General features: G+C 34.8%; 5 protein-coding genes across 10 annotated transcripts in view; 3 read left to right on the top strand and 2 right to left on the bottom strand.

Moving 5' to 3' along the window:
* Positions 1-6,474: 6,474 nt before the first annotated feature.
* LOC140794696 (RNA pseudouridine synthase 4, mitochondrial) lies at positions 6,475-11,281 on the top strand. Its single transcript, XM_073146829.1, has 10 exons — positions 6,475-6,811; positions 7,100-7,171; positions 7,257-7,394; positions 7,514-7,561; positions 7,646-7,726; positions 8,055-8,168; positions 8,274-8,375; positions 8,985-9,096; positions 10,408-10,454; positions 10,557-11,281. The coding sequence occupies exons 1-10, from the start codon at positions 6,488-6,490 to the stop codon at positions 10,914-10,916; spliced, it is 1,398 nt and encodes a 465-aa protein (XP_073002930.1). The 5' UTR covers positions 6,475-6,487; the 3' UTR covers positions 10,917-11,281.
* Positions 11,282-12,270: 989 nt separating this feature from the next.
* LOC140795066 (protein MRG1) lies at positions 12,271-24,792 on the top strand. Of its 6 annotated transcripts, none has more exons than XM_073147431.1 (11): positions 12,271-12,542; positions 13,017-13,070; positions 13,214-13,258; positions 14,846-14,991; positions 17,111-17,146; positions 19,677-19,717; positions 20,826-20,927; positions 21,319-21,401; positions 21,780-21,949; positions 22,537-22,621; positions 24,460-24,792. In XM_073147431.1, exons 2-11 carry the CDS (start codon positions 13,042-13,044, stop codon positions 24,539-24,541), a joined length of 819 nt encoding a protein of 272 aa, XP_073003532.1. In that variant the 5' UTR covers positions 12,271-12,542; positions 13,017-13,041; the 3' UTR covers positions 24,542-24,792. The 6 variants fall into 6 exon arrangements, with proteins under 6 accessions (XP_073003532.1, XP_073003527.1, XP_073003528.1 ...); XM_073147426.1 differs by having other exon boundaries at positions 13,214-13,227; XM_073147427.1 differs by having other exon boundaries at positions 13,214-13,227; positions 21,322-21,401.
* Positions 24,793-25,357: 565 nt separating this feature from the next.
* On the bottom strand, positions 25,358-27,565 carry LOC140794600 (uncharacterized). The gene is made up of 2 exons (XM_073146695.1): positions 27,204-27,565; positions 25,358-25,966 (listed from the first exon to the last, which is right to left on the bottom strand). The coding sequence occupies exons 1-2, from the start codon at positions 27,477-27,479 to the stop codon at positions 25,688-25,690; spliced, it is 555 nt and encodes a 184-aa protein (XP_073002796.1). The 5' UTR covers positions 27,480-27,565; the 3' UTR covers positions 25,358-25,687.
* A 6,189-nt stretch (positions 27,566-33,754) lies between these two features.
* Positions 33,755-35,535, bottom strand: LOC140794981 (transcription factor MYB77-like). Its single transcript, XM_073147312.1, has one exon. The coding sequence runs from the start codon at positions 34,976-34,978 to the stop codon at positions 33,983-33,985; it is 996 nt and encodes a 331-aa protein (XP_073003413.1). The 5' UTR covers positions 34,979-35,535; the 3' UTR covers positions 33,755-33,982.
* Positions 35,536-51,062: 15,527 nt separating this feature from the next.
* The window catches only part of LOC140795659 (uncharacterized), a 9,359-nt gene continuing 6,058 nt past the window's right edge, over positions 51,063-54,363 (top strand). The window contains exons 1-3 of the mRNA XM_073148350.1: positions 51,063-51,382; positions 52,506-52,573; positions 53,610-53,635. Coding sequence (XP_073004451.1) covers positions 51,296-51,382; positions 52,506-52,573; positions 53,610-53,635 — 181 coding nt within the window. The 5' untranslated portion in view covers positions 51,063-51,295. The remainder of the gene's footprint in view (positions 51,383-52,505; positions 52,574-53,609; positions 53,636-54,363) is intronic.

Below are 54,363 nucleotides of genomic sequence, written 5' to 3' on the forward strand. Positions count from 1 at the left end.
CTTCATTTTATCTTAAAAGCATTTCTTGTCCTTCATTAAATGTGACCATCATGTGGCTTTGGTATAATATAAATATAAAATGGTGTTTGAATAGCTTCTGAGTTAATAGCTTTTAAAGATCAAATTCTCTTGCTGCGCCTTCACTTTGTTCCTTTTTATTCTCTCTCCAGTTAGGGAAGAATCTGGTTCATTCTAAATTAACAATAGATATAAGTCATGATGTACAAACATTTCTTTACCTTGGTCTTCATAGACTCTTTACATTGACCGTTGGAAATGGAAACTTTGGACTGAGAGATTTTAGACAATTAGTGATCAACTCTCACAAGCCTTCTTTCAAACACCTTTCGGGCAGACAGTTTGTCGCAGTACGACATCGACTAGCTCTTGGTGGCTGGCTTCTCTCAGCCATAAGCTAACTTGAATCTGATACCAAAGTTTGTTCCTTTGCTTGTGGAAAATTTGCCGTACGATACAAGTGGGGGAGGAAAAGGAGAAAAGAAAAGAAGTGATATTTATGAAAAACACCCTATATTTTATTCTTATTATTGTTAACAAGTTAACATATGGGTATTTATCATTTGAGTTAGTATATAATAATTAGTATATTAGACATAAGTTAACTATATAAGCATATGGCCCCCATTTGGTAATTATATAATTAAGGGATATTTTAAGTATTTTTAGTTTCTTACTACAAAAAAAATGATTTTTTTTTCTATCAGTGGTTTATTAGGTTAGATATAATTTATAGTATTTTTAAGATAATAAAAGTAAAAATAGCCAACGTGAACTCCTTCAACCTATTACTAAGCAGTCAAGAAAGCTCGTTGGCTTGAGAGGCTCAAAAATTTAATTGAGCTGAGCTGAGTCACTCCTTTTTAGCTAGCATACTTATGTTTGACTCGTAGTAACCTTCTCTATTTATTTGCTGATTTTCTATGGTGAATTTTTTCATAGTTTTAGCCCCATATTAAAATCTGATAAGGTAGATCTACTCTTTAATAGAGTTAATTAGTTTTGGATCGAACTGCAGTTGAGTCGAGTAGAGTTAGCTATATTATTAAACTCGAGCTAAAGTTTTATTAATTTCGAGCCGAGATAAGCTAACCCCAATTCGCTCTCCGCTCATTTACACCTCTACTTGTGACCAAATATAATGGACACAATATTCCTTCTTAGTCAGCACTTTAGTTCTTTCTTCCCTCCAATGTAGCAACCACGAAGCGGCCTCACTCTTAATGGCAGCCAATAACCTGATAAATATGAAGGAATTCTAATTTTTCTCCTCTCTCGTCAGTCTAATATGCCAAACCAGAGTCACTATATAAAACCCATGCAACCCCCAACAGTCCCTTGTCCCATTAATTCCTCCTTTATCTGTAGCCATGGCTGCGAGTTCCGAAGCCTCAACTTTTCTCCTTCTCCTCTTGGTGGTTGGCTTTATCATCTCCTCCACCCAGTCTAGACCTCTGAACGCAATGGTGGGGCAAGAAGTGCATGACTTGATCTTGCTCATTGGAGTAGCCAAGAATGGAGGTGAGGTCCGAGCCCAAGTGGACCAGAACATCACGGTCCGACCCAGCCATAGGACATCTAGCAAGCCATTAGAAGATTATAAAACAGTGATGATGCTCAGAGACCAAGTCGGTAACTTTAGATGGCAGGTTCGGAAGAATCTGACAACTACCACAGTATCTTGCTGATCTTGTCATCTTCTAGTCATGCTGAGCAGTTGCCAGCACAAGAAGCGGTGATGCCTGGAGATGTGATCCTTTTACTTGTTACTGTTCAGAAGTGTAAAGTTGAAAATCCTGATGAATGTATCATTATCAATGAGGAAGAAACTAACTTCATATGCTGCATTGAATCTTTCCAAGATACAGCCATCATTAATTGTTGTCAATAAACCCCCTGGTATGCCAGTGCAAGTAGGTATGTAGTTCTTTAATTGTTTCTTCAATTATAAGTTAATAGTTGAACAATTGTTTTCCAACAAATGTGGTGTTGGCATGAAATATAGTATGGAAGAAATAGCTGCGGCGTCCTTGAAATATGATAGTTTGACCCACCTCGCTTGGTGAGTTTTGGACAAGTTCGTTGTAATTTGAATTTTATCTCTTCAATTTTTTTATTTATTTTTTTGAAATTTGCTTCTACCATTGTTTTTATCAACGACCATTTAAGTGTGGTTTACACCATCTAGATTTTAAAGAAAAAAAATCACTTGTTAGCCTTTTGGACACGTTGTTGCTCTTTCTTTATGATGCAATAGTTCCTTTAAATTTGAGTTTAACTTGAGGAAAATCTATGACTACGAATTAGGAACAATTATGACTCTCTGTGTTAAAAGCTTAATTATAATTCATTTGGAGTGTCCTTCTAATTAGAAGTAGATTAGCTCTGTAGTCCTCCAATGGAATAAACTTGATGTTCTATAGAGTATTAACAATGCATCTTTTATGTCAGGTACACAGAGACTTTTGCAACTTAATGGCATTTGGTTTTTCGATTAGCACAATGGACTTTAGTATGCACCGGATGCGTACTCCATTATAAAATATTGAGCTGGATTTTGCCTTTCATTTAGTTTGAATATAGTTATATAGATAATTTGATTATTTAAGTACAGCATGGAGATTAAATATTTAGTTAGATCATCCAATAAAAGGTGGAAACTGGAACTTCTATTGTTGATCACCAAAAGTAGGGTCCAAAACCAAGACATCTCTAAATCTACATCAACACAGCATGCCTTTTGAGTTTTGACAGGGTATAAAGTGATTGAATCTTTCGCTCACGGTCAGTGTGAAAAACATCTTGAATTTTCTATTAATATCGTGATTAATATGAAAAACATCTGCTGAAAAAAGTGAGCCATTAAATGCTTATGTTCTGTTCACGCATTTGCATCCTCTTTGACTTGCAGTATAATGCTCTTACTGCACTAATTTAATTGATTATATGTCATCATGCATGGAAAGTGCATGATATGAGTATTCATTTCACGAAAATATACATCTCATTCTTTCATGGATAGTGATTCTTAGGAAATTTTCAATGATGCATTACCAAATTTAAAAAATCCTTATCTAAGAAGGCTTTGAACTTGAGGCTGTAGGTTTCACCCTAATTCAAAATGGCCGAGACAAATAATTCAATACTAAACTATAAAATTTTTTTGTTCTTTTAATCCGACGATTAAACTTGTGTAAAGTCATCTGAAGAATTAACCGGTCTAATTTGCAAAGTACTGAAGGTAAATTAACCGGACTGCACTATGGGCCGAGCCTCTATCTGGAGGCGACAGGCTTGGGCCAAGCCTTTTTGTTAGTTCAAAGGCCTTGGGAGTGGTTTGAAATTTTACTACGGTGTCTGTCATGAATCATGATGGTGGGTCAGTGGTTTAGGACGAGAGCGCTGGGCCGAGTTTGGGCCGAGTTGGGTCCGGACTCGTATTGCGCGACGGTCTGCCAGACTCTGACCGGAGGGTATGAATTATTATTTTTTAATTTTTTATATAGAATTAAAAGATTGCCAAACAGATAATATGAAATATATCTTCTGAAAAAAGCGAGCCATTATATATGCTTATGTTCTGTTTACGAAATTATTTTGCAGCCTCTTCGACTTGCTGTATAATGCTCTTACTGCAATAATTTAATTGATTCTATATCATTATGCATGGAAAGTGCATGATATGAGTTTCATTTCACGAAAATATACATATCATTCTTTCACGGATGGTGATTCTTAGGAAATATTTGATGGATTTATGGAAGCATAAATGATATATTATTTTCAATGATGCGTTACCAAATTTAAATCCTTATCTAAGAAGGCTTTAGCCTGATCTTATTTGAACTTGAGGCAGTAGGCGATCGCCTAAATTGCCTTGTGTGGTCTAGGTTTCACCCTAATTCAAAACGGCCAAGACAAATAAGACAATACTAACCTCTTAATTTGTTTTCTCTGTTAATCCAACGATTATATTTATATAAAGTCCTCTCAAAAAATTAATGGGAAGTACCGGTCACGCATCCTTCTAATTTGTGAAAAGTACGTTGGTAAATTAACCGGCCTTTTGGGCTTGGGCCTTGGGGGAAGTAATTTCTTATTAGGAGCACTGGGCTGGGTTCGACGGGAGGGTGTGAATTGTTATACATACATACATACATACATACATACATACATACATTCGCGTAATCGCGTTCTCAGGCTTTCTTTTTTACTGAGAAAATCTCTGCGTATGAGTGACAGTGATAGGCAGCGCCAGATCCATCGTGGCATCTTGCCAGAAAGCAAAATTTGGTGGACAAAGGCCCGACTAATTACGCCTCTGCGAGACTGCGACGGGAGGGTACGAAGTGTTTTTTTTATTAATACATTCGCGTTCTCCGGCACTTTTTTCTTAGAAAACCTCTGCTTGTGAGACATAAGAGGGTACGGTTCCCTCCCGCCTTAATGTCCACGTTGGCTGCTGACGTCAGCAGCGGTCTGTGCAGCGGAGGAAACTAATATTTTATCATCTTCTTTTAAAAAAAAAAAAAAAAAAAAAATCTCTGCGTGTGAAGAGCATACAGCCTGATAGATAAGGCCCCAGGCTTAAGGCCGCGGACGGAAACTAAAATCTTGGACATGAAATTTCTAATCGGTTGGTTATACTATAAATTATAAAATATTAGCAACTAAGTTATACCATATTTTAGTAATAATTAATTTTTATAAACCACATCATATATTTTTAACTATTTTATTATTCATATCTTATTTTTAAAATTTTTGTAATTTGACCATTCATTTTTTTAATAATTTTTATTTAATATCCTGATGTTATACTAACATCAATTAAGTTACTAAATTATTTCTATAATTTTCTTTCATTTTTTATATTTTTTCACTATCTTTCCTCGTCTACGTCACTGGTTTGGACTCCTCTCTCTTCTTCTTCTTCTCCTCCTTCTCCTTCTCTTCGTTTATAAAATATTTTTTTAATATAATTTAAATTAATTCAAAGTATTAAATTAAAATTATACGAGAAAATAAGAATTTGGGTTATAAAATCTAAACTCTTTTCTTGCAGTAAGCAATCACCGAGATGGCTGCATACCAAATTCTTTTTCTTCTCTTCCTCTTTGTTGTCTCAAACGTACTAATTTCGTCTGCCAAACTGCGACGGGAGGGTGTGAATTATTATTTTTAAATTATATATATATATATATATATATATATATATATATATAATTAACCTCTGTAAGTGATGTAGTAATCAGGCAGGCAACGAGTTTTTGATAGTTAGACCGTCTTTTTATTTATTTTTAATCAAAATAGATTGCTTATAATAAGGTTTAATTCACTGTAGCCACGATAAAAAATATTAAATTAATCAGCATTTAAAAAAATAATAATAACTAAGTGACAGTGATGTGCTGGCAAAAAGACCGAGAAATTCTAGGATTGGAAATTTGCACACACTTTAAAAAAAAAAAAATAGAATGTACGTGACCGTCGAGGCGTCGATAAACCTATAACAACCCTGTACTCCTCAATCTCAATTTCCGTTTGAATCTTCAGAGAGCACTCCCACCCCGTAGCCGTAAGCAATCTCCGAGATGGCCGCGTACCAAATTCTTTTCCTCCTCTTCATCTTTGTTGTCTCAGGTAAGCGACGAAGCTGTACGTACTAATTTCCTCTGTTCTCTTCCACTCCTCTGTTCTGCAACTAACTTCCTCCTCTTCAGCTGCTCTTTCTGCTGCGTTCACGCCAACCAACTACTATAACCACATCGATTGGCTGAGCATGGTCTCGAAAGCGATGGAAAAGGTTGTAGTCAGGATGCTGGAGAAAATTATAGTGTGGATGATGGAGAAATCTTATGAAATGTTTTGTGAAGAACTGGTAGAACGGGATGCAGAGGATAGCAGAGAAATGAATCTCCATGTCACATCCCACGAAGTTGTAATTCCTAAGCTCTCGCTTTAAATTGCTTTCCATATCTATTTCCTATTGCTCCTCTAAGAATATAGAAAATATGGACTTGTTGCATTCCCAATCCCACCCTAAGGCCGTAACTAATATCTATCTGCATGTTTGGTTGATGCAGGATGGAGTCTATATGTTTGGTTGATGCAGGATGGAAGCATGGGATTGATGTCAATTTCTTGTGATAATCTGTTGTGAAGCTTTTCTAGGGGAATTATATTTATATTTCACTATTTGTCTGGGAGCTTTAAATATTAGTTATACAGAAAGTAATAAATGTATGAATTTGAGGTCCTGTAAATTTGTCATAAAATTTTGAAGTATGAGATGCATCTTTATTGAGTATTTCAGATTTTGTCGATTGATTGCATTTCTAATTCATTCTCACAAAAAAAATCAAGATGTGAAATGTAATAAATCCAAACCAGGGTGTCAAATACAAAATTACCTTATAAATAACAGACAGGCATCTATCTATAAGATTCGTTTGTAATCTCACCAAAAATGTCCGAGCTTCGCTTTCTATTGCGGCGCATCCTCTCGTCTCGGCGCGTAAGATCTCTTCCTATTATTCTCGACCAATCCTCCTACTCTACCATCGCCTCCGCTTCTCGCGTAAACAACGGAGCGAGAGGCGCGAAGGAGAAGGGGAAATGGCTCGAGCTGCCACCATTTACTCCTCCCATCGACGCCTCCTCCCTCGGAAGGAAGATTTCCGGCAAAACCCATGTAGAAAAGAGCGTACCGATCACTGCTCTCAAGTGGATCCGGCGATGCTGCCCCAATCTGCCCATGTCTCTGGTGCAGAAACTTTTCCGGTTGAGGCAGGTCAGGAGGAGAGCGTTGGAGCTCTACCGTTTGTTGAAATGCCTGTGTGTGGATTAGTTTAGAAGGGATTATTGGATAGAGACCAACTCGGTAACTTTAGATATTCTGAAGTATAGGGACCATCAAGATTCAAGAGGAAATCTTTCTTTGTTGTTTGTTTTAAAAAAAATGGTTTCTTTTGTTCATTCCTCATTCTTCATGTAAAAGTAAAAGCATCTTGGAGGCAATTATGGTATATGTGATGATAATGGTATGACATTCTTTACTAAAGTCATTTTGTAATGGCAGGTTCGGAAGAATCTGGCAACTACCACAGTATCTTGCACTTCTAGTCATTCTGAGCAATTGCACTCTAAAAGGGTATCCTTAATTTGAGTCAAAACCAGAAATTTTCTGCTACTATATATCTATGTTTATTAAACATTTTGATATTAACTATTGGAAGGTCTCAGCGCAAGAAGCGGTGATGCCTGGAGATGTGATCCTTTTACCTGTTACTGTTCAAAAGTCTAATGTTGAAAAATCTGATAAATGTATCAATGAGGAAGAAACTAACTTCATACACAACATTGAATTGTACAGGGTATTGGATGTTCAATCTTTTATTGTTATTCATTCATTTTCTGTACTGATCACCTTGTGTGACAAAAGATCTGGATGACAACATTGTTCTTTTGACACTGAACTGCTCAATCTTTCCAGGATACAGCCATCATTGTTGTCAATAAGCCCCCTGGTATGCCAGTACAAGTAGGTAGTTCTGCATGTTTGGGTTTTGCTTTTTATCTTTCTTCAATTATAAGTTAAATATTTGAACAATTGTTTTCCAACAAGGGTGGTGTTGGCATAAAATACAGTATGGATGAAATAGCTGCGACATCCTTGAGATATGATCAGTCAGAGCCACCTCGCTTGGTGAGTTTTGGACTAAGTTCATTGTAATTTGATTTTTATCTCTTCATTTTTAATTTGAAATTTGCTTCTACCAGTTTTTCCATCAATGACCATTGCTTGTTAGTTTTCTGGAATCGTTGTTGTTCTTTCCTTATGATGCAATAGTTCCTTCAAATTTGATTTAACTTGAGGAAAATATATGACCACGAATTACAAACAACTAACTTAATTATTAATTTTTTTGAAGTATCCTTTTAATTAGATGTGGATTAGCTCTATAGTCCTCCAACAAAGTGTCTGCATTAACTTTACATTTTATGGAGTATTAACAATGCATCTTTTATGTCAGGTACACAGGCTTGATAGAGATAGTAGTGGTGTCCTAGTGCTGGGCAGAAATCAAATAAGTGCTTCCATTCTGCATTCCATCTTCCGTGAAAAAACATCTGGAGTTTTATCTGATGTAAGTGAAATATCGCATATGTTATCAGGAAAATAACTTAATTACATAAAGAACAATGAATTTGTAAACTTTTATGCTTACCTGATTTCTTGTTTTCCTTTCAAGGGCATTATCGGTGCGCCTAGAGTATTGCAAAGGAAGTATTTGGCACTTGTCTTTGGAATACCAAAGCATCCCAAGGGTCTAATATCAGCTCCACTTGCAAAGGTTGATAAGGCTTCATTATAGATTTGTATTTTTCTTCCCTTGTAGGTCCACTATGCATATACAGATAGAAAAACATCCACTGTGACTTAGATTTGATTCAAATCCAAGATTGCTCCACATAAAATCTCTAGTTCTTCCATTTGGTTTACATTGTTTACATTGCAATGTTGAGATCAATGTTGAGTTGGATTAACCAACAACCATTTACTATTCATTTGTTAGACTATAGATATTTGACTATTTAAGTATAGCGGATTTAACATTTACTTAGATCGTCCAATAGAAAGGGAAACTGGAACTTCCTGTTTTTGGTTTACCAAAAGTAGGGTCCAAAACCAAGACATCTTAATTTTACTTAAAATGGTTTAAAAGGACAGTTAATTGTAGAATCACTGCCACTATTGGCAATTAATTCATGGGTCAAAATTTGCAGCATGACAAGGTGATACCTTCAACATACGCACACTTCAAGAACCATTGGGCACCAAAAATGTGATTTTATTTTACGATTTTATTGATGTATATCAGTTTTGACATATAAGGATCATAACTTTCTATTTCAGGTAATGATTATTATCTAATAGGATTCTATGCCTTGCATTGTTACAGATTGTATTGGAAGATGGAAAATCTGAGCGAATAATTATTGCAGATAATATGAAATCTACATCAGCACAGCATGCTTTGACAGAATATAAAGTGATCGAATCTTTCACTCATGGTCAGTGTGAAACACAGTTTGATTTTTTTTATTAATATTATGATTAAAAGGTTGCCAAACAGATAAGGTGAGAATATATCAGTGAGCCATTATATGGTTATGTTCTGTTTGAACATTTAGAGTTCAAGGTGTAAGTATTTTGCATCCTCTTCTACTTGCTGTATAATTCTCTCTGAAGTAACAGGAGAAAATAGGGTCAAATAGGTTTGAACTTCAAAGGGCAGCAGTATGTGGTGGTTTTCTTACTCCAGTATTAATGCATTCTATATCATTATGCATGAAAATTGCATGATATGAGTTTCATTTCAGGGAAGTACACATATCATTCTTTTATGGATAATGATTCTCGGTAATTTTTTGATGAATTATTATTTACACTGATGCATTACCATAGGAAACTTTTAAAAATTACTTTTTGGTTATTTTGGAATGCCAAATTTGATAACCTCATATTTGCGCCTCTTTTGAATAATAATACTTTTTGAAACCTATGCTGATGAAAGCTTATGTAGAGTCATGTATGACGACCTTGGAAAATAATTTCCAATGGCTATGGCAAGTTGCAAAAGACAGGCGTGTACTACTTCTCTAATAGAATGCCATTAATAGGCTCTAGTTTTTGACAATTGAAGAAAATGTTCAGGTGTGATAGGTCACCTTAACTAGATCGACTTAGAGATAAAGACTCGAGTACCATCCTGTGCAGTCACTCTAACTACAATGTTTGGCACTGAAATGTCATTAGGACTTGATTGTATACGAGGTTACTAGTTCCTTTGGATTGTGTGATTATATCTGGTTCTATCAGCATGAGAGCCATGAGTTGTGTTATTACCTTTCCACCCTGAGAACTTAAGAGCAGTAATGTGGGGTTTTCTCTTATGACTTGTATATGAGGTGTACTTTTCTCTTCTAACTTGTATATGAAATGTACTTTTATCTTCTAACTTGTCGATATAATAATGTGAGGTTTCATTAGATTCTTAATTTATCAGGTTAGATTTGCTAGTTTAGCGATGTAATTTTGCGGAAATTTAATGTGACATTGGCAATGTGACAATGCATGAGTCTTTTTCATCTGTTTTAGAGGGGCATGCTTTCATATTCAATATCAAGTTGTCCATTTTGCGTTTTTAGAGCAACAGATATCTAACACATAAACACAACCTAATAGTAGTATAATGCGGCTCCGGTAAATGTGAGGTAATAACATAAAAATATCCAAGCTCTTGATTTATAGGAATAATCTGTCGGAATGCCTCCATGTTACTTTCTTGTGTATTGCTTATAGTTGGTTTTTTTGTTTTACAGGTTTCACGTGGCTAGAACTCTGCCCACTAACTGGAAGAAAGCATCAGGTTTGTATATTTACAGCAGGGACAGTGGATTAAATTCTGCCCATATTACAGTAGCCTGGTTATGTGCGATAACTGAAAATTCTTCTTTTTCTTTGACTCAAGCTCCGAGTCCACTGTGCAGAAATTCTGCGACTGCCAATTGTCGGTGACTACAAGTATGGCTGGCATGCACACAAGAAATGGAAGCCTCTGCCTGCACCACCATTGATCGCTCGTGAAGAGTTTCATAAAAAGAAGCTTCCGTTCGGACTTGAATTGGACAGCGGCAGCATCTCAGATACGCAGCCTCGCTTACATCTACACTGCAAACAGATGGTTCTGCCTAATATCTCGGTTGCTCTGCAGCAATTCCAGTCCTCAACTAAAGACCAAGATTTCTCAAATCTTGAGAAGCTTACTTTTGTTGCTCCCCTACCATGGCATATGCAAACGAGTTGGAATATTTTGAAGTCGTCAACCTAACGGCACTGTAAAGTTTTCAGCTTCACTGTCTTCCTGTCTGGCTTCTTACTCACCAGTCACTACTTGCACAGAGCCGCAGAGGTGAGAGCAATCATAGATATTGATTGAATGTAGTGTGTAATTTGTTCAAGCCCAAGTATTCTCTAATATACCTTTATACTGTCCCTAAATAGGGGATGAAGTGAATTTTTTTCTTTTTTGTTGAGAAGAATGAGAGAGACTTATTTTTCTACCAACCTACTTTTTCACATATTTGTGATTACACCTTATATTTTCAATATTTGCAAATCACGCCGCATTATGAACACTATTAAACCATTTTTAAACAAAGAGCAATGCAATGGATACATGAGTCATTATCTTCATATAGTATGAGCTGTTTTGGAATAATATTTGTTATAGGTAATATGTGTATAATTTTCTATATGGTAGGGATGATGGTGTAATACACATTAAGCTATTATATTAAGGGGTTGGTGTTTCTTTTCTACTTTTTTCCCTTTTCTTTTTTTCATGTGTACCATTCTAAAATCCCTTATTTATGTATTTACCTCCCCTAAGTAGATATTTTTATGTAATCCTAATTATAAATACCTATAAAAGTTAACCTCAGTTAATATTTTTTTTCATTTAACAGTAGAAGGACTAAGGATATATTTGTTGTTAAAAAATCTAAGTTTTAATATATAGTTATTAGACAATATATATCAAGACATCCATGCAAAACATTATAGGTTTTGAAAGGTATTTATATAAATATAATATTTAGAGGTATACGAGCAAATAAGGAGTTTAGAGGGGTATGCCTCATTTTTTATCATGATGTACATGTAAGCCTCCTTAACTATAAAAAACTTATTATTAGCTTATTATTAGTTATAAACTAATACTGAGATTCTATAATAAATATTTTATTCCTATTTTAGAGGAAAGAATGAGAGAAAAATTAAGAGTAAAACAATTATTTAATTTTAGTTAACATGCTTGAGGTTTTTTTATAGTTTAGGAGATAATATATGTACAAAGAAAAGATTAAGGGGTATATGTAAAAATAGGCATTAGAGAGATGAAAGTTGTAAGCTGTGTTCGGGGGGAGTTATTGTCTATCGTTGGCCTCTATGATAGAATCAGTCGGGGAGGCCTGAGAGGCGGTGGTTTACCCTATGGCGGATGTCAGCGGTTCGAGTCCGCTTATCTCCAGCCCGTGAACTTAGTTGATACTATGATAGCACCGAATTTTTCCAATTCGACAGTTCGAGTTCGATCTATGATTTATCATTCAGTTCAGGGATCTTAGTGTAATTATTCTAAAGAAATAGAAATAGCAGGGTTAAAATTGTAATAATGATAGAGCTGGGGTTGTTTATGAGTGAGTCGAGCACTGGAAGACGATTCCGCCATTTCTTTCTCCGTATCAGTGAGTCCTAAATAGTGCCTTCCACATTCTCCACTGAGAGGCAGCCAAGGGAAGAGATGGGGAGCTCGAACACCGGTGTAGGAGTCAAGGAGGAGAGCTCATTGGAGGGCGGCGGCGCCAACGCCGGAGCCTCCGCCTCCGGTTCCGCCGTCTTCTCCGAGGGCGAGAAGGTCCTCGCCTACCATGGCCCCCGCATCTACGAGGCCAAGGTTCTAGGGTTTCCATTCTTCTCTTACTTCCTCCTCTTGTTCCTGCTTCCCGTTCTCGAACTCCTCTGCGCGCTAGGGCATATTGACCTCTATGTTGACAGGCTAGCTTTTCCTTGGTAACAGAACGTTAGCTGCTGCAATAGTACTTTTGGTTCTATCAGGATGAAAGCCTTCAGTTTATGTATAACATTAGATTGTATCATTTAGAGTTGGGTGAAGTTTTTCTTATTGCCAATTTTTCCTTCTTCCATGTTAACTATTGAAGGTTCACAATTATGTGTTGCTGACGCTTTAGTTTTGAGGTTTCTAAAACTGTCATCTTCCTGTGCCAGCAATAAAAGATGAAAAAGAAATTGCAATACACAAAACCGTCCTTGTAGTGCAGATTGGAATTTTCTTCTTAAGTACCAAATGTGGTGCTTATTCATTTAAAAGATGTGTGCTTATTTGCTTATTCTGTCTTGCCTTGTACAGGTGCAAAAGGTAGATCTTCGAAAGGATGAATGGAAATACTTTGTCCATTATCTTGTAAGTTACCAACTGTTAAACATTTCGATCGCTCCTTTGACCATAGCACATAAAGAATTTGTAGAAGCAATTATTCTTTCTTTTGATTTATTAGTAAAATTATGTGGATTTCATACATATCTATAACGATCCATTTCTTGCAGGGTTGGAATAAGAAGTAAGTACATTTCAGATTCGGAGTGTTTTAAGTATGTTTGCCCTCTTGATTCATCCACATTGGTATGCAGTTGCTGTTTCTATTCCACTTCTATAGATGATTTGACTTTACACTGAAATTCCATATGCACAATCTGCTTAACTTAGCATGATATTTTTACATACTCCATGCAATTGAGAATCTGGACTTATTATTTAACTCATCTGTATGTTCTGTGCAAAAGGTTTAGACTAAGTTTTTACACTATTCACATGGTTTGTGGGGATAGCTAAAAGATTCCCTGTTTCTATTAAAAGATTCAAAGTTCTGTATTTGTCCACAATAGTTGGCATTAGGTTACTTAAAAAAATGTAATTGTTCACTGTGGGACCTTCAGCAGCTGACATTTTCCTTTGTCTAGGTTCATACCCAAAATACACATGCCTTTGGATCCTCTACATGTTTGCACTTCTGCCTTTTGTTAATTAATTCCAACATAATGAAATGCTTACTTCCGATTTAAAGGTTTTAGTGACTTAGAAGTTGTGAGAAGTCCCCTGGGCTGATGGAGGAAAATGGGCCTCATGGAGTTGATCCAGAGAACATGGTTTATGTGGTGACGTACGTAGTTATATGTTGGGCTATATTACTGTCAAGTTGGTAGCATTAAGATGAAGCATGATTAGTGTGAAATCAAGACTGTCGAAATAATTTTGAACGTATAGTTGGTACATAGAACTTGCACTGACTTCTGAACATTTTCTCCTGTCCAATCACTTCTCCCATTTTATTATGTTGCTTTCCTAGTTGGCATGGTTAGCTGGTTTCGTTGAGTGTTTGTTTCACTACTTCTATTTCTCACTTCCTCCACTCTCCTCTGTATCTATCTGTTCACATTTTACTGTTCAAAGTCCCTAATGATCTTTTATTCCCAATCAATGCTACATTCTTTGTTTTCCCACGCTCCATGTAATTACTTCACATTCTTATTACTATCTCTCTTCTCTGCTCTTTGGGCAGCCATTCGGCTGCTATCATTTGTTCTCCCTTCTCATCTACTATCTTACTCTGTCTAGTTCAATTGGTCTATCTGGTGTGGCTTGATTTGTGTACTTGTGCTCTCATCTTGTTTGGTTTTCAAAGCCTGAAGTTGAGTTTGACAAAATCTGGGTCACAGACTATTTATCCTGTACTTGATTTAGCTTAGTTTTAACCTGGCTAAGCCTGCCTTTTTATGAAGTCTGGGAGAAATTTATGTATATGTCTACCTTGAATATCTATTGCGTTTGTTTTTAGACTGTATAGACTATACTGAGATAATGTAAGAAGGTTATGTTAATCTAACTATTAGGCAAGATTATTATGATGTCTTTTAAACTTGTATCCGTGTTATATATAATGCTGAATTTGAATCAGGGATTAGTTTGGAAAGGAAAGTAAGGATCAATTTTCTCGGTGATCTAACAAGATCTGTGATACCTTCCTAATTTTCCTATTTTTGCTCTCTCTTGTACCCTGACTAATAATATATTGCCATTGAGAGAGGAATTTTCCATCCATCCTGCTATATTCCATAGTTCCATGGTAACATATCTTTCATTTCTGTAAACTTAATTCTCTTTGAATTGAATGTCTACAGTTGGGACGAATGGGTAGGGAGTGATCGTCTGTTGAAATTTACTGATGATAATGTCCATAAGCAGCAGGAACTTGAGAAGAACCAGCCTGCAGACAAAACTGCAAAGACAGGGCGATCAACACATAATAAGCCAAAAAGTTCTAATGGTCTGTTTCTTTTTCATTTTGTGCTGCTGTTTGTTGTATGTGGCTTTGGAGGACTTGGTGGTTACAACGGAAAGAGATCAAATTAATATATCAGCATGTTTGCACTTTCATTTACATAAAACTGAGACAGGTTCCTTTTGATTTGCATAGATAGTGGATTCTGCTAAATAGATTATTTCAGCTTAATTATGAAAAATTGGGTTTAGAAAGATCATGGGTTGTGTACTAAATTGTTCTGCACCTTGAAATATGGAAAGCCCTCACTTGTTAGGATATCCATCTATGTCTTTCTGTTCAAATCAGAGGAAAATTTGCACTAAGATATACATTTCAAACTTTGTGTATTCCATCTGAAGTATATGTTGGTTAGACCTCCTTCGCACACATGCACTTAACTAATTGCCTCTACAATGCTTGGGCTTGTTTATTCTATTTTCTATGCCTAATTTTGCATGTGAACTTATTGAATTTGCAATATTAATACTAGTAGTTTCAAACTTTCACTTCATTGTTTTTAACCTTTTTTCAGCATTTCAGTTGACCAGCGAATTACCAATCACACAACAATTCTTGGTTATAAATGATGGAACAATTTGGTTTTAATTGAGTTATTGAGAATTTAAGAGAAACAATTCTTGGGGCTATGTTGCAAAATAGGCAAAGACGAAAAGAGGGTAAAGGCCTAAAAGGTACTAAACGATGCCACTTACACTAATACTAAACTTAAAGAGTTGCATGTAGAGATTTGAAGTCTAGCACTTGCAATATATCTTGCTGTGCTGGAGGAATGAAATTGAAGAATATATTACTTCAGCATTTTTATCCTCTAGGATGACCATACAATACATTAGTTCAAGGGGTCCTGCTAATTGTTTCAGATTATCGTGGAACTCCAGGCATATGTCATTTAACTTTTCAGAACTAACTCCTGAGATTCAGATCCATTTTACTAGTTAGAAGAAAAGGGCCATGGTACTGTAGTCTGAGTAATATAACATTTTTATTGTTTTGTTTGGGAACCACGTCACGTGTTGCCATAATGGTTATTATATAACAACCAAGCCCTAAAGTCCGAAATATTTCGATGTGAAAATTTGTAAATTGAGTGGAATAGGTATATCAGGTAAGTTTTATACTTTTATGTTATAAGTATATATGTTCTACTTTATCTTTGTAAACTTATGGTTTATGCATTTTCCTTTGTTGAACTATTGAACATAATGTCATAACTCATAACAGCTAATAGTAGTTGTATCAGCTATGTTCTCAATTTCAATTGCAAGTACAAAATTGCATGGTTATAACATATATTAAACTTTCAGCTGGATCTATAATTCTATATTATACTGATTTTAAAAATTTTATACTCTTTACTGTCTACATCTGTACTGATTTATCGCAAGGAGAAGTAAATACTGCTAAGATATGACTATGTCGTATTTATTTGTATCCATTCTACTTATCTAGAATCTAGTACTGGCCAGATTCTGAAATATATATGGTTGGGATTTCAGCATGTACACATTATCAGGTCCAACAATGGTTCCAGACTGGATCTGCTAACTCAGATATTACTTCTGTGGTTTGAATAAAGTAGATTAGTTCAGCTTGGTGGTTTATGCTGGGCAATTTCCATCACGTAATGTACAAAATAGGTTGAAGAAGGTGTTGATTGGGTAAGAGCAGAAAATATGATTACATGGCATACCATTTAACATCTTTGTTATTTACAGAAATTGATACAAGGTTAAACTGCACATATTATACATATGACCTGCTTTACCTTTAAGCGGGTAACAAGGCAAATGTTTGTGTGGTTGGTTGCATTTGCATTTTAATCAATTAAGCGAGCTGTATTGATTCCTTTTGTGGATCTGTCACATTTTCTAGTCTTCCATGATAGAGAATACTTGTTAGGAAGATTGATTGTTTGATTGACAGTGTATTTATCTGTGTCCACTCATTTATGCTTCACCTTTTGGTATGTGCATTGCCAATTTCTTAGTTATTTTCTGATATATAGATGACTGTATTATCATCTTCTATGTAGAGTTATTTTAGTTTAGTTTGAATAGTCTAGAATATACAGCGTGACATATGCTTTACTTTGTACTGATAGATGCAAAAGTGGATAAAGAGGACCCGAGGAACCTCTGTAAGACACTTCTTTCTCTTGATTATATCCATGTTATTCTTTTACCTAAAACAGTGGTGCCAAGTCACTGCCGACTTCTCTTGTTCTACTTCATTGCAGAGCATGTTTATGCTCCATCTCCTTCATTGAAACTATATAACTATCTATTTTAGTTCCTTTCTAATTGGTTCATTTGGTAAAGTAACTTGTGGTAATACACGATCTTATTTGGTACTGATTGTGCTGGAAATTCTGGTTTGCTGCTATAGCTTCATGATGTAGCTGAAGAACTTATACAATAGCCTGTCAAATTTGCTTGAAACCAAGAATTGTGTATGATATATTGTACTTGTGCAAGATCAAGGGTTGATATAGTGGTATTAGTTTTATGTTCGTATAGGCAGGATTGGCAACTGAAGCAACTGTTATCAAAAGCTAGAAGCATCTATGTCAATTACATTATCTTTTTTTTTTCCATTTTGATTTTCAAACAAAAACATATTTATAAATAATCTGTGGTACATTTTAGTTAGGTCTCCAGAAGCTAGGCTGATAACAACGAAAGGGAGAGACCACAAAGCACTTCCTTCGAGTATCATTGGAAGCGATAAAGAATGCCAATCTTTGCTAATATTGTCATCATCCAGTTGTTACAAATCGACATCTCAATCTCCGAAAGCCTTTTCCTTGAAATGAGCAGGAACAAGCTGAAGAAATTGAGAATAAGAAATTTGGTCTACCAAAGCTGACATTTGTGATGACTCTATGAGGAAAACCAGGGGTATTTCCACACCATTTGATGATGTTCTGGGGTGAATGGCAGCAATTGAGGCCTTTCGTATTTATAGGCGCTTTTCTTCAGTCTCTTGAAGCCTTTCCTATTCTCGTGGACAAAGGACGAACGAGAAAAAAATAATCCTTGGCTTCCATGCCTTTTGACGATGACATTACTAAGTCATGCACCTTTGCAACACTTCTGCTCTTACTGACTGACCAATTGAAATGACTTACAACGGTGCTTGGTCCATTAAGGCTGGGGCTCAATGTTCCTCAAGGACATGTTTGAGTAGGAATCTCGAGGCTTGAATAAAAATAGCCTGTTCAAAGGCTTGGATTAGGAAAAGAAACAAATTATGGTCCAAACAGAATCAAAATGGTGGTGTAGGAGTAGAACGCCTGGCTCTTATACCAATGATGTAGGACAATGTCCAGGAAGGGATCGAATAAATCAGAAGATAGAAGATAAGTGTGAAAAAACAAGTTTTGAGCTTCAAAGGTGGTTACTCTGGATAGGATAACATTAATACAATGCAATGTTTCTGATTAATGTTCACCCACCAAACCTAAGAGGTTTAATAGGAATAATTTCAGATATTGAGCTTTTGTTATTTGAATTAGATGGAATATTCTCCTTTTAATTCTATTTTGTTAGTAGCTGTTAGGTTAGGTTTATCTCAGGATGTTTTTTGGGCTTGTAAGAGAAAAATGCAGGAGTTAAACTAAATAGGTCCAAGGTGCAGGTATGAAAACTGCAAATTCATAATGTGGCAGTCTAAGCCAGGCCCAACCCGGCCAGTCCGGTTAAGGTAAATGTTATTTGTAGCCAACATTAATCCTGAATCGTCGTCTTCAGTCTGTAGCAGCAATGTAGGACCTTATCATTTCAAAAGGTGAAAATTGATTAAGTAAAATACACAATGCTAATGGGCTAATTAGACCCTTCAAAAAAGGGGCTAATTAGGATGTTTCATTGGTATGTAGATTAGATAGAACATTATTTGAAAGCACGCAATAGGGATTGAGTTATCAGTCATCACACAATTGGTGTTGCTCAATGAAGGACCTTTTCTTTAGAATTTAGTCTTTATAGCACACGCCATGGGATAATTCAGAAATAAGCTTGAGAATATCAGAATATTAAGTTTTAGAACTTAAATAACTTTAAGAGAATGTCAAGTTGTTGATTGTTGTCAACAGAAAATGTAAATTAAAAAATTATTCTTGCCTAAGATGAATAGGCGCAATAGGGTATCTTTAGTAGATTTGTAATATGAGAGAATTAATTGAGATATCCATGAACGTTTACATGACCAAATTAGGAGGTTCCCTGTTATAGTTTTTGGAAAGGTTAATACTTGGTAACATCACGGTAATGAAAGTATATACTAATGAACAAAGATGTAGAATGCTGCTAATCCATAAGTATAACTGTAGGTCCCTTTTATCGCTTCTTTTCCTTGGCCCATTGTTTACAAGTCATTTTATATCAAAAGTCATAATCATTTTAGATATGGTTAATTAGGAATGGATTTTAGAAATCTATAAGATGATTTAACCCTTCTGAGATTGCAAATGTAACAATCATGTCAATGACAAATAGTTTAGATCTCTGATTATTTGGTCCTAATGTTGTGAAATGTTTCTTGTCATAGGCAGCTTCATTTCCTTTTCCATATGTGGCCCCTTTTCTTGTGCAATTGTTATGATCTGTCTGCTGCTTTTTATTGCCTTATAACCTCTTTTAGTTGTGTTGTTTGACATTTAAATGCAGTAGCCAAAGGCAAGAAGCGCAAGAGTCATCCTGGTACTGAGGTGCTATTTTCTTTCTTAAATATATCTAGTTAGTGTTTTGTAATCTATCTGTTAGAGCAATCTATTGTGTTATGCAGTATTACACTGTTTTCTAGGACTATTTAATGTTGCTTTTGCTATTTTCATGTCTCTTTCGTAATTACATGATCAGACAGTTTATGTAATTGCACAATCAACACTGGGTCTTTTATCTTTGAGAAAGAACTAACTTTTTGCTATTCATTTCGAAGGAAAATAAAATTTGCAACATAGTATAATACATATATGTTCAGTGTTAGGTCAAACATTTTTTGGTTGCTGGATTCTGAATGAAATTATGAAGCAATTCCTGTTGGTTTCTTAGTTCTTTTTTATCCTTTTTTTTCCCCTTTGTTTCATTGATTAGGATTTAAAACAAATGCAATTTTATGGTTTGCTCATAAAAAAAAGCGTCTTCTTGTCCACATTCTTGTTGATCAGCAGAATAGCAGGTTACTATCTTAGGTGATCTGACATAATAAATTTATGCAACTTGGAGTCTAACTGCTTGTAGTAATTGTTTGAACTGGTTAAAACTTCATTCACAAATTGTGGATATCTAGATTGGGTGGATGAGCTCTGCAACATCTCTCTTTAGTTCTAATCACTTAAGGTTTTGGTAGATATTTAAATTGCAGACTTGTGTTACATGAGCTCCATGTTAAGACTAAGAGGTTCTGGTCAGCTAATCTTCTAATAAGCTACTTGCCTTCTTTAGGGGGGAAAAAGGTAGAAAAGGAATAATGGGGTACCTTTTTGAGTGTAAATGTTTACTCACTCACCTTGTGTACAGGAATCTTAAATCGTTCTGTTTGCTTTATTAAGGAATGTGTATCCTGAAAATAAACGTAGATAAATGATATATTATGAATTTGCGATATTTTTGGTGATTCAACCACTGAAAAAGGACTCCATTTGCAAAGGATAAATGCTCTATAACACTGCTCTGGGTTCAATTCCTCCTTGTTGCTTAATAGGGAGTCTCGTGGAGGACTTTTTTAATTTTTCATAGTGTTTTGTATACCTTGAACTAAATTCAATTGCTTATTTGATCATGACTTTGACCTTTCTACTGTTTGGCTAATTTCAGGGGGACAGGAGATCACCAGAGAAACTTGTCATGTTACAATTTCCTTTGAACCTTAAGAAGCAGTTACTTGATGATTGGGAGTTTGTAGCTCAGCTGGGTAAGGTAGTTAAAGTCCTTTAACATTCTATTTCATCTTTTGTAAAATAAAAGAAATACATCACCTAGCTATGTCTCATTATATTATATTGTGATTTTGTAGTGGAAAGTCAACTTATGGCGTCTGGAGTGCAGAAATGACTTTTTTCAATTTCTTCATTATTGCCAAACCTCCTTATTATTAGCTTATTTCCTTATAAATAGTCATTCTCTTTCTATAACATTCTTTGCGTTCATCTTTCAACTACATTTTAACATTTAACAGCTCCACAGTTCTTTTTGGCTCTTTACTCATCTTTGTACTTGATTTATTTATCTTATTTTTGGTAACTGTTGTCTTCATTTTAAGATAATATTATGTTTAACCTAACTGCTCAACAATCCTCTTATGTTGTAGCAGCTTGTCAAACTTCCCTGTTCCCCAAATGTTGATGATATCTTGAAAAGCTACTTAGAATATCGGACAAAGAAGGATGGCATGTGAGTATCAGATGAGATAAACAGAAATTTCTGCTGATGCATACTCAAGTGGTTCATTCATCGGGTTTATTTTTTCATATATTTATCTTTATTTATGTTCTTTTTCATATATTTATATTTATTGTCGGTTCATGGTGTCAGTTTACTGTCTTCCATTGTTTATGTTTTATGTTGTTCTCAAGTTCCGTGCAACCATTTTATTCAAAGATGTTCAAAGTTCCACAGATTTAGCTTCTTGATATTCTTTGTTTCCCATTATTTTAATTGCAGGATGCTATCTATCTTTCTATTTCTTTCACTCAGTAATTGTACCTTTACTGGATGTAGCAATTCCCATGCCTTATAACTGTGTTTTCTATTCAATTTTTGTGATTGAAGGATTGCTGAATCTGTTGGGGAGATTCTGAAAGGGATACGTTGCTACTTTGACAAAGCATTGCCTGCAATGCTTCTTTATAAAAAGGAGAGGCAACAGTATCATGAAGCAGTACAGGGTAATACCGCACCTTCAACAATATATGGTGCCGAACACCTACTGCGCCTTTTTGGTATGCGCACACTGGTGCTTTTTTCTTTTCATCTTAAGCTTATACTTGGGCAAAAATATGTGCTTCATCCACTGTATACTAAATATTAGTATCATGTAGCCTTATTCATGTATTTCTGGTAACTTATATTTGCATATTGTATGCTACTACATTGATTCTCCTTTGTATATTTTTGTCGCTAGTAAGGAGAGGCAACAATATTGCATAACTCACGTATTTTGCTCGTCAGTTTTAGTTACTATGTATACCTGAGCAGTCTCAGGTCAAGTTCAAGCTGAGTTGTAGTCTCATATGTATGCATAACATGCAATCTACCTGCAAAGGTTCTGCAATTTTCAGTTTTAATCATGACTGGTTAATCTTGTGATCAAAGGTCTAAACTCCAATCTATCTTGGCTTGCCATAGAAAGTCATGGTACACCATAAACCTACCATAACAAGACTGCACACATTTATTATTTCATAATCAAGTTTTTGGAATAACAATATTTACGAAGATGATAGCCGGTTTACTTCTGGGAGTGTTTTTAGTCGTAGTTCTTTGATTTATAGTACGTTAGATTCTAATTGTGTTTTACCAATTGCAGTCAAGTTGCCTGAATTACTTGCTTATGTCAACATGGAAGAGGAGGCACTTACAAAACTGCAGCAGAAGTTGTTAGACTTTCTCAAGTATAGTGGCCCTTCTCTATTTAATTTCTCAGTACCTTTGTAACTTTATTGGTTTGATTTTCTTAGTATTCACAATTGCAATTAGTCCAAGGTAACAAAGTTGTATATAGGTATGTTTTCCTTTAGAATCCATTCCCTTTGTTGGTCAAGTCTTGTGTCTTTACTCCATTCATGACTGAAAGTAGTTAAGAGCAAATATGTTACATGATTATAATCACATTACTTTACCTTGCCAGTAAAGGTTAAGTTAGTTGATTGTGTTGTATTGTGTCATGCAGTAATTATATAGTAGCCAACCTTGTTTTAGTAGTGCATAATTGCATATGTTATGTATATAAGTGCTGATGTTGTTCAAACATAATTCGTGCATTCATATAATTGTCCCATGTGATTATGCACAGCTCTTTCTGTTTTTGTTGATCCCTCCATTGCAAGCTAACCAGAAAACAGGCTGACCTTATTAACGAATCTAATCTCATTTTAGTGGGGACTCAGGGTTGATACAAATTACAACTAATAGCATGTATGTACTTGTATGTATGTGATGGGTTATGCTGTAGAATCTATGTGGAACTTTTGTAAAAGATTTATCACTTATTTGACCACAGGATGTCTTTAATTTTTATAAAAATCTAATAATTTTGACATTGGTATAAGGATATATTTCCAAATTCTTAGGTGAAACTATGGATACAAAGGTGTTCAGTCTGTCTCAATAAAATATTAAAATATGCACACATGTTTACATATATGAAGCATCTTCTGCTAAATTCAGTCAAATTCTTTTTCTGGTAAATTTAGTTGGGAAGGAACTCCTGAAATATGTGAACTACCTTCTATAATTTATCATTGCATTCTAAAGTACAACCAGCTGCAGGATAACCTTCCATGGCCTCCTCTACTCTACTAGAGGATTGAGTGAAAGGAAGATGAGGTCATGAAAGCATCTTGAATTCTTGATACCCAAAAAAATAACATAGACCATCTGAGATTATTGGATAAAAGATTGCAATAGTAAATTTTACAGGCCTCTTTGTGATTTGCATCAAAAGAGAATACGAATAACAAAGATGTCTCCTTTTGTTTCTGTTTGTTCGATTTTTTGCACATCCAGTGCCAAATTCTCTTTATAAATAGTGATGATCTATCTTTAGTGATACTAAGGGCACTTTTTGGCTTTTGGTATCATACTTGATACTTGTTTTCGTTTTGCCTGTATAAGTCCAGTGACAAAAAAAAGAAAAAAAAAAAGAACTGAAACATGTAATGGCTGTACCTAGTTATTTTTATCAGTTAACACAAGTTACCCATTAATTTGAAAACCTTTGATAGTGTAATTTTTCATTAACCTTCATTTATCAGATATTTGTACAGCACTGAAGAGATAACTTACCTGGAATTTATCATTTACTGTTAAAATGAAACATACAAATGAGAGAGATTATATTCCCTGTTGGCTCTTCTCTTATATATCTATGCAATTGATGCCCAAATTTGTTAATGTTTCTCTACAAAGGAAAAACTGGCTTTTAAACAAACTCATAAATATGAAAAAAATAAATTTAAACAAGGTGGAACAAGCCCTGAACTATTAGACTTTGGCAAAACAATGGAAATAAAGGATTCCAATCATCATCATGAACATGAAAATTAATTTACTTATTTGCCGTGATTAATTTAAACTTATTTTAGGTTTCAAGTCTCATTCTATTTATCTACTGTGGTATTCTGACAACTGGTTTAAAGCATGCCCATGAAACCCATATGAATGCCCATTTCTACTATGAGTTAATGAGGTTTCTACCATATATTTTGAAGCATTCTCTTTTCTTTTTCAGGTTTCTGCAGAAGAACCAGAGCTCCTTTTTCCTCTCTGCATATGATGGCTCTAATGGTGAAGATGAGACAGATGCTAAATAACAACTTGCCAATCAGCTCGTGGTGGCTATGTGCATTAATCTGTCAAGGAATCGCCAGGCTAATCACCTTACTGTTATTTCTCTTCGGTTCAAGTCTTAATATTTGCTGCTTGTAGTATTGAGATATGTTTTCGATACATTTGTGGTGAAATTGAGCCCTTGTAGCCCTTTAGTAGGCTAATCACCCTACTAATGTTGTACTTTCTACTAAAACAAAGGAAAAAAAAGAGGTTATTGCTGCCTTCAATTAAATGGACAACCTTCTACTATTATTTCTATGTGGCGTGGAAGTTTTGAAAATCCAACATATTTTTGTTGGTGGTGAATGTGATAGAATCGCTTACTTTTGCAAGTTTCATGATATATTTGATCAGGATTCCCAGGTAGAAGTTGGGTACTATTGCTTACTTAAGTTGTGACAGTTATGGGCATGTATTGATAGTTTAACACCCCAAGAGTGAGTTGGTAGGGGTAAAGGTGACCATTTATTTTGTCTCCAATTATTTTTCTAGACGTTGGATTACTGGATAGAAGTTTATAGACTGCTGCTGGTTCTCTTTACTCTTTGGAGATCCTTTTTGTGTGCTGTATATTGGGCTATGGGAGAATATAACTCAGATAATCAAGAGTTAAAGCGGATTAACTGAATTGAGAATTATCTCCTATCTGATGGTCTTATGAGCCACAGCCAATAGTTTTCTGACTATTTGTCTGCTATGGTGCATTTTATGGTTGTTTCCTGCTGCAGTCCATACTTGTAGATTGAAATGAATATATTCCATCCGCATCCATTGATGTATTAAGTAACAGAAGAATCTTTATGGAAATGGATTTAACTGAAGAGAGACATAAAAGGAGGTACATGAATTGCTTGCCGTGTAAGATCTGCAACAAACTCTCCCCGCTCAGTTCTCATGTTCCAAAGATAACCTCTACCAAAAGCCTTACAAGAACTGTGGGGCAAAATATTATCGGTTTTGGATCAAAATATAAACAAAAAGCATAAGCTCCAAGAAGAACAATCTGACAGGTCTTTGCACATCTTCAGGCTTTCCAATAGATGATATTTATGCCTTGCCATAATCACATGGAATGTTAAGGGATGCTACCCAAACCATTGGCCCACATTTTCACTTACCAGACATTTTCACTGTTTCAGTTCATCATCGTCATCGTCGTCGTCTGTTTCATTATCTGTAGACTCATCCTTAGTAGGTAGTTCTGCACCATTATCAGTTTTATTCTTCTTCTCTTTCTTCCTTTGTTTCTTCTTCTGGCGTTTCAAGCGCTTCTTTGCAGTTCGTTCCTCTGCAGCTTTTAACCTTTCCTCCCTTCGCAAGGTAAACTCAGCTATCTCTTTCCTCCTCTGGTAGTCCTTGTCCATCCTTGTGATTCGATCCTGTTCCTTCCGTCTCATTTGCCGATACTGTTAAACACATTTAGTTGAAAAAAAAATTGCACCACAAATGAGCATATTACTTTAGTTAAATTAGAACATAGAAAATAATACAAAAGGGTGTGTTCCCCACATGGTAGCCGTAGCGCCCATTAGTGTGTCCTATATAAATTCTAAGTTCTATCAGATATCATTATCTACAAGGAGAAGAATTTAACACTGTTGGGTTATCTGGGAAATTATGCATAAGATTAATTCAAAAGAAAAGACATGCAGGAGAAGATAACTAAAGATCACCTACCACAGAAGAGTAAAAGGACAATAATATGGGCAAAAGTGCTATAGTTGGATTTAGGTCATTGCATACATAGAGTTTCCAAGAAAAATATCATCTTAATTAGCTCTAATGATCTCCTAACCTGTTGCATAGATAAATAGAACTTACACATACCCTCATCAACAGTAACATACGGACTTGAAAGTAATGGATAAATTTGTTCTGCCTCAACAACTAATGCATCAACTAGTAATATACTGACCTATCTTAAAATTTGACAACTTCCAGTGGCAGTCCTTCAATCTGGTTTCTTTTATGAGGGAACTTCCATTTAGACATCTACTTTATAGAAATCTTAGTTTGGCAATAACATAGATCACTCATGAGGGCAACTTCAATAGCTAAAGATGATGGCAATACCTTGCTTGTAGACTTCAGATTTACAAGACACACTAAGATTTACAAGAAGTTACGCAATTTAAAGAGAGATTGATCTATTTCTGACTTCTTTTGATGTTAGATGAAGAAAAGAGGTTACAATATTATAATGACGACGACAGATCATTATGTTTCAAGTCATTTGAAACCTCTACAATTACCTACTGTAACTTTGTAACCCTTTTCATCACCAAATACATCCTTATTACTGCTTCTATTGAAATAATATCTTGTTCTTCCTCCAGCTGAATTAAGAATTGACACTAGATGTCTCCATTTGAACAATTTCACATATCCCCTAAGTTGAATCAGCAAACACAACAAAATCCTTAAACCACTAATAGTTCACTCCTTCGAAGAGCACCAAAGAGTTCAAAGAGATTAGCTTCAATTACTATTCTTTCTCAGGAGACGAGAGATTTAGCTGCCATCCACCTTCATGAACATAACAACCCACCACTTTACGAGGCACTCTTTACATTCCTTAAAACAAGTGAAAAAGGAGGAACTTTTCAAGAAGAAAGTAAGGGAAAAATGAGAAGAAGAAGCCACCTGATGGAAGTCGCCGGAGCCTGATCCGGCGGAGCTACCCGAAGTATTGCTAACCCTAACTGGGACGTTCTCCATGATCCTCCTCAGCTTCACCTCCAGCTCTTCTTCGTCCTCCCTCAACACCACCCCGCTCTTCCCGCCCTCGACGACGGCGAGCTCTCTGCCCGCCACCCCGGCGCCGCCATCTCTTGACGGAGCAGGTACCAACTGCAGATCACGTCCGCCCCCGCCCCCGCCCCCGCCCCCGCCGCCGCCATCTCTCGGTGGCGCAGACATCGCCGTCGTACGAGTGCAGCTAAGACAAAACCCTAGACGAGACGCTAACGTCGATTTCGATTTCGATTTCGAAGACGAAGAGGCGTTTGTCGTAACGGGTCGGGTTGGGCCAATTTGCTTTAAGAGAGAGAGGTTTAGCCCAATACTAATTGGTTAAATGGATCTGGATCCAAATGCTACTGTAGCCGTTGCAATTGGGCCATAACTAATTGGGCCTGTTTGATACTCAGAATTTAAAATCCGGATTGTTTTCCAGAACTAGAGAATTTGGACGCCGTTTTAGTTTTTGGCAATGTTAGAAATCCTCCATATTTATCTCCAAATAGGTATTAGAAATTAAAAACTTTAGAATTTGTAAATAATTATATTACTCTAGTAATTTGAATCCCGCCCTAGTGGGGGAGGGGGGGAGTCATGCATAAAATATTTTTACGGATAATTTTATACACACTCTTAAATATAAATTAGATATATCTATCACTTTACCCACATCTTATTTTTCTAGTTGCAAAATGTAACAATTATTTTGAATTATATAAAATTTTATGTTTTGAATAAGTATGTTAATTGTAATAAAAATTCTGCTTAGAAAATATGCATCTTTATCACACCCCTCTATTTTGTGGTAAAATTTTGTGCATAATTTTATTAATGTTTGACCAAAATATGTATAAATAAGTGTTTGTTGTAAAATATATTTAAAGGTGTCATAATTCATAAATAAGTATCATTTATGCACAAATCAAATGTCACTTTAGTCAGTCATTCAGGCTTTACATAAATTTAAGACACCAGAACAAGCTTGCCAATGCAAAAGCAACCCATAATAAGGACTCTAAATGACATACCCTGTAATAATTTTGATACTTCAAGTACTTCGCATGGCAAGAAGAGGATTCAACACTTGATTTCATATGCAATGTTCATCGAAAGAGAGAAAGATAAAACTCAAACTAACCACCATAATCTCTAGTAGCATAGCAAAGATACAAAACAAACTAGATACATGCCTTCTCCAACAAATGAATTCAAAAGGCATCTTTATTGGCAGGTTTTTCATTAGAATTTATTTAAGAATTACCTAAGTTAAGTAATCAAACATTTCTCTTTCTCTTTTTTTGTTTGAAGAATAGTCCGAGGACTAAGCCATTCATTAAAATTCAGATTACAGTAGATGTTTTCAGGAGGGTTAGACCACTCCCTACATGCATGGTTAGTAGCAGCAAACTTAGCTAGATTGTTAGCTAAAGTATTGTTGCTTCTCCTAGTGAAGCAAATCCTTAACAAAGGCGTATTAGAAATCAAAGATCGACATTCAGCAACTCTAGAGGCAATGTGCCAAGGCACATCAACCAAGTTTTGATCATTTAAGAGGGAGGGTGACTAGAGTCTAACAATCACTGAAGATCCATATGTTTCTACCCTTGGCTAACCTCGTTGCTTCCTTGATTGATATGGGCAAAGCTTGGGCTTCCTCTTGAGGTTGATAAAGGGAACTCAGTTAACACTATTGTGGCTCCTCTCACGTTAGATCTATGCCAAGCAGCGTCCGACCAATCAATGATGTCTCCTTCGCTAGGGGAGAGGAGAGGTTGTGAACAATGGTGGGTCCACTACGTTGTAGGTCCACAGGAGTAAACCCGTCAAATCTTTTAGGAAGTTGAAACAGCCAAGCTAGATGTTCACAATCCCTTCAAATAAAAGCTTGTTTCTACTTTTCCATATGCACCAAAGGATTGCAAGACAGTGTGAGAACCTTTCATGATCAGGAAGGTTAGTGCAGAGTTTAACTAGCCATTCATCCAATCTGAGGGAGGGAGAATTTGTCTGTTCTGACACTCAGGTTGCTGTGAAACCAAACCACTATTAAGAAGCTACAGCTAAGAAGTAGATGATCCACCGTTTATTCCCAAGAGTGGCACAAGATGCACATGGGTTCGATACTTGTTATTCTTTTGTGAACCACCTCTTTGGTGGGAAGGGCACCAACAATACATCTCACATCTCCAGATGAACAGTTTGATTTTGGCAATTTGAGTTTGATTCGACCAAATCGTTTAAATATACATCGATGATGCATGGATCGTGCGCATCTAACGGTTATAATTGTGCACGAAATCAAATAGGGTGACGATCCCATAAAACTAAAGCAAATGCGACCACGACAGCCATATCATCTGCAGGCGATCGATGTGCTGAGATGCATCTGACGATAGGCCCAGACAGACCTAGACGAGACGACCTCGCATCGAATTCCAATTTTCTTATTCCCTCTTAACATGTCATGCTTGATTCACCTAAAATACATTAGGTCATTTTACATTAAAAAATAGAAATAATAATAATATACGTAATGCGTATAGAATATGGTAGTCGTTACTAGGCGAAGAAACTTGTGATACATGATAAGAGAGTCATTGTTAACATTTTCCACCTAAAAAAAAGTGATCACAAGCTATATTATTGGCACAAGATGATGGAAAATGACACTTGGATACCAACATGTACTTTGGTCACCCAGAAGAACAAAATCATAAACGCATGTAGCAAATGATTCTGTTCGCTTCCCAACCAACAAAAACTAAAAAACAAAAACAAAAATACCCACGAAGTCAAGACATTGCACACAAAATAAATTTATTAGAGGATGAATGCATATAATTCATCTCATCTCATCTCATCTCCATCACAACCGTCTGGACTTAAGACCACGATCGTCTCCCTCACACGTCTCATCCGAAGTAATCACTCCAACTAACTTCGTAGTTGGAAAATGTCTTACGGCACCTACTACGGGAAAGGTAATGTATCTATATATATATATATATATATATATATATATATAATGTAATGTTTCTAACTTATACTGATAACTCCTTAAACTCTAACTCAATCTATACGCGATATTTTGTTATTATATATTTTATTTTTATTCTCGACGATGCATTTTACTTTTAATGCCTCAAAATCACTACGGTAGATTAATTATTTTTTTACGAGATAACTAAATAAATAATATTATTTCGCTTTTGGAATTCATATCAACAAATATAAAATATGTCATAAAATAAAAGGAAATGTCACCAAGTGTTGACAGAATCAACCGACTACCTTCCATTGCATTACATTGAATATGGATGGACCCATGGCCTGACCAATAGAAATTCCAGTGGAGACCAAACACTCAAATGCATACAAAAGAGGTTGACTCAAGACTCTTGTTGTCATAACTTAGAAGAAATGGGCCAAATACTACTACTAAGCAAGAAAATAAAATAAAATCTCTATCATCCAATCCATCCCACCAAACAGTTGGCAGTTGGACTGCCAACTTGAAACCAACTCCCAAACAAATATCCCTTAGACCCACAACTCTATCCATCACCAAACCTACTAAGTTAGAAGAACTCTCACGGCACCACTAGGGTTATGAAATTAATCAACCAAAATAATAATAATAATTCATAATTTACACCCTTCTTTTATTATCATTAATTAATTTACCAAAAAAATAATAATAATTCTTTTTTTAATTAATTTATCTTTCAAACTAAAGATCTACTCAATCAAATTTGGATATTTAAATCTCAAATATTACCATTCTTTGGCTTCCATTTCTTTTCCCAAAACAATCGTAATAATCATGGCAATGATTAAAGGAAATGTGGAGGGGAAAAGCTTGGAGTACTGCAAGAAACTATGCATATGTTTGTGATATTGACTTGCCATAATTGTCAACTAGATTATTGGATTACTTTAATTAGCCGATTGCCGACATCGATAATTTGACCCTCTCTCTCGTATAATTTCCACTTTGTTTTCTTTTGAACACGATCATGGAATTACTCCTCGTCTGACTTTTTGTTGGTGAGATCAATGAGTCAACCGAGTAACCCCCACTCGTGGAAAAAGAGTGTCTTAAGATATTTGGTCAACTTGTTGACTTGAAGAGAATGGTAGATCTAAATTTGTTGTTATTGTAAAATTCACCGTCTTCTTTTCTTTTGTAGGACAAAATAGAGGCACATCTAATTAGCCATATCGTCTTAATTCTAATCATGATTATTCTAAGATTTATTAACATAAAGTAAAGTCAAACATGCAAATCAAGGGGCTAATCACTCTATTGGCGTTTATTTATCTATTAATGACTTTATTCTATATCAAATTATTTCTAGAATTTCTTTAGCATTTCACACCCTAATTTTTAGGGTCTCAAGAAAATTTTACTATCAAGGTATATTATAACGTCTACAAGTTTCTTCAAGGATAAGTATGGAGAAATTTCACATCATTATTTAATAGATATATAATTAAACAATTAGCCTTCATAATATGATGAAAGTATAATAGTAGTATTACTTAAAAGAAACTAATGATGTGCGACGACCACCAAAACTGAGGTTTTTATTATTATTTTAAGGATGTTGCCAAATTTTTCCACATGCCTATTTTGTTGTGAACTTAGAGGTTAAATATATTATATCCATACTCATAATTAATTTATCCATCCCGTACTTTAAAAAATCTCAAATCAATTCCTTTACTTATGATTAATTGATACTATAAATTTTTATGTCAAAATTAATTGAACCCACCCAAGTGACCAAAATACTACGTCGTGTTTATTAAGCAACATTAATAGATTTTTAATCTGATTTTCTTAAACCCGTATTTGTCTTTATTATAGATGTGATAAAACTATTAAATTTCATAAAATTTATGTTTAATAAAATTTATTATGTAGTTAGCACAATCTAGAAAGTAAGAAAAGACATGCATATATAAGAGGGGAATGTCATTTTTGTTTATAAAAAATTAAAAATAGAGGGAGTATTAATTTGGATAGAAAAACTAACATATTCGCTAAATATAAAAACTGATTTGAAACTTTTTAAATATATGAGTAAAATAATTTTGAGCATTTGATAAAATATATTTAATCCTACTTTTAAATATGAATTTAGGTAAGTTTTATCGCATTAATTTCAGCTCAGCAAAATCATTGAACCACCCAACAACTTTTAAGTCGCTTTCCAATTCGGAAATTTATGTTTAAAATGTACTAATAAGTCTTTTGGAAAATAACTTATATATATATATATATATATATATATAGTTATTTTTTAGATTAACGACTTATATTTTAAAAATTATTATTTGATTTTTTTAAATCGTACGATTTTATGGAGTCGGATTTAACATGGCAAAATATTCATATTTAAATTTTAGAGTGTGGTATAATTTTAAAAATTAGTATGGTTAAAAAAAACTTAGAAAAAAAAAAGAGAGCATCAACACGTGACAACCTACACATAAACATTCCCCTTCCAACCCAAGCAAGGACATGACCATATGTTAAAAAAGAGAGAATAAAATAAATAGATAAAAAAGAAGAAGAAGAAGAAGAAGAAATTGGAGCCAGGAAAGAAAAGGAAAAAGAAAAAGGAGCTTTACCCACCCAACTGGCAACTGGCAACTGGCAACTGGCATGCAACGACTTACTCTTCTTCCAAATACCAATCCAATCAAAATCGGCGGACGTCCACGTCAATCCCAATCCCGAAAACCACCTCCTAACTCAATCCATCCACCATTTTATTCTTAATTTATTTACTTTGATTTTAGTTGAACATCACGAAAGACTTCCTTTTTTAAAAATTTTAAATTTTTTTTTAAAAATTTTGTCTCACAAGATTCGTGTCGTGGACGTGTTGTTTCCAACCCCCACTAACGGATAAGGACCAACCAACTAGCCAACGAGGCAATTATCCACCGGATAATCATGCATCTTTAGCCGATAATGACCTCTGAATATGTTGTTATTGTTAAGATTAAGATTAAGATTAGGGTTTAGTACTAATCCTCTCACGTGAGGCCTTAAAGAAGGTGTCAACGGAGTGGAACTGTACTAATAACTGCAGAGAAATATCCCATCCGTAAGCCTTAAATTAAGCGCGTTAACTACCTGCCCACCAAACAAACTAACACAGTGGAAATTGGGAATTATAATTAAAACCGTATAGTGTTCTACTGCTGCAAAAAAATGAGGGTGTGATTTGCAAAACGTCTATAATAAAGGATTCAGTTCCGATAAGTTAATGGGGGGGTAGAACGAGATCTTCTCCGAGAATGAATACCGAGTAAAACTGAATTAGTTAGCTGTCACTCGTAATGACTCCCGAGTTGTTCCAAACCGCTCCAACTTCCACAGCTCATTCAGCTTTACTACTCAGAACCTTTAATGCACTAGTTCTCATCGTTTTCTGACAGGCTAAAAATAAAAGATTTCAACTTTTTTTTTAAGTTTTTGCTCACTTTGCTGTACAAGAAACAAAAAAAGAGACGTTATTTGTATAGCGTGATGGGAAATCTAAAGGGGGGGGAGGGGGGAAGAGGAGTTTGGAAGTGATTTAAATAAGCAAGAGAGGAAAGGGAAGAAGAGAACTGAACTACTTAAAAGATGAGCACGTCTTCGAAGGCTTGCTTTCTTCTTATCTAAACTACTCGATCTTGGCGAACCCGATCCGCTTCATAACGGCGCCGTGGACACTCTCCGGCGTCGGCGGCGGCATGCATGTGACGGTTCCCGCGGCGGCGCCAGACCGCAACTCTAGACCAGACATGTAGCTCCGCACCTCGTTGCGGATCATCTCCTGCATCACCGTTAAGAACTCGTCGCTAAAGGGGAACTGCGACGGCCGCCGCTCCTCCGACGTCCGATCGCAGGCAGCGATCGGTTGCGGTAGCTGTGGCCGCGGACGAGGCGGCTCCGGGATGCTGTGGTGATCGGAGGGACTCGACTGATCCAACCCCGGTAAAGAGAGGGTGAGGGAGGTAACAGGATCCTCGGTCTTGGCGACGATCGAGGAAGAAGCGGTGGCGGTGGAATCCATCTGAGGTAGAGAAGAGGAAAGTGGCACGATTCCGCCGGTTCTGGGAACTGGACGGTAGATATGCGATGCAGACGGCTGCGGTGGCACGATAGGATGGCTCTGTTGGCTCGAATCGCTCAGATCGGATCCCGACGGGCTCCCGGGGCTCAAGCAGAGCCCTGCTCCTCCGGCGACCGACGACATCACCGGTCCGACGCTACTCGCTCGCTTCAGCGGTCGCGCCGCCGCCGCCTCGTCGGCAACGTGGATCGCGAGGTCATCACCGGCGACGGAGTTGTACTTGCGCTTGAGGGTAGAGTTCCAGTGGTTCTTGATTGCGTTGTCGGTGCGGCCGGAGAGAAGCCGGGCGATGGTCGCCCACTTATTCCCGAAGTGGCGGTGCGCTCGGATGATGGTCTCGTCCTCCTCAGGAGTAAACGGCCGGTGCTCAACCATCGGCGAGAGCTGGTTGCACCACCGGAGCCGGCACGACTTCCCCGATCTCCCAGGGATCGACTTGCTTATCAACGACCAGTTCCTCGCCCCGTGCTTCTCCACAAGCACCTGCAGCGCCTCGTCCTCCTCCGGGCTCCACGGCCCCTTGATCCGATCCATCGAAGCCATTAGATACGACGTCTCAAATCGAGATCTATACAACCCCAAGTAGTCACAAACCCTTGAAAACCCTAACCCTAAATCGAGAGATCTGAGAAAGGAAAGAGGAAAACAGAACCAAGGCGTTTCTTTTTTAGCTTCCGCTCGAAGCGGTGAGGTAGAAGGGGAGGGAGGGGCAGGGGAGGTCTATATAAGAGGGGGGGGGGGGAGGGAATAACCGGGAGAATCCGGTAGCCTCAACCGGTGATAGGAAGTTGGCAGGCGGTTGCTTGCATACAGCTGTCATCTGGACACGCGTCGCCGCTCGCTGCGATCTCCTCCCATCCTCTCCATTCCTCTCTCTCCCAACTTCCTTAAATGCCCTCCACAATAATATCTCCCCCCCGGTTCCCCCCTAGTACGGAGCTCTGCGTTTCCCCCGATCCGGAATCGCGTCCCTCCCCTCCTCCACTAGCAGCCGTTAGGAGTTACAAGAGTGGGACCCGGGGCGAATAATATCGCACGAGAATTCGAAACCGAAATCGGCGACGTGTGAGCTGTTTGTTTCCTTTTATAGACTTTTTTCGGCCCCAAGCTCGAGTGAGCGATATCTACGTTTGCCATTTACGTGGCAGTAACTCATTAACCGTAGTAAAATATATATATATATATAAACATACATACGTATATATAAATATACATACATACACACACTCACACAAAATAGTTCTGTTGTTTTTATCTCATCCGTACGCGTGTACATCAATTGACGTACGATGTGCAAGGCGAGGTCAATTAAAGCCCTAAATGGATGCAATTATATTTGTATCGGTATCAATAATCAAAACTAACCTACTGCCATTAATAATAGATGAGGAAGGAGGAGGAGAAAGAAAGAAAGAAAGAAAAGTAATATAGTTTAGGGATTAGGGTGTGGAAAGTGGGGACGGAAAGGATGGGTCGACACGCAGGAGCTTTGACTGAGCCAGCCTGGACAGCATTCTTCTAGATCTCACTATTTTTTATCCATCAGTACTACTGAATATTCTCTTCCTAAACTAATCGAATAAATATTAAGCCATCATATATCCAAAGTTTAGGCAAAAAAAATTTCTACCGAGAATGTAATAACCGTCCAAGAAATTGGGTTTAATTTAAAATTTTGAAATATCTCAGGAGACTTCAACTGCAAGCTTTTCTCATCTTATGAAAAAAGTCAAGCTTTGATTTGAATTAATCTTCTTCTTTTTTTTTTCTCACTCTATAGACGAATAAACTTGAACCGACCGTTAGTTTTAAAAATTACAAGATTACATATAAAAAAATAAATACTAGTAAATTTTTTTTTTTTTTTTGGATTTAATTTAAATTAGAGGAAGGGTGTGAGTTTGGTGAGGTGGCAGTGGACGACAGCCGCTGTCTCGGAATCGGAGGGCGGATTATTACTGCAGTGCTGTCATTCCAGCCTGTCAATCCCCAACCGTACTCCTCTTAACGGCCTCTACTCCCCGACCGCCACCTGCCGGTTCTAACCCCCCCAAAAAAAAACACACTTAAAACCTTTTAAACTATACCGACCTTCGTCGCCCCTTCCTCTATCCCACTTTCTTATTCCTATTCTAATCTATTCAATGCAAGCTTATTCTCGGTTTAATTCCACTGGCCGCGCTGCCCACCAGATTGAATAGTAGGTGTTCCTGAATAAAGCTTTTAAAGGTATTGGATTGTTTAGGGTTATCCGGGATAGTTTTCCTAGCAGCGGGTTGGGTCTTTGTTCTTATATTAGTCCCTCCTCGTCACACCCCCACATGGGATAAGAATCAGTTTGCTTGCAATATCCATGGTATCCGTATTCAATTGCTAGGTGCCAAATCGGCATAACTATTCCGTATTCTGCTCCTCCTATCCGTTTTGTTATTCGTACGTCCTTTGCTTAGCCACTTAGCCCACCCGGTTTGACCCCCCTCCCACATGAACGAATAACTTTATCCATATTCAATCTCCTATTCCATTTTGCCCATTCCATATTAAATTACAATGTCACACATCTCCCTGACATCTTTCAACTTGTATTGATTTGAAAGGAAAAAAAAAAAGTGCTTTTGTATCAGTGTTTCTCTCTATGTACTTATAATTACGGTAGATGAATAATATATTATATTCGTACTAGTTAATTTGAGTATATCATCAGATACGCGCTAACGTATTGATTGCGACAACTCTAATGCACTCAATGATAATCAAGACCGACTCAAAAAAAATCCTTTAAACATTATAAAACTAATAATATGAGAAGACTAAAGTTAGCATCCTTTTATTCTAATAATATTTAATTAATAATTAAATAATATTGTTGTTTTTTTGCTAATCATGACATATAAGAAGCTTTACAAACTACCAGTGGGCACCTCTCAGATCTCTCGTTCTCACCGACATATATCCTCATTTATTTTTGAAACCCCATGAAATAAATGCTTCTAATCTCATCCCTCCATTCTATGCAATGAATGATAATTTAATAAAAGTGATAACGATATGACAACATAAAATTTAAGCAAGGGAAATATTCATACCATGCAGCGGTTACGCTTTCTTTTTCCCACAGAGACGAGGAAAAAGAACCGCCATTGTAACTAACACTATACTTTAATTAATAATTATTATCTCTTTGTATATTATTTTTTAATTAATACTAATATCTATCATCCTTATGTGTTATATATTTTTATCTACAAAAAAATTTGTGGAATAATTTGAATAATATATACATAGAAAAAAGAAAGAAAGATAAGATTGTCTCTGTTGCACGTGCGACTTCAAATCCCGTGCACTCGTGTGCACCGTTGCACGGAAAAGCATTTCCTAATTTCCAATTCTGTCCTCCTTTAAAATCCGTGCAGATATTATTATTTTTTATATAATTTTTGCAATTTATTATAGAGGAGCGTCACATGGTCATCATACTTTGAAGTCTGAGTTGGTTATTTATATATGTATATTAGAAGTTTGCGATGATAGATAGGTGGGCACTTTGGGATTAAAATAACAAGCTCGTGGTTAGTATTTGTGGGGAAATTTTGCAAATAATGTTTGACCCACTAGTGCAACAACAGAATACCAAAACTTGCTTTCCCGAGGCATCGCCAATAGTATCCGTCATACATAGTGTTGGCTTCCTTGTGTTCACATAACTTTTTAACTTCCTTTTTGCATTTAAAAACCAATCTGATGCTAATTTGTTAAGAGACAAGTGTTAAAAAAAATAAAAATATCATATAGATGGAGTTAAAAAGGGGAAGAAGGAGACTTTGTGGCGTAGGACTAATCAACATGAATAGTTTTAGGTTGGATGATTCAATTTGACATATAATTCTATCAACTTTTACTATGGCAACTAAAGTTAAAATATAATTTTGTCACATTAAATTTATTCTATACCTAATTCTCTTGTTCTCTTCTTTCTATCTCCTCACATAATATCTCATCCTCCGTATATATTTAGCATATTTTGTTTAGTTGCTAATGCCAAGGTTCTGGACTGCGTCTGGGGAGATAGTAACTCAATCTTATGGAAAAATTGAGTTGTATAGAGTAAAAATAAGATAAAAGTGAACCAATTTTGCAATAAGATTTCATGTGATACTAGCAATCGAACGAACCCCCCCCCCGGAGGCTCAGGCTCAGGCTCAGGCTCCTGCTCCTACGACCACTAATCCACCATTAGAAGCGCATGGAAATGATAGGAAAACGTGCAGTTAAATAAAGCGTCTAAATTACCCCACACTTTTCTTGCCCTTTTAAACAGTTGACTAATAATCTCTCTCTCTCTTTAATTATTGACCTCACGTGGAAAACAAGGAGGATAGGCATCGCGTCATCGTCCAAGGCGTGGCCCAACAACCACCACTCGCCACGTCGACTGGTTCCTTCCGCTGCTGGTTGACTACCACGTGTCCTTACGGGTTTCCCGAGCAACTGCCGCTGCTCGCCACGTGTGCCGGTATTAGTGGGGATCGCCTGGTCCTCCACGCGGACGTGGCGTCGGCATCCGAAACAACCGTAACCGCCGTTTGGATCGGCCGTCGCTTTTCGCGCCGATCGATTCCCTCGTCCCTCCCCTCCCCTCCCCATTGGGCCTGGGGCCCGCGGTTCGGTGAGTCCACGTCATCGCCGCCAGCTAAAGCGCACTGGAGGAAACGCATCTCGCGTCGGGATCCGATCCAGGTGGGGTCGCATAACGCAGTGCGCGGTCCTGCGTGCTATCGCTGGCGGCCTCCGCATAAAAATCTCTATGCGGAAAAGTCCACTGTCCCCATGAAACGTTATTATATACCTGTATATAAGATCTCCTCAGCTATCTCTTATCTCTACCTAACTTCTTATATATTTAATTTTTTTTAACCGGTCGTTATAGTTATGGGCTAAAATATGATTATTAGTGTTTTATGCCAAATTTAACTAATCATCTGGCTATTTTGATCAATTGTATGTATCTAATAAACATGATAAAAGTATTTTAATTATTTTAATGTGATATAGTTAAGTTTTAACAAAAAAGAATCAACAATATCATTTTAATTAAATATAAAAAAGTAAAGTAATTTTAGACACAGAGGTAAAATATATTTAAACATAAAAAGTCTATCGAATGGTATTACACCTAAACTTTATCTTTTTTCTCTATAATAAAAGTAAAATAATAGGATGCAATATATATTTTATGGCACTTTAACGCCCTCAATTATGTAAAACCTAATAAATTTCAATTCTGTTAATTATTTAAATTTTTTGATAAAAAAGTAACACGCGATGGTCTATTTTACATTAAAAAAAGAAGAAGCTAATTTCGTGATATTTTCTAGTAAAAAAAATTATTAAAAATTTTTAGACAATTAAAGAGGTTATGTCAGAAAATAAATAAGAGATTTTATAAGAATGAACAGCAATTTTGTACATCTATTACCTTTCTCTCTTATATAAATATATAAACATTTATGTCTCTATATAGCTTACTGTCAATAGATACTAAACCAACCAACAAGCCACCAAAAGAGGGGATGTTTTTTCCATTTGACGCCCTAGATAATGTATTTATTGTGATTACACCCTCCCATGTTACAAATTCGAAACACATAATCTAAGGTGTGAAATGAAAATAAAATATCCTCTAGTTTGAATGGCAAATTGGTTGGTTTCATTTGTACAAGTAGTTATCAATTTTCCAAGCCATCCATCCAAAGGGACAAAATTGGTGAATATGTGGTGTGGGATCCACAACTTTACAATTTGACCCATAAGTACTAATAATTTATTAAGGCGTCCATTTTATGTCAGTCCTCCTAATAATTCAAAGTGTGGTTGGCCTGAAAGAGATTGAAATCAAAACAACGGTTTAAGGTAACCAACTAACCATAAACGGAAAGCGACTCAGATTTGAACCACTCTACTCTATATACAACTTCTATCATTCTTTTCCATAACTCTCCCTTTCATTTAATATATATATATATATAGATTTCTATTTCCCTATCTCCATCTCCTTTTCTTATCTTCTAATTAATCTAAAATTTAATTAGCTAATGACAAAGTAAGCATTAGTACATGACGCAATTATTATTGGGTTCTCTATCTCTCTCATAAATTGTTTAGCTCTCTCTTATACATGAATAAATATTGTATTATCTTATGTGACATGTTGAGTTTGTGAAAATAATTAATGTAAATTATTGAGAATAAATGGGTGAGTGAGAGAGTAAAAACACCCTATAATCTCTTTATATTCTAATATATAAATTTTGTGCACTCTATTATAAAAAAATATACGTCGACTATAAAAAATATATGTACTTTAGTTTTAAATACTAAATTAAAAAATTTTAAGAGTAAAACGGTACCCGTAGCACTAAAACTTAATTACTTACTCATGAAAATTACATGATATTTCTTAAAGAAAAAAATTGAATAGCAAAACTAAGGGAGAATATATTTTAGAGGTTTTACATGGTTCAATGCTCCATTAAAAGTAAATTAGAGAATCTATTTAAAAATGAGCAATAGTTTAGAATGTAATTATTCTTACTACATATATATATATATATATATATATATATATATATATATCTGTGTGTGTAATCATAAGATTAATAATCTTACTTTAGATAAAATAAATTAATATTTAGACATGTGTGCCAAAACCTTTTTGGCCCACTCCCTCTTTCATCATTCATCATTCATCATTTATACTCTTTTTCCTCCTCCTTTGCTTCACCGTCTCACACTCTCATAGAAGAATTCAACCAAGTAGGCTTCAATGATAATTAACTCTCTCTTTCCCTGTTTACCCTACTCTTAACCTTTCGCTTTTTTGCTCTAAAGCTGGTTATTGTGCATTAAGATAAGTATCTACCCTTTAATACCCTTTACATTGCTTAGTGTTTAGGGTTTCATAGGATGCAAGAATAATTAGTTGCACACTCCAAAATAAAAATAGAAAAAAGTCACTTTATTAATTATACTTTATCTCCACAGTCAAATATATACCAAAGAGATTTGAATCCACCAATAATACTCACATATGCTGGATTGTTTAATACCTGTTGCACTATGACAATCTTCTTTTGGGACCATGAATTCTTATAGAAATATTTTAATTTGGACCCAAATTTATCGTTTAAAACACTAAATATATTATCGTCTTTCTTTTCCTCCTCTGATTAACTCAAAAAATACTTTCGCCTTAAAACTATCGTTACCGAATTCAAACTTTTATTAAAATTTAGTTAGCATTATTATATGGTTGGAAATAGTTAATTAAAGTGTACAATATTTTTTTAAAAAAATTCTTATAATTAAGGAAGGTAAACCCAATGATAATTATACATTAAAGTTGTAATCATAAGTGGGCTGCTATTTGTCCATAATAATTCTCAAAATTTTGACCAAGAAGAAGAAAAAAAAAGAAAAGTAGTCCAAAAGTGGGGAACAACTTCTCACACTTGATGGAATCTATGCAACACCCCCTTCTTCTCATGGCATTTTTTTATATCTTTTTGCCAGCAACATTATAGTATTACTTTTCTTAACCTATCTTTATGCTTGATATATATACTAGTAAATGCAACCCTAGTGCTTTCCATCTTTGCTTGCCCTTCCCTTTTCCTTATTCTAATTAGAGGTTCCATCTTTATCAACCAAAAACTTTGGTTGCTAGTTTAATTAATCCATTAATTTGGTCTCACCTTTGGAGTTTGCAATTTTCCTTTACTTTTGGCCACATTGCCATGGGCTTGGGTGGCCATTTTGATGGGATAAAACCTCCAAGGTGATGCACTTGTGAAGTTTGAAGTGGGTAATGAGATCATAGATGGAAACAATAAGAGTGACATAGGGAGAAAAAAAAAAAACTTTATTATTTCTTTTATTAGGAAAACTATATTTTGCATCCTATTTTATGTGTGTATTATTCTCTTTATTACTCAAAAAAATTATAAATAAACCTTTTTATTTTATAATTTTCTTATTTGATTGAATCTAGATCAAAATTAGCTTGTTTAATTTTAAATTTAAACTTATTTTAAGCCAATTTGGGCCTTGATTACCAAAACTTTGTTAATATAAACCTTTTTATTTTGGTCTTTCGTTCCTAAATATCTCAATTATGATTGCCTTTGAGACTTGAGAGAGACATCAAAGCACCAGAAATTTATCCAAAAAAGGAAATAAAAAAACTATAAAGCGCGGGAAAGCGACTTAATTAATACCCCGCGCTTATTCCACTACTCCACAATCATCTCCACTTCTTCTTCATAAGCATTGCTTTTGCTTTTCATTAATTATAGTTCTTAATCTTGGCAAAAATTATAAATAACAACCTGCATTTTAACTATATTATAAATAAAGCCCTATATTTTTAGAGAAAATTTTAAATAACACTCTATATTTTCATCATTTTCTTTTTATTAACAGAGGATTTTGTAATGAAAACCCTTCTTTTTTATTCTATAGTGTTCATATAACATCCTAAATCAGTTTATAACTATTTTCAAATATAATTGTGTCAAGTAAGAAATATTATCTTAGAATATTAAAAATAATGTTTAAAAGACCTACGTGTTATCCCTTAGTGAGGTAAAATAGATGATTAGATCTAGGAAAATGTATTTAATTTGGCCTGTGGAATAGGACTTAAAATGGGTTTAATAAGTGTGGGTCAAGATAAGAGTTTATTTTTTATTTTTTACAATAGTTTAGTAATTTAATATGTATAATAATATAAACTACGGAGAAAAGTCACAGGTTTTAACTATAAATCACTCCCTATATTTTACCTGTGGTTCACTTTCTTCATTTTTTTATACTCCCAACGCTATTTTTCTTCCTCTCTGTCTCTCCTCTAAAGAAGTCAAGGGTAATTTAAGTATTTATAAATAATTTCATATATTATAACGGAATATATTTTTACCGGTACCATTTAAATTAGCGGAGGGTGCGAAATAAAAATTATAAAAAAAAAGTAGGGGTTGAATTACAAAACCTTAAAAGACGAGTGTGAATTACAAAATAAATAAAATATAGGATGTAATTTGTAAAACTTGGTAACTTTAATTCGATAAGCATGGTCTATATTTCTAAAATTACTCTTATTGCATTCACGTCTAATATTACATTTAAAATTAAACAACAACACTAGTTTTAGATCCATTGATATTGTGAGAATCAATATTTGGATGCGATTTTAACATTCAGAAATTCAATTTGATCCTATTTTATTGAGACTTGGCATTTTAGTTCGTCAGCAAGTTAATTATTTCAGATGCTTAATTTGTAAGTAATAAGATGAGAGAGTTTTATTTTGCAATAAAGTTAAACTATAAGGTGTATAATTGTGATTCTCTCTTAATCTTATTTATAATCAACTGACAAGAAGTATTAGGGGCTAGAGATAATGATAAGACTATGGTCATCATCTCCATAGTCCATAGACCATCCATGCATTGATGCCCACCATTAAAAGGTGAAAGTTACTTCCACTTAGAAATGATTGGAACTCTATGTGCCAAAAAGAAGAAGGTGGTATTTTGATTATTAATTTTTTTTAAAGATATTTATGTGACAATAATCTCATATTAAAATAATAATAATAATAAGTGTTATGAAGTAATTCTAGATAGATTTCATTTTATTAGAACTCAATTGATTTCACCTCTAGATTAATTTTTACTAATGAATTTCCATTGTTTGGAAAATAATAGAATTAAACTGATACTTATCCAATTTTCATTGTACGAGTTGTTTTACTACAATTCCTATCTTGAATAGGACTGCAAGCCGGATCTAAGGAAAACTTTAAAAACTTATAATTTTAGAAAAGTTGCATATAACACATTGACTTTTAATGAAATTATAGTTTACACTATATAATTTTAATATTTATTAATTAATTTCTATGATTTAATAAATATGTGTAGAAAACAACTCAGATTAGAGTTAAATTAGCACTATAAAAATATTCCATTAATTAGAGATATTTGATTTCTAATTGACCAAAATGCTCTTAGTGTAGGTGATGCGATTAAGACTAGATTGGATCATCTCGATGGATTGAGTCTAATTATCTTATTTTATTATTTAGTTTAGTTAGAGTCTTAGTAAGTTAGGATTTTATTTAATTAGCTAAATCCAACTTTACTCAGTTTTGAAAAAATATTTACAGAATATTCTATAGATATTGGAATAATATTAAACCAGTTATAGTATTCACAACTTCTCGAGATTCGAAACCTATCTTCCGCAAAACAAAGGGTTAATATGAGAAGATAAGAAATACTGGTTTAGTTAAATTTATTTAAGACTTTTTGATTTAATCTTTATAAATAGGGCATTATGGCTTATATCTTAGGCATGCTTGGAATGAAAGATTAATTGGCTTTTGTCTTGGCATCTCTCTCAACTAGGCCGCCAGCCTCTACATCTCCCTTCTCTTCCTTTACCAACGAGCGCCACCTCTTCCTCTTTTACCAACAAGCGCCACTTATTTCGTTGACACGGTATCATTTAGCTTCTAATCTATCTCTTCCTCCGATCTCTCTAGTCCCGTAGGATAGGCCTACTTCTCCCCCTTCGTCTCTCTATCTTAAACGTCTCTATCTCCCGTACGATTTTATCTTTACCGGCTATCATAGTTGTAGACCAATCATAGCCTTTAACCATCTATCGCGTTCACATCTGCAATGACAAGCCACCTCCATCAACTACTCAGCCTCCACTCCATCATCACTTCCATCCTATAACTTAGAATCTGTGCCTCCATCCACGGATCCCAAATCTTGTGCAGACCTGAATCTCAATCGCTACAAATCTGATCAAGTCAGTTCTTAACAGTAGGTAGGATTTAGTTGGGTTGGATTAGGTTGAGTCAGTATAAATTGGGTACATATAATTTGGCTGATGATATTTTCATAATTTTGTAAGTATAATTACCTAAATTCAAATGTTTAGTTAAGTTTAACCTAAATTATATGATTCGATTTATAAATAGTAAAAATATTGGGTGAAAATTATAATTTTGTTAAGAAAATTAAGTGTCATATATAAATTTCTCTATAATTATTTTAATAGCTTAAATTTTTGGAGAAGATTCAAATTATGGGAGGATAATATCCATGTATGAGATCTAGAACGTAAAATTGAAGCCAAAAAGGAAATTAATTTTTTTAAAGGATAACATTTTAATCTTTTATTTTGTTTTAGGATCTCACAAGAGTTCATGAGATAACCTTTTCTTTTTGCTTACCATGGGCTAAACTTTTCACTTTCTTGCCCTAAAAGCTGGTTCTGTGAGTATGCAATCTAGTGTCTATCTTAAGACCTTTTACAATTGCTTAATGGATAGGGTTTCTTAGCAAAGAAGAAATATAAAGTTTAAATACAAAACAAATCAAATTTAAATCATATATTCTTTTGCCACCAATAATTGATACTTAATAAGTTAACCTGTTTATTGAAGGGATGAAACATAAGTTTTTAAAAACTTTTTTTTTTTTTTTTTCAATTTCATAGGGAGCTTAAACTTCAAGCCAATCTAAGATAGAAGAAAAAAAAGTTGGAACCCACCACCGATGGTGGATTATTTTAGACATGAATGCTATCTAATCTAATCTTGAGACCATAAATTCTTGTCTACTTATAGTTAATTTTATAAACTCTAACTAATTTATTATAAAACTTAGGTAATTATTGTAACTCCGTGGTTGAATCATATCAGCCTAGGCTAAAAGTCCTGAGTTTGATTTCTCTATAAATATTGTGATTGATATTTAGTAAATTTTTCACTAGAATTTTTCTTAGGCGGACCGGCTAAACAATTCCAACTATATATCAGAAAGAACTAACTCTATTGTCTAACTTATGATTAGCCTGTAAATTTATAAACTATAAAAAATAAAAAATTAAAGAACATAAAAGGTGGTGGAATGGGAGATAAATGAGATGGCCCAAAAGAGTGGGAACAGTTCATACACTTGATGGAATCTATGCAACATCCTTCAACAACACACCACATTGACTAACTTATTTACATCTTGGTTGCAACTTTATCAATCAAAAGCTTTGGTAGTTATGCCATTATATATGAACTGTTTTGCCCAATTGTGGGTCTGCCTTTTTAACTTTTGGCAACTATGGCATGGATTAGAGTGGCCATTTTGAGAGGAAAATAAAATAATAATAATAATAATAATAATAATAATAATAATAATAATAATAATAATAATAATAATAATAATATTTAAGATGCTGCATTAATGGTACCTTCCCTTGGAACCAATCAATTTGTAAACTTTTTTTTTGTAAAATTAATTTGAAGTGGGTGATGACACAAAGGAAGTCTAGATGTATAATGATGAGGCCACTAATGTAGATCATTAAGTTTGAAATTTAGGGACAAATATGCCAAGCATCATCAAAATTTGTGGCTGACCTAAGCGCAAAAAGAGGATGAATAGTGATTTTGTGATTAACCCCCTCCCTTTTGAACTATTTGTAATCCGACCATTTCCTTTTGTTTATAATTTTTATTACTATATCCTAAATTAGTTTAAACTAATCAATATCTAAGTACCATTACAATATCCTATGTTTTCAAAGTATTTTTAAAATGTATTTTGGTAAAGTTAGATAGTGTTGGACAAGGTTAGGAAGCATCTCGGCAGTAATTTTTTTTTTGTTAATTTTATTCATAGAATTAAGTAAACCATAGTTTAGCGTTAAGGTTAGGGTAGTTAAGGATAACAATAGTAGAGTGGAGTATCATATCACAATTATAGCGAAAAAAATGAGCCTAATTATATATATATATATATATATATATATATATATATATATATATTTGAATAAAGTATAAATTATTGGTAATATATAATTGAGTTGAAAATTATTTATAAATAATTTTTTTTTGGTATTGAAAATAAATTAGTGAGGTTATAAACAAATTAATTGAGATATAAATGAATTATCATGCGATAAATAGATTTGTGAGTTAATTGGGATTAAGACAATAAATATAAATATAATCTTTTTATATGAAATTGTGATTTACACCTTGTATTTTTACTATTTATAAATTGAGCCTTATAATTTAGTAAATATGTGCAGAAAATATCATGTCGTTAGATCAGTTAGTTAAACTTAACTAAATCTTTAAATTAAGTTAACTAAACTAAAAAAATTATGAAAATACTTTCGATTAAGTTATACTAAGAGCATTTTAGTTATTTTAAAAATAAAATATATCTACTTAATGGAATATTCTAATTTAAATATAACTCAGAATATTTTCTATATATATTTACTAAATCAAATAATTTAATTTATAAATAATAAAAATATAGGATGTAAACTATAATTAAGTTTCTATAATGCTGGGCGTGATATACAAATTTTCTAAATATTAATTTAGTCCTCCGGCTGAGGGTAAGTTTGAAAAGTAAAATGTTTTTAAGTCCCCGGTCGTATTCGTTGACGCGACCGTGGCGAAACCACGTGCTTGTGTACGTGGGCCCCGTTCTTCTGGTAGCTTCCGACGTGGCGTCTCCTTCGGAAACAACCATAACCGCTGCTTTCGCTCTCACCCGCTCCCTCGCCCCCTCGCCCTTCGTCTCCCTTTCGTGGGCCCCTCCCCGTCCGGTGGCGCCACGTCACTGTCGCCAGCTAAACCGCACTCCACTCTCCCCTCTCCCCTCTCCCCTCCCTCCCTCCCTCTTCTATCGTGAGGCGGGTGCGCGTAAACCCATCTCGATCACCAAAAAATTAATTATACTTCCCAAACTTTTGTTTTGTATCATAATTAATTTCTTTTTGTACTTTTAAATACATTTGTCGTTATTATATTTTTTTTTATTCAAAAGTTTAACATTATTCATATATTTTTAATATAAAATTCGTTACTTAGACGACATTGAAGTTTCTCTCATGACGTATATTTATTTTTTATTTGAGTTTATATTTACAATCTAATTAAAATTACAAGGAGGTACAGAATAAAGTATAGTTAACCCTACAATTCAATATCTCACAGTTAAATTTAGAATATTAATTAAACCTCTTAGGGAGGTGGTCTTTGCAAATGTATCCTGAGCTCAGGGAAATTTGCAAAAGAAACTCTATATTATGAACTTTTTACGGCCTAACCACATTTTTGTAAAATTTCTCAGTACCTAATAAAAAAAAGGGAGAATATTTTTGATAATAATCCAAAATATAGGTAGTTTTTCACACACAAAAAGATAAATAAATAAAAAAACCCCTATAAAGAGTGATTGATGGAGAGAGTGGATGGTCCAAAAGAGGGGAACAGCTCAACCACACTTGATGGAATCTATGCAACAGCCTTCTATAACACTATCTTTATATCCTCTGTACTCTTCTTAATAAACAAAGCAATCATATTTTGGTGCTTCATGGACTTAAGAAATGGACACTACTCATTCATTTCACCCCTCCCTCCCCTCATCCTTAGCCTTTCTCTTATTCTAATATTTGGGTTCCATCTCAGCACATCATACACTTTGGTTTTGTTGTGGCTTATGTCATTGGAACTTGTGGCCACCATTGGGGGGTTGGAATAAAGGATGGCCATTGTTGTTGTGATGCATTTCTCTTGGGGCCTACGTTGGAGCTGAAGCGAGGTTGGTGAAACAATACTCGGAGGGAAAAGACTTTGGATTTCTTTTTTAATATTTCATATCTTAAATACATATATTTTACCTCACAAAATTATTTTATATGTCTGTATTTTAAAAAGTTTCAAATTTGTCTATGAATTTAACACTAAAATGAAACCGTTAGAGAAAAAAAAAATACGTGGAGACCCAGTTGCCAGTTCAAACGAAATAAATACTTTTATAGGGTGTGAAACGAAAAATTCCCAAGGCAAAGTATGTAACACTGCTGATGTGAGGAATAAGACAATGCTTTCTTTTGATTGGGCTTTGGATTTGGGGGCAGTGCTTGGCCCAATCAATTCAATTCTGACTCAAACTTCAACTATCTTGGATAAAATTAACAGCAATTCTCGTTCTTGAGGAAACTTATTGGAAATTGATATTTAAATTAGGGCATTTTACAAATTACACCATATATTTTCTCTATTTTATAATTCACACTGCGTATCTTTCATGATTTTGTAATCTGACCTCTTATTTTTTTCGATAACTCCCGTTTAATATCCTGACCTTATTTTAACTAACTGATATTGACCAAATTACGAAAATACCATGGTCACTATTTTCCTCCTCTCTACTTCTCCATCAACGAATGCCTAGTTAATTTAGGTATTTATAAACTATTTCATATAATATAATAGAATATTTTTTTGCTGGTATCATTTAAATTAACAGAAGATGTTAAATAAAAATTATAAAGAAAAACTAGGGGGGTGGAGTCGCACAAATCTAAAAGAGAAGATGTGAATAACAAAATAGATAAATATATAGGATATAATTTATAAAATTTTATTTAAATTAACGAGAATTACTATTATATCACATGAGGGCATTTTTCTTAGTCTAAAAAAATTATGCTGTGAGTAATAATTTTTGCTGTGTAGATATCACTTTTATTTACATAAACAACTTTGGATTGGGCCATGGGATAATGATCTAAGTTGGGCTGGGCCAGTGGGTTGGCCAAGAATTTATTTATATGTATACCAGTCTAATGTTGGTATTTGTATGTATACCTCTCTCTGCATATATATATATATATATATATATATATATATATATATATTTCTTCATAACCAAAAGAAATATTATATTTTTGGGTGGATAGCCCTTAGAAGTTTATTCGAACAATTTAGATACATATATATATATATATATATATATATATATATATATATATATATATATATATATAAATAATTTCATTTCTTTTCTATTAAATTATCGATTATCGGTACAAAAATATATATGCGTTGAAAGATATACATATAAAAATAAAGGAATTTTTTTAAAGATACACACAAAAATTCTTATTATTTATAAGCATTATATAACTATGGATCATAGAATTAAATCTCAATTAAAACCATAAATAGCAAATTTGACTCAATTTTACTTACATAATGAATCGAATTCTGTTTCTGATTTGCACAATAAATGGGATTATTGAAATATATCTTGCACTATGGTTTTAATGAACTACTTTCCCAATTGATAAATTAGCCATTAAGAAAATAAAACTATGATTAATTACACATAGACTCCTCAAATTATTATCTATTTTCCTATTGACCTCCACCACTTGATACTTGATGGTGTAGACGAAAATATTTCACTCTTAATTTTCTTCTCTAAAATAAGAGTAAAAGGATTCTCAAATTGTCTAATATTAATGATATGGCATCAAAAAAAAAAAAAGGAAAAGAAAAGAAAAGAAAAGAATTCAGACAATTAACTAACGGAATGAATTTAGAATATTTTGAATAACTAAGGAGTGAATACATTATAAAACAGAAATAAAGGGATTTATGGGAAAATAGTCAATAGTTAAAGGGTATAGGTGTAATTGTATAAAAAAATACTTACTAAAGTGTCAACGGAATTAACATAAGAGCAAAGAGAGAACCAGCACTTAATCGCCACAAGGCTACTTGTCTTCCCATGTGATTGATTCCAATCGCGCCGTTGGATCGAGAAAAAGAGGGGGAAATAGGAAGAAAATAGAAGAAAAAGAACCGGATCTCGAAGACGAAGCAAGCGAAGCAAGGAGAAGAGCGGCAGGGGGGATAGATTGGATTCAATCGAGAGAGAGAGAGAGAGAGAGAGAGAGAGAGAGAGGGAGACTCCGATGCTGCCGACTGTGACAAGAGGGCGGACGCCCTCGAATGCGCGCCCGGCGCCCATGTTTCCCCAATACCTTCGAAGAATCATCAAGGTTCTCTCCTTCTCTCTCTTGAAATTGCGGAGCTCTTTTGAGTACTCTTGCGTGGATCTCCGTTGTAGAGGTGTGATGTTAATGTTTTTGGACGAAATGCCAGCTAGAATTGCACAACCGTGGAGGAAATGATTAGGTTTGCATTATGTATGACATTGCAATGTTGATCTCAGTTCAGATGAGGTGAAACCATGAGGGAATGAATGTATCGTTCTCTATTGGATTGAGACTGGCGTGGATGCTTCTAGAAATTTAAATCAACTTGTTTCTGAACTTGGAATTTAGGTACTAGATCTATGCAACGTACTGTCTGGGTCAACTGAAGATAGAATCCCATGATGAGCAACTTATGGATCAATACGATGTAAATAAGTAAATTTAGTTTTTATTTTCCTTAGGCTAGCATGTAGTGATTCTATTGAAATAAATGGTGCCTTGAGAGGGAGAGACCAAAATTAATGTGGAAGGAATTAGCAAGAGAATATTAAAAGCATGGAATAAGTCAAGAGCCTCGCATTAGATACAGCTGAATGGAATAAAAAGCACCCGTATAGCGGATTTAGATAGTTGGTGCTAGCAGCTTGTTGTTGTCTCGAACCAGATGATACGATGACATTATAAAATATAGTAGTAAAGTAGAATAAAAGTTAGAATTAGGGTAGGCTCTTTGGCTGGAACTGAACTGGAGGAGTGCTATATTTCATTATTTGGTCAGAGGAAATATTGTGCTTGATGCAGTAGGTAGTGGAGTGGAGTACCTTGCACTATCAATTTTTGTTCTGCACCTTTGTGTAATTTAGAGAAACAATGTAGGCCCTACTAGGAAAATTGATCAATGCTATGCATGCACACTAATTTTAAATTGACACATCTTAGCTTTGAATGAACAGAGTGATCCTACAAAAAGTCAGATTCCTAATAAACCTTACTTATACGTGGTAAGTATGTTTCCAAGTTAGCATATGCCATAGTGTTATATTTTGATTGAGTTGTATGGAATGTCTCTTTGTTTATTTTGGCAATTGCTTGCTTAGCACTTCTAGTACGCTCCTAGCTCTTAGTAATACATTCTGGCAACTATAATTTGATTTTCCATCTAATTTGTTATTCTGGTTTAATGTAGTGGCAACAAATGGATATTGAGTATACATTCTGGCAAATGCTTCATCTTTGCACCTCTCCGAAAGTGGTGTATGCATCTATCCTTATTCCTTACATTTTTGTTTGGGTGATCTTATATTTAGTTTTATTTGTTCAAGTTCCATGGTTGCAATTAAACTCGTTGTGCTTTCAAGAGAATATGGATGATTTTCCTTGTAACATCAAATGAATCAAGATTATATCCACTAAGAAAGTTTCGAAGTTATAAAGTCTATCATATTATAATTCTATGGTCATTGAAGTTAATGTAATTAGTGCATATGTGGAAAAGTTTGTTCCCATGGATGGACTTTTTTCATCAATCATGGATGTTCCCATTTGAGACTCCTTGCCTTTTCCTTGTGGCTTTCCTTACGGTAGAGAAGGAGTTGATAATTTTTTTTTAGTTTCAGGTGTTTTATGTTTTGCACTAGTTTTTGGCAATAAGGAATGCAAAAACTGATAATTGATTTATACATAACTGGTAGGAAACTGTGGACTAGCTAGAGTATGTGTCAAGAAGAAACTTTCCAGCTGTAAATAAATTCTGATTTAAAGTTTTAAACAGCAGCTGAGTAGGAAAAACAAGATTAAGATAAGAAGAAGAGACAATAAAAGGAGTTAGAGGGAAGATTGATAAAAGAACCAGAGATGAAAAGAAGATTAGAACAGAGGGAACAATAATTGTTTCTTTCTTCAATGAAAACTTAAAAGTGCAAGCTTACCCTGTTTCTGCATCAGAATCTTATTTTGTGTATTCTTCTATTGAGCACATGTGATTTATCAGATTCTTAAACCATTACTATTTGACCACTTCTTCTTTTAGATCAATCACCACCCCCACCACCCACCCACCCACACACACACACACACCCTCTTCTTGTTTTAGCAGGCACATGATCAGAGTCATTTTTTTCCTTCATCAAAAGTTGGAATACATGGGGCGAATGTATAAAGTGTGTGGAACAGAAAAATGAATTAGTTGATTGTTATTGTAGTTTGCCAGATATGCACCACTCCTATTTCAATTTTTATTCTTATCTAATTGAAGTTTTCTCTTTGCCTGTGTAATGGGATTCTCGAGCAGCTACCAACACACAAAATATCACAAGCGTAAGTATCTTATCATTGTGTTAAAACTTAATTTTTGAATACTTTGATAGGTGCTCTTGCTCTTTAGTTTATGCATCTTTTCCAGTTCTTGGAGTAACTTCTATAATTGTACGTGTCACTTTTAATGCTTTAATCTTCATTTGATGAATTATTTGTCTCTCTGTCAAACTACATCACAAAGAAGTGTTAATTTGGTATTGTTCTCGGGGTATGCACATAGATGATTTACTTTGTGGAACTCCTTTCGGTGTCTAAGTTAACAGCTTTAGAATGTTTATGATACATGATAATATTGATACTCTTTTTCTACATTGCTGATAGTTAAGGCAGACCTAGCATAAGAAAATAGATCATTACTAATTCCGATATGTGTCTTGCATTCATTTGAACTCATTTCCTTTTTTATATCAATAAATCTGGTTGGGCCTTTTAATTCACTTTCAATTTTGCCACAATTTTACCTCTTACTTGCTTACTGTAATTAATATCCAGTGTGATATATTGATGGTAAAACCGTAAAAGTACGAAGATAGTAGTACCGAGATCATGAGCAGTAGGAAGAAGTAAATCCTTTTCTTACTTGTGATGTTTTGATCTTTTTTTAGTTAAAAACTTAAAAATCCTAAGATTTCTTTTATTGGCAGAAATTTCTTTAACATAATATCACTGTTGGATATCTATTTGGGTTGCCAAAGGTTAATTACTCTTGAGGGAGAACATAATTTGGA

This window comes from Typha latifolia, chromosome 9 (genome assembly GCF_019914945.1).
Source record: "Typha latifolia isolate L0001 chromosome 9, TyphaL0001v2, whole genome shotgun sequence".
Lineage (NCBI taxonomy): Eukaryota > Viridiplantae > Streptophyta > Magnoliopsida > Poales > Typhaceae > Typha > Typha latifolia.

What these genes read in the sequence shown, in the direction of transcription:
- LOC140794696 (XM_073146829.1), top strand. Translation starts at nt 6,488, where the DNA reads ATGTCCGAGCTTCGCTTTCTATTGCGGCGCATCCTCTCGTCTCGGCGC. An exon ending in AACTTTTCCGGTTGAGGCAG is followed by an intron (nt 6,812 to 7,099) that starts GTCAGGAGGAGA and finishes TTGTAATGGCAG; the next exon opens with GTTCGGAAGAATCTGGCAAC. An exon ending in GATCGAATCTTTCACTCATG is followed by an intron (nt 9,097 to 10,407) that starts GTCAGTGTGAAA and finishes TTTGTTTTACAG; the next exon opens with GTTTCACGTGGCTAGAACTC.
- LOC140795066 (XM_073147426.1), top strand. Translation starts at nt 12,390, where the DNA reads ATGGGGAGCTCGAACACCGGTGTAGGAGTCAAGGAGGAGAGCTCATTG. An exon ending in CCCGCATCTACGAGGCCAAG is followed by an intron (nt 12,543 to 13,016) that starts GTTCTAGGGTTT and finishes TGCCTTGTACAG; the next exon opens with GTGCAAAAGGTAGATCTTCG. An exon ending in ACACCTACTGCGCCTTTTTG is followed by an intron (nt 21,950 to 22,536) that starts GTATGCGCACAC and finishes TACCAATTGCAG; the next exon opens with TCAAGTTGCCTGAATTACTT.
- LOC140794600 (XM_073146695.1), bottom strand. Translation starts at nt 27,479, where the DNA reads ATGTCTGCGCCACCGAGAGATGGCGGCGGCGGGGGCGGGGGCGGGGGC. An exon ending in GCTCCGGCGACTTCCATCAG is followed by an intron (nt 25,967 to 27,203) that starts GTGGCTTCTTCT and finishes TGTGTTTAACAG; the next exon opens with TATCGGCAAATGAGACGGAA.
- LOC140794981 (XM_073147312.1), bottom strand. Translation starts at nt 34,978, where the DNA reads ATGGCTTCGATGGATCGGATCAAGGGGCCGTGGAGCCCGGAGGAGGAC.